This window comes from Rhyacophila brunnea, unplaced genomic scaffold (assembly GCF_057557595.1).
Source record: "Rhyacophila brunnea isolate RB1 unplaced genomic scaffold, BYU_Rbru_1.0 scaffold_13, whole genome shotgun sequence".
Taxonomy (NCBI): Eukaryota; Metazoa; Arthropoda; class Insecta; order Trichoptera; family Rhyacophilidae; genus Rhyacophila; species Rhyacophila brunnea.
Window position 1 is genome coordinate 11,314,862 of NW_028232785.1, and position 72,089 is coordinate 11,386,950.

Here is a 72,089-nt window from a genome sequence, read left to right on the forward strand (position 1 = left end):
AATGTGAGTAGTAATTTTTTTTTTTTTTAATATATTTGATGCACTAAGTACCTAGGTATCTATTCTAAATATGCCCTTATGGGCAGCACTTTATCTAGGGACGCCACTGCGCTCCGTTGCCGCACGCAACTGATATTTTGTAGGAATAATTTTTGTTTAGATAGCCTTACTTTGATATTAAATTTCATATTATTTTACATTGCGTAATTTATTAGAAATCGATGTTCCGTCAAATTGAGACCAAATTATTATACGATCATTATATAACAAAAACAATATTATTGATAATTTAAAAAACAACGCAAGCAAAACTATGTAATAAAATATACGGAAAAAAACGTTGAATAAAATTCTCCTAATTATTTGACCGTAACGGTAAATAATTTAGAGTCAAGGTGTTTTTGTTAATAAACAAAGTGAGGAAATGGCAGTCTCAATAGAATAGGTACCATGTTGCCTAACGACTACCTAATTAACCTAACAGGATGGTATACCTAGGTACCTACTTAATATTGGTTATATAAATTTAATAATAATTACCTTGACTAAACGTCATAACGACAAAAGTATTGTAATGATGAAATATTACTATTAACCAGTATGTAAACCGAACACGGAATCTCATAATAAGGGCCCCCCGAACAGTCAGGGCTAGGTCAAATTTACAATAGGACCTTAGACTATAGATACATCTAGACGCCACCCGTTGAATTGCTAAATGAAGCCGCGTGCCTTGCGTTTGGTTTGTGGGCGAGCGAACGCATTCGTCTACAAATCGTCGGTGTTTTGTAAAAAGGGCGAATTAACCAAATTGCTATTTTACAGGAGGAGGATTTTTAACTTTTGACGTTTATTTGTTTTTTACCTGTAGATGATTATAAATATCTAACAAGTTTATAATAAAGCTTAGAAAGAATACTGTCATTATAATAGGTATTATTATATAATATTTTAAAATGCCTAATATGTCACATTTGCTTTTTATTTCGTAATTTTAATTAATTTAATTTTAGTCGATTATCGTTTTTAAGTACTTTCCTGTGAAGATAAAAATTCGCCGTTTTTACACAACAAAGCTAGTGGGGTACATATTGTATTTTCATTAAAATCTCGATTTCGCCAAAATGGTTGATTCGCCCTTTTTACAAAACACCGACGAAATGTTCGAGACCATAGACCATTTCGCTAGTGCTCGCCCAAAGTGCTCGCACTAGACGCTCAGAATTAAAATATAATTTTCTATTTTTTTACGTTATATAGTATTTTTAAGCGGTCAAAATGCAACCATTAGATAAAGATATCCATAATTTAAGTTATTTTAAAGAAACACTAGGTCACTGATATTAAAATATATAATAATATACAAATAAATTATTACGAACATTTATCAACTCACCTATTAAACGTAATACCATCTTCTTGCTTATCAGTACGGCTACCACATTTTAAGACAACACACAAAACCGTCTTTTCTACGTAATTAATTAACTAAAAATATTTACCACTGACTTTATGTTTAACACAAAAAATAGCAATTTTAGCAACACGAGCTCGCAGCTTATCAACGCTATGTGAAGCGTTTCGCCCCGATTTTCCGGCGATACTTTTGGAAACTAGCTCACACATATGTAGACATTTTACCTTACTCTAGCGCGTGTCGCAGAGATTGTAAGGGTGCCGAATACTTTATCACTCGCACTCATGCATCGTTTTTGTTCAGGCCTTGAATAGGACCGAGGGAGCTAACCCCTGTCGACAACCCAAATGCACTGGCGTGCCACAAAACAGGTAATTCAAAGTACTGGACACTCGTGTCACTGAAATAAAACTAATAAATCTATTGTAAGACAATTTTTATTAGACTATAATAATAACACACATAAACACGATGGTTTTGCCTCCAAGCTCTGTCAGCTTGGCCTTATAGAATCTCCGACTTGCTTATGTGGCGAATTGCAGGATGCTGATCACATCCTCTGGGAGTGTCCCCATATGTCGGTTGAAAGGAAAGACCTTCTCAAGTCGGTCCGACCCTCAGTTGGACCGGTCGGCCATTGCGACTTGGTATCTACGAGGGAAAATTTCTCAGCTTTTAAAAAGTTTGCGGCATTATACGGCGAGCGAGAAGGTCTTTTCTCATCGAAAATTGACCGTAATACATTATAATGGAAGAAGGGATCACGCACACTCTAATGCATGCCAACCAAGGTCTTGGGAAGTTGCTCCTGGGACACTTTTGGCACAAATTTGAACAGCGCCTTTCTTTCGTTACGCCACTGTATCCGCCTGCATAACGGGTGTGGAGACGTGGCGGGTGGTGGAGGGAAAAGCAAGACTATAATAATACACGCTACATACAAATTATAATATTTAAACATTAGTGACTCCCTTGAAGTTCAGTTTTGCAACACATAAATAATATTTGGTTCATAGTTTGAAGTTTTTAATTTTATGCACATTTCCGAGTGAATTTCGATATGGGTTTATAATATATTTCATAATTGAGAATGTTTGCTCACAGTAGGTAGTAAAAATGCGACTTTTTTCATACAATGAAATCTGTCTGGGAGTTCATTCCACGCTTTGGTTATCATGTCCAGATAATTGTATTCGGTTTTTCATAATTTTTCATCTCGGGCAGTTTCGAAGTTTAATTTCAAAATTTTAGAATCGTTAAATTCGAATAACTCTAAATCAATAGATATACATACTCAATGTTCAAAAATTCAAAATATTCTTTATCAATTTTGTAACTGTCTTTAATGCAAAATATATTTAAACATGGGTTAGTGTTTTTATAAATCGTTAAATCTGTTTATGAAATTTTTCTGCAAAGTTAATATCCATTACGGTACAGTTTTTAAAGTATCGAAAATTTTGATAAATCGTCATTTTTGAGGCGTGCCACCAAGTAGCACGCGTGGCATACTAGGTTACCGGGAGCTGGCTTAGGGCATGGCCACATGGAACGCATCGGAGCCCACCTGTGGCCCAGCTCACGGTATCACTGGAGCTGTACTCGTGCGCGTTTGTCCATTCCGAGCCCTGTTGTAAGATTAAGATTATAGAAAAAAACTATTGAACCTTTTTTCGTATTTGATGGAATGAAAAATCTGGGTCTCAAGATGAGTGCAAGAGTTAAATTTATTAAAAAAAAAAAAGAAGTAATAAAGACTAAGCGAGTGAGCAAGGCCAAGAAATCTCGCCTTGATCGGGTTTATTGTCCCAATAAGCCACTCATTTTTCTAAATATAAATTGTACTTATAGTAATTATTTTTTTTCAGTGTCTTTAGTTAAAATGCTATAAATAACAAATAACCTTCAAATTCTGATAAACACTATTATCAATCATGACATTTTTAAAGATAAGATAAAGATAACAACATTACTTTCAATTAATAATAATAATATTCTATTGTAATGTTGTTCGTGTATAGCAGTGATCGTCAAACGGTTGCTTCTGAGCTACCGGTAGCTCGCGGTGGCATTTTCGGTAGCTCGTGTAGGATATTTTATCATATTTATAAATTTGCGGTTTAGTGACTTAAAAAAAGTTGAGCTGATTGGACAATTTTTTTCAGCGCCTTTTATTAATTTCGAATTATAGCGCTCAAAATGAAGGCATTGTTTTGCTCTACTGACTTAATTGTCAATCAACGTTTTCCACTATCATGGTGGTTAAAAGTAAATAATATAGAAACAGACTCACAGATGTACATCTTAATAATTGCATTCGGGTTAGAGTGACAAGATACTTACCGAGAATTGGAAAATTTGTGGAGGAAAGTGAATGCCATTCTTTTCACTAATTATTTTTACTTTTACTCACACTTATTTCGAGATATTTTTTAATTATTATTTTGTTTATACTTAAATAAATAATTAAAGTACCTACGCATTTTATGTTTTATTGGAAGTCTGATGTCCTAATTTATTTTAAGTAATATAATACTATTATGTATGGTACGATAAAGGACGATGATAAAAAAATATAATGAAGGAATATATTATTGTATAAGTAGCTCACTAGACAATTTCAATATCTGAAGTAGCTCACGTTATCCCTATTGAGTTTGGAGACCACTGGTGTACACTGTATAGCATTATGTTCAAGTATCACCGGCGCCTTACCACTGATAAAATTATTTTTCTCCAACGATATTATTTCGCAACGCCGCATCATTTTCTATTATTGACAAACGAAACTGGCAAAACTGGTTTGACAGTTGCGCTGCCCCAATCTACGGGCCGCGCCGCATCCGTGTCATATTTTACCCGTTAATTAATTGACAAATTAACATACCGCGGCGGACGATATTCGACGCGAAAATGTAAAGCGTCACTTTTAATTAGTTAATTAAACTCCGGTCGACAGCAAAAACGACTGCCAACGAGAGTGCGTTCCAAATTTAAAATTTTATTCAATTTTTTCCTTACATGCGGGTGACAGTTTAAACGACTATCGATTGTTTTTTTTTCGCTTTAAAAACGGTAATGTGTCTATTTTCGCCGTTTTAATGGCGATAATAATGTAAATATAACTCAATTGCGGGACGTTTCGTTTAAAAATGGACGCGTTAATGTTTAAATTATGCAAATTCCGTGCGATATACTTGCATACATACCGTTTCCGTGTAGTGTTATATATTATTATCATGTATTTGTTTTTGTGAAGATTTCTCAGTGATGCAGTCATATAAAAGCACATAAAAATAAGTGAAGGCGACGTCATGTGATGTCGTTTTATCGATCTAAACATTCTAAACACAATAATATAATATACGAATTGTGTCGTTATAATAATATGCATATTCTAAATACGGACATCGAATGTCAAATCTATAAAATGTCATCATCGGCGATTGATTGAGTCAATTAAAAACGTCATGTGTCATTTAAACTCGGCTCGATACGGGGGAAATCAATTAAACATAATTCACAGACGCCTTGTAAATGAAAAATTATCTGTGCCCGTCAATTTAATACACCTACTGTCTGAAGAAAATATTAAATACAAATTTGCCTGTGCAATTTTAAATGAAAACATGACTTGTTTATGTAATGATTCATTGGTTATACACAAATTATTTTCGTTTAGTGCATGAACAGTCTCTTTTAACGACATTTTATTTTCATTGTAAACTATTTATTCAATTGCTCTTTTCGTCTTCCTGGTATTCTTTAATTTTTTTGTGGCCTCTGCAATTCGATGTGGATTTTGGTCGCTTCATAAAGAAATATAATATAAATATAACAGACTTTTTTTTATCAGAAATGGATGTTGCCACTTACTCAACTTATTAGGTCAAGGCTCTGGATCCAAACAACATATTATTGTGAATTTGCCAATCATGGGATTCGAAACTGAGTCCCACGATATGTTACACTCGATTCTTTAAAATATATGTTATTATTAATGGCTTTATAGCCCGGTGTGCCACCTTGAAAATTGCTCTACACCATCTCCTCCGTGGTTACATGTGTAAATTGTACGTAAAATATTTCACTGTGACACAGTTTGCCGTGAGCTTTCTTATCGGAAAGAGATGAGCGTATACTATACATTCACCAATTTTATTAGATTCAATATGAACATTAATTTAATTTTCATAGCTGATTTTGGCAAAATTTATGAATTCAATAATGAAAACCTAACCTAACCTAACAAATAATCCAGTATATCGGTTATTTTCAAAATTTGTTTGCTGCTGGCGGCTTCCTGTAAAGTGTAAACCGACAAGAACCGTATTTTATTTAGATATGAATTTTATGTCAGTAAGTACTATACGACCCAAAGAGGTTGGACGGTCTTTAATAATATACAGCCATATATTTCCAAAACAACATTTCACGGTGAAATGCATATGTATAAGTTTCCAGACACGCTCCCCTGTTGTGGAATATCAGTTGGAATCTATAGTCTGTAGGTCCTTTTCTACTGTGTTCAGTCACCGGAATTATGGTCTCTCAGGTTGTTATCGTCCCTTGTGACTCTTTGATGTTGACGTTAAGCATTTCGATGCTGATGTATCGTTCATTATTACTATGTATCCCATTGTTTGTCCCAAAATATTCATTGGCACGCTTTTTTTGACTGCAAACATACAAATTCTTCTCGACTGCAACATAACTGCCATAAATCAAACCAGCAGTGTTGCAAATCACTTCCGCAATCCGCATCAAGCTGATTTACTTGCGTTGCACCAACGCTGTGTGAGGCAGTACATTAAATTACATGTGTTTTGTGAATGCCAACATGATCTGGTTTATAATTTATACAATCAAACGTGTGTCAAAATTTGTTACCGAGTTTATGTCCTGCATTTTTGCTGTGCGTCACGGCATGATCTGAAGTGACACATGTAGACTGGCTAGTGACAGGGATACTTGGAGGCGTCGTCCGGTGTCCGTATGCTCCAACTGAGGGACGGACATGTTAAAGAAGAAGAAATGTTACTGATGAATTTGGGACTTGAGTTTCAATAATAAGGTCTATTTTTGAATTGAATCAGAAAAGAAAATATTAGTACTTGTGTATCACAAGGTTGTAATGTCATCTAGGTGTCCCTGGTACTCTTAATCCTTTCCATGCGGACGGTACACCAGTCGTACACTAATTAATTTGCCATTCGATATAATTAGCATGTTATTTAAATGCAGTAATTAAATAGTAATTAAATGCTCCGTGTCCAACGAGTTAAAGTGGACGAGAGGGGGCCGTGTGCTTTCTTTTTTCTTCCATAAAAATTGCATTGTGCTTCGCGTCGCTCAGAGATAAAGATGCATCGATCGGGCAGCGTTATTTCTGCACTTTCTAACAAATAACAAAATTTCACTACATTTTTAACCTTTTCTATGCCTCGCGATATTACAACGGCAGTATCTGACGGGCCGTAGATTTGTAAAGACACATGTTGAAGGTAAAGCGAATCTCTTACTACAATCGCTGTAATATAATTATAATTTGTGTCTGCATTTCATAATTATTAATTAATTATTAGATGTCACTGTGTTTATTTTTTTAGGTTGTGTAAATCAATCGAAAGTCGCTAGTAATTTGAGTTTCAAGTCGGGCGAGATAACTCGCGAAATTTGTATTTGCGGCTTGTCGATCACGGCCTCATAGAGTGAGATAATTCGCTGAAGGCATAGAACTGATTGAAACTACTAAAATTATTTTGTACTTAGGTGGCAACCTGATGTCTTCCTTTGTTCGTAAGTAGTAGGTAGTTAAATATTATGATAACAATGCTTGGTAGGTATAAAAACAGATGATTCTCAATTTTTTTTTATTTTGTTTGTCATGTCGAGTGAAAAAACATTTGAAGATTCGATAAAAATAAGCAGATGTTCGAAAAAATGTTTCTACTATTTATGAAGGTTGCAGGATGTTTTGTGCCTTTACAAAAAATGGAAATAAATAGTGGGTAATACGACTATGCATTCAGAAATAATTATTGTCGATACATGGAATTCCTTAAACTCTATCATGCAAATTATTTAGTAGTATGTATCTCTGTGAAGGCGGCGATGTTTTTGAAACCGTGGATTCATTTGTTTATCTAGGGTCACAAATACAAAGACAAGCAATGAAATAAATCACCGGATCACCCTCGCTAACAGGTGCTATTTTGGTCTGCAAAGGCTTCTGAAGAACGGAGCACTCTGAAGGTAAACCAAAACAACCTTATATAAAAATCTTCTGCGCCCAGTATTAATGATGGATGGATCCGAATGCTGGGCATAGGATGAGAGAAATACGGAGGATATCTTTTTTTTTGTGATTTTACCGAGGCTTTGACTGCGACTCGCTGTCATATCGCCTCTTCTCTTTTACAAAGGGAACTGCCGATCAGGTCCTCACTCCTATTTTGTTAAAGAACTTTACAATTTCGCCAAGCTCTTCCGTCTTATCCGCCGCCAGAGCACTTTTCAATTCGTTGACATTCTCATAGATATCCGCAATTCGCACCTGTACTCTGTGATGTTCATATTTAGGGCATTGTCTATATTTTATGTACAATGTCCTCTAAAACATCACATTCATCGCAGAGCTGTGAATTGCTTCTTCCCATGAGGACATCAGTATTAGCTTAAGCTTTCCTCTTCAAAGTAGACTACAAACCAGGGCACCAACCGTGGTGATGGTAGAATAGACTTACCTACTCCATTTCCTCTTTTCTAATGATGCCCTATGGTGAAAATCTATCCACATACTTTGGCACATTTTCTTTATAGCCTCATTCCAGTCCAGGCTTAGAGGATATATTTGAGACGAGAGTTTTCAGAAGAATCTTTGTGGCCGTTAAAGTAAGTGCTATTTGGAGATCAAGGTATACTGAGGAGCTGTACACATTTTACGGGGGCGAACAGATCACGTGGCATACGAAAATGCATCACATGTATCATAGAATGCCAGAGGATATATCAGCAAGGTGGGGTATGTATGCAACCCCTGAGGGCAAGAGACGACCAGGACAACCAAAATTGAGATGGCTGGATTGCGCCACGGGAGATTTAAGAATGCTCAGTCAAAGTAACTGGAGAGTGTCAGCGCTGGATCGTTCAGGATGGAGGATGTTTTTGAAGTAGGCCAAGACCCGCCAACGGTCGTAGTGCCATAAATGATAATGATCATCTCTGTATAGAAATATACCTGTTAATAGCCATTGGCTGTGTAGATTCGACATAAATCGTGCACACTAAACATTGTCAGACATAATTATTTGTTTTCATTGAACTATTTCTGCGGACGGTGCTAGTTAGTTTCTAAAATTCAATTAGATCCTACGTAAACCACGCCATAGTAGATAATAGTCAAAAATATTCATCCATCTATAAAATATCTCCAATTATGCCATTAAATCACATGATTTTAGATATTTTATAGATAATAGATAAGTAATGTAAGGCGTAATCAATTTGAACAAATTATCAGAGTTTTTCCATTTATTGGTCTTTCGCATAGCAACACCAAAACGCAACGCAAGTTTTGTTATTAATAAACCATTTCTTTTATTCAACGAATAATTCACAAGATTTGAGAATGAAACATTCTATATATTGAACATACATAATTTGAAAACATTAAGGGGGGACATGCTCGTCGAAGGTCAAAATTGAGTTTTTATTGTATTTTCAAACCATGATCCTGGACACTCCTTAAACGTTGTAGATAATCTATTTATATAATTTTGACGCCTTATTATCCTTTATAGTTATTTTAAACATTTGATGACTGCATAAAGTATTTTTGTTACATAAAATAGTATTCTTTTAAACCTCTCGCTCTAATGTTTTAGAATATAGTCATATTTCGGTACATAACTGTGCAGTGGTGTTAAGATTTTTTACATTTATTAATTTTTAAACGCATTTATAAAACCATTAGCATAATTTATTACGAGATAATTTTTGTAAAATATTCACGATAAAAAATTATATTGATAATCTCTGTGATCCCAAATTTGACAAGAATTAGGCATTTTATTATTCAAAAAATCGGCAAGATTAACACATTTCAAGATGATTCTAAAGATATTTATTATAAGCTATGTCTTTGACCATTCAAGTGTGATAAACATCTTATGAATAATGATTGCTTTATAATAATTATTGACCTAAGAATAAGGTAGTGTTTTTTTGAAATACGCCATTTCTTTTGTCATTCCCCAGTGGTTAAGCTACAACATACGGCCGTAGCCATAAATTGACAAACTATAATTGAAGTAGGGAGTAAAATGATATTGACGCGCGTGTTTGAACATGTACCGTTTAAAAAAAAATAAAAAAAAATTCGGTTAGGTACATGTTCAAACACGCGCGTTAACATAATTTTACTCCCTACTTTAATTATAGTTTGTCATTTTATGGCTACGGCCGTATGTTGTAGCTTAACCACTAGGGAATGACAAAAGAAATGGCGTATTTCAAAAAAACACTACCTTATTTTTAGGTCAATAATTATTATAAAGCAATCATTATTCATAAGATTTTTATCACACTTGAATGGTCAAAGACATAGCTTATAATAAGTATCTTTAGAATCATCTTCAAATGTGTTAATCTTGCCGATTTTTTGAATAATAAAATGCCTAATTCTTGACAAATTTGGGATCACAGAGATTATCAAAATAATTTTTTATCGTGAATATTTTACAAAAATTATCTCGTAATAAATTATACTAATGGTTTTATAAATGCGTTTAAAAATTAATAAATGTAAAAAATCTTAACACCACTGCACAGTTCTGTACCGAAATATGACTATATTCTAAAACATTAGAGCGAGAGGTTTAAAAGAATACTATTTTATGTAACAAAAATACTTCATGCAGTCATCAAATGTGTAAAATAACTATAAAGGATAATAAGGCTTCAAAATTATATAAATAGATTATCTACAACGTTTAAGGAGTGTCCAGGATCATGGTTTGAAAATACAATAAAAACTCAATTTTGACCTTCGACGAGCATGTCCCCCCTTAATTATTGATATCTAACGTGATTTAATATACAAACACTGATAGTCAACATTATTAACGCAACTTGATATGCATTTCGTGTAAGAACTACTAGTCAAAATCATCGTAAAGGATGCCCGTAGCTTGATTGGAAAGACACACTGACGTGAATCCATCGGTTACAGGTTCATGTCCCGTCAAGTGTCTTATTTTTTTCTAGTGGGTATATGCATGAGATCTTTTAAAATTATGTATGTTTGCGAACAGTGAACCGTGTGAACGCATGAGCCAATACAAATATTTAAGATTCTAATTGATTTGAGTATTGTACCATTTAAGTCTTTTTTTGCAAGCTGGGTTTCGCCTTCTTCAGGCACTATGTACACTCACCGATGGCAAATATACACTGACAATGAATACAGTTAATTCTTGTTTATATAGCAATTTAATACAGTAAAATCATCTAAAAACCTTATTACCTATGTAAAGGTTCAGGTATAATGGAATAGTATAAAACTCAAATCAATTAGAATTTAAATCCAAATTCCATCAACGATCGACAGTATTCATTTTCTAAATATTTAGTAACACTCAATTAGACATGGCACCAGTCTTTGGAAATAAAAACTAGAATTGAGATCGCAAGGAGTGCCTTTCTCAAAATGAGACATCCGCTTAGCAATCAAGACCGTAGCGCTCGTCCAGCGTAGGCGGGTTCGGCGGAGTGTTGAGGGGCGCGCGCTACTCCGTATAACCTTGTGTGAAAATGTTTGTAGACAATGTCTTTTTTTGGTTATACGTTTAAACGGTTACACATTTGAGTTGCGCGAGTCGCTCAACGCTCCGCCGAACGCCCCTACGCTGGACGGGGCCTTAACCTAGGTATGAGACTGCATATGGTTCGTTGTTAGGTTCTTTCAATTTTTTTTTATGTAGTATGGAGGTATGGACGCTAAACCTATAGACATCACGGAGAGTTGTGGCTTTCGAGGTGTGGATGTCGATACCGGGTGATAAATGTTGAAGATCTCAATCGAATGATAAAGGACCGAGAAGTTCTGCGTAGTGTCAAGACCAGAAAACTATTCGGCATTTCTCAACTTATCATCGATAATCATCAACATTTTGACGCCGCATTGTGGCTTAAGAACCTCCGTGATCGGTATGAATGCAGTTTCACCAAACTATTCCGGGTAGCAAATGATAAGGCGAAGATCGCCTCAATGGCACAATAAGATTTCGCTATATATAGGATGCACCCAATAATCACGTTGTATCCATTTACGTATGTGTAACACTAGGATGCTCAGGGCAGCAGACTCAGTGACGTCCATTTTATACTAACCAAGAAATCTGTCATAGTCTAAAGACTCCATTAGATGCGTTAAGTGCTATAAACTATTGAGCTTAAGCGTCGGCCCATAGAGTCATGCGTCCCAGGTTCGAATCCTGGGTTTGGCAAGTACACATATTGTTTTTCAATTTGTGCATGAGTCAGAGTATGGACCTAATAGGTTGAGCAAGTGGCTGACATCCATTTCTCGTAAAAACAAAATATTTTAATACAAACCTACACCCTGTGGAGGCCCATATGATCTTATTAGGATCGGACATGGTCGGAAAAAAAAACGGTTTTGTCTCAATTTTTTTTACAACAAAGACATGTTCAACTAAAGAATGTCTCGACTCGAAAATGAAGAGTTTGTAGTATTTTTGAGCGCTAAAGCTTGATGTTTGTTGTCATTATCCGCGAGTAGCACAGTGTCGTCGGCATAACGAAGATTATATTTATCCTTCTACCATCAATCTTTACACCTCTGGATGTCGTCTCTTAGTAAAGATTTAAAAGTAGAATGCGTCCCTGTTATAAGTGTCCCACTTTGACCTTAGCCGCCTGATCCGGTACAAATTATCCATTTGTCTTTTCCGCCCAATCAAATTCTTGTTAATATAGTGTAAATAGCAGTGGTGACGATTCCATACTAGGCGATTATTTGAAGCCTACCTTCTTAAGGGGGGACATGCTCGTCGAATGTCAAAATTGAGTTTTTATTGTATTTTCAAACCATGATCCTGGACACTCCTTAAACGTTGTAGATAATCTGTTTATATAATATTAAAGCAATATTATCCTTTATAGTTATTTTAAACATTTGATGACTGCATAAAGTATTTTTGTTACATAAAATAGTATTCTTTTAAACCTCTCGCTTTAATGTTTTAGAATATAGTCATATTTCGGTACATAACTGTGCAGTGGTGTTAAGATTTTTTACATTTATTAATTTTTAAAAGCATTTATAAAACCATTAGTATAATTTATTACGAGATAATTTTTGTAAAATATTCACGATAAAAAATTATATTGATAATCTCTGTGATCCCAAATTTGACATGAATTAGGCATTTTATTATTCAAAAAATCGGCAAGATTAACACATTTGAAGATAATTCTAAAGATATTTATTATAAGCTATGTTTTTTACCATTCAAGTGTGATAAACATCTTATGAATAATGATTGCTTTATAATAATTATTGACCTAAGAATAAGGTAGTGTTTTTTTGAAATACGCCATTTCTTTTGTCATTCCCCAGTGGTTAAGCTACAACATACGGCCGTAGCCATAAATTGACAAACTATAATTGAAGTAGGAAGTAAAATGATATTGACGCGCGTGTTTGAACATGTACCGTTTAAAAAAAAATTCGGTTAGGTACATATTCAAACACGCGCGTTAACATAATTTTACTTCTTACTTTAATTATAGTTTGTCAATTTATGGCTACGGCCGTATGTTGTAGCTTAACCACTGGGGAATGCCAAAAGAAATGGCGTATTTCAAAAAAACACTACCTTATTCTTAGGTCAATAATTATTATAAAACAATCATTATTCGTAAGATGTTTATCACAATTGAATGGTCAAAGACATAGCTTATAATAAATATCTTTAGAATTATCTTCAAATGTGTTAATCTTGCCGATTTTTTGAATAATAAAATGCCTAATTCTTGTCAAATTTGGGATCACAGAGATTATCAATATAATTTTTTATCGTGAATATTTTACAAAAATTATCTCGTAATAAATTATACTAATGGTTTTATAAATGCGTTTAAAAATTAATAAATGTAAAAAATCTTAACACCACTGCACAGTTATGTACCGAAATATGACTATATTCTGAAACATTAGAGCGAGAGGTTTAAAAGAATACTATTTTATGTAATAAAAATACTTTATGCAGTCATCAAATGTTTAAAATAACTATAAAGGATAATAAGGCTTCAAAATTATATAAATAGATTATCTATAACGTTTAAGGAGTGTCCAGGATCATGGTTTGAAAATACAATAAAAACTCAATTTCGACCTACGACGAGCACGTGGGCCGTTAAGAAAAATATTTTTTAATTACATATTGACTTATTTATATAATCACTTGATTATATATTCTATAAAATAATTTATTTTGCCAACGAGAGGTGTAGGAATGTATTACACAGATAATTACAAAACAATCTGCAAAGGTTTTAAAAAAAAATACCACAGCGCCATCTGTCTTGACGTAATAAAGATCGGATTATGTTTCATATAATTCTCAATTTTTTTCATATGGACTTTACGTCACGTAGCCCCGCCCAGTCTATGGAATTGTATGAGCTAAGGTAAGCTCCGATCGCAGAGCCTAAAACTAAATAATTATTAATTAGATAATTTAAAAAAATAATTTCTATGGTGTTTAATCGAATATTAATAAATATAGACTGTTTTTAAAAATAAAAAGAACTTTTATCTAATGATTTTTGATGTGTATAAATGTTTTGAAAAAATACATATTTAATTTAAACTGATCGCTTAATTTTTATGTCGTCAGTGAGTTTTTGAAGTTTCATTAAATTAGTATGTCGTTGTCATTAGTAGTATCTTCTTATTTCTCGTAAGTATACCTGACAAGTGTCTTCTTTTTATCAGATTTCCACAGCCTACCTCTTTCCAAAAGTCACCCTTCGCCACTGGTAAATAGAAGCCGGATAATTGTATGTATAAAAACCCACATGTACAATTTATTGTATACTTCTATATCACTAAATATGCCCCACTAAGCTAACCCGTTTTTATAACTCGAAATAGATAAGACATAAATATGTTGGCACTGTTATGTTTTTTCCATGATATACTTTGATAAAAAATAAGCAGTAATTGTATTATCTCTTATCGCCTTAACGGTGGTCGTGTCTCACCTATCAATTGTATTTTATTATACTTTATGTAACATACCTTGGCACATTATTACGTTTCCGTTTGCAATTTTGCTTAATGACTGCGCTATCGTACGGCCTTTTGTGAAACCGCAGCCGAATCTGTTGTTAAAGAAAATGGCATTCGGAAGTTGAGGAATGAGTTGTACACACCTTTTATGGGTGCGTAAAGACATAGATTGTCAGAGCCGTAGCATGTTCGAACCATCTCACTTTCGGCCGATCAGGTCTTCTCTTACCTTCAGAGAATGCGTGTATAGCCCGCTTTGCTGGTATCTCTTCCAGCATTTTATGCATTCAGCCGATCCAGCGCAGTCTTCATATGCTGCGTGATCTTTGATAGCATGATTATCTCATATCCGTGATGTCGGTTAGTAATTAAAGTAATACCTACTTTGATTTAAAATACAAAAGCCGATCGCTAATACTAGCTCAATTTGGAAAGCGCTTCAGTGAGTATTAAGAGCCATTAGTTAAAATTTGTCGCAATTAAGTATGGCGCCTTTAGCATAGTAGTCTATGTGCATGGCCGCGAAACCCGAGAGATGCAGGTTCGATTCCTGCGGGGTGTTATAGTTTCTCAGAAGTGTTTTCAAAATTATGTATGTTAGAAAACTAGATATATAGGGGTGAGAGAAAACGACACAATATTGTTGATACAAGTCAATGAAAGCAATCGTAACAATAATTTCGGCCCCAAGTCCTATCGAAGATTTTACCTTTATCTCATCCTGTTTACTGAGTGTCCTGCATTCTGATCCGCACGCCAAGTATCTGTTTCTTTGAGAGGGTCCCGTTCTCTAGAAGCCTATGGAGACCACAATGACACTTGTTGATCGGCAATTTATTTTGTCGCTACCATTATTTGTATACGTGACGACAGTGGCGAAGGGTGGAGGTAGGCTGTTAAGATCCGACATAAATAGTCCACATTAAACTTTGTCAGTTAAACTTATTTGTTTTCATTGAACTACGACTACAATGTGTGTTTGTTAGTTTATAAAATTCAATTATACCTTGCCTAATCCAAGCCATAGTAGACAATAGTCAAAAAAATCTATATAATATCTAAAATTATGCCATTAAACCATACATAATTTTAGATATTTTATAGATGGAAGAATATTTTTTATCGATTACGGTTTGGCGAAGGGAGGGCTTAATGAATTTAAAAAAACTAACGGACACATCTGTAATAAATATGTATTCTTAATTCAATGAATAAAAATAAGTATGACTAAAAAAGTGTGTAATATTTTTGTCAGATCGCCCGTAGCATACCTACTGTTTGGTTTGTAGGCAGGGTTTGATTGAATTTTAAAAACTGACCAACGCCGTCTGCAAATTGTATTCTTAGTTCAATGAAAACAAGTAAGTGAGACTGACAAAGTTTGGTGTGCACTATGGCCGCGTGGCTTAAGGGCCGGTCTATAGTGTCGAGGGTCCCAGGTTCGAATCCTGGGTCTGGCAAGTACACAAATTGTTTTTCAATTTGTGTATGAGTCAGAGTATGGACTTGATAGGTTGAGCAAGTGGCTGACATCCATTTGTCGTAAAAACAAAATTTGTTAATACAAACCTCCACTCTGTGGAGGCCCATATGATCCTATTAGGATCGGACATGGTCAAAAAAAAAAATTTAGGTTGAATCCTAACAATAGACCTGAGATAAACAAATGACAATATAATTTTGAAAACATCACCGCCAATGATAAGGTTGCTATTATCATACTTAATAACCGCCAATGATAAGGTTGCTATTATTATACTTAATATGCCGATGAAATGTGGAGAACTGGCATGTATTTTTTTTTGTTTTCGTTTATTCAGAGACGTTTGAGGCGGGGCTGACTTGACAGAAATTTAACTTCCTGTATATTTATTAAGTTTAATAATGAAAAGATTTTTTTTCAATGTGACAACCGGATATGGTTTTCAAAATTGTCAATTTAACGAGTACCTACACTATCAAAAAAATAGTGATTTAGTGATATTATATAAATTATTCAACGATTGCATTTAAACTAGCTAAACTATTCCAAATTGTCTCGCAAACTAATAATTTTATCAATTATATACTTTTGAGCATATTGGGGATTCCCCTGGTTTAAATGTGATTATTTACTCGCGATAATGATGTGATTTGAACTGGAAAATATAACAAAAAGAGTCATAGAGAACGTTTCACCACTTTAGAATGACTTTATCATCATTATCGTCAGATGAGTGGCATTTCAGGGTGGGTTCGGCTGCCTCTGGTCTACCTACCTACGCAGATCATTGGTATGGGGTTGCTCCATTTCAAAAAACTATCTGCATTAATTTATTATTGATTTTCTTAGGCGGCATTGGAGGGGCGGTTAACAAAATCTAGAAGGTGGCACTGACACATTTGCCCTCACCAAGGCTTCGTATCACTTCAACTGTCGACACCTGATCTGCGTCTATAACTACGGGTGCTCACCTACGAGTCATATCCACGAGTGGTTATCGAATACGCGTGGCCTAACGGTCATAATTATTAGGAGCATTAGTCTTCGTTTGTGTCGTCCACGCTATCTTGTCTTTTAGACATGTCACATCATAATATTAAAGCAAACGTTGGATGCGTTGATGCGTTGGAAACGTCAGATGGTTGCGCCAGTTTGTGAGTTCCACTGATAGCCCTTGCATAATGTAGAATGCCGAAAGGAGAGAGGCCAATCCGTTGATCAACTTCATCATCGAGAGAGCTCGCTATTCAAACGGGATTGGCCGGAGTAACATTCAACTCGATGTGTAGTGTCTGGGACTACACATCTGATGCTGCTGCTGCTTTACGGTAGCGATTCATGGCACCTTACGGAGGCTCAGAACAACCGTTTACTGACCTTTGAAAACAGATGTTTAAGATGGATACCGGATGACTTTAAGAGTAACGAGGACGAACCGAGCAACCTCTCATAACGCTGAAAGTGAAGAGACGATGTCGGACCTGGGTTGGCCAGAAGAGAACCTCAACCTGGATTGCTTGATCTTCAAGCCGACTGAATTCCGGTGTCCTTGAAGGTCTCAAAACTATGTATACCTGGCTAGCGGCAGGCATTCTTTAGGCGCGTGTGGTGTCACCAGCTAAGGGCATGGCCGAAGAATAAGAATATTATTTGTGTACTTTGTACTGCCACTTATATTAGGTCATAAGACAAAACTACTATCAATGTCTATCTGACGTATTAATTTGTTTTTTGTTTTATAGAGATATAGCTTCAGTGATCGGCATCTTCACTAGTAAGAGTCGTGTCACAAGAGACACCGGTGTCTCTAGCCACTGCAAATACACATAAATGAATGGGCGCGTTCAGACAGAGCCACTAGCGTGAAACAGCTTTTAGGCACAATATATTATGAAGAGGCTAATATTATGATATAATTTTTTATTTTATTTTTAAAATACCATCAGGGCCTCGCTTATCCGACGTCAACCTTAATCCGGCTCTGTTTATGACATGTCAGTCATTTGCCGTGTTGACACAATTGGTATCTAGTATATACCTAATATTTTTTGATAACAGAATTCAGTTCCAATTTTATGTTACAATGAGTGGGTGAGTTAGCTACCGATGTATATTGCATCGTTCAAAGTGAATTAAAGACTTATTAGGTACATACATATATTAATTTATATTTTTATGATAATTCATTCTGGTCGTATTACTCTTTAAAAAGTGTGATGGTGACGAGCGGTGGAGGTAGGTTGTTACGATCTGATATAAATGGTGCATATTAAACTTTGTCAGTTATACGTATTTGTTTTCATTGAACTAATAGTACAAATTGCAGACGGTGTTGGTTAGTTATTAAAATTCAATCAAGCCACGCCTAAACCAAACCAAAATAGTTCAGGTATGATTCGGGCGATTCGACAAAAATAGTGCAAACTTTTTCGGTAATACTTATTTGTTTTCGTTGAATTAAGAATAGGTACATATTCTTCTTCTTCTTTTGCCATATCCGCCCCTTAACTGGAGCATATGGACACCACGCGGCGCCTCCAAGAATCCCTGTCGCTCGCCAGTCTTCTTGCTTCGTTCCAGGTCAAACCAGCATCCCGTAGCTCTGCCGTATACACTCTGTAGATTGTATTTAGCGGCCTTCCAGGACGCCGGAATCCGGTCGGCTTGAAGAACAGGCAAGCCAGGTTGAAGTTCTCTTCTGGCATCCGCAGCACGTGGCCGAGCCAGGTCCAACGTCGCCTCTTCACTTTCAGCGTGATGAGAGGCTGCTTGGTGCGTTCTCTTATCTCCTCGTTGCTCCTAAAGTCATACCACCGCACACCCAGTATTCGTCGCAAACATCTGTTTTCGAAGCTCAGTATACGGTTGCTCTGAGCCTTCGTAAGGTGCCATGATTCGCTACCGTAAAGCAGCACCGTCAGAATGCAAGCGTCGAATAGGCGGCATTTGGTTTTGACCGAGTACAATCGTGAGTCCCAGACATTCCGCATCGAGTTGAATGTTGCTCCAGCCATTCCCATTCGGATAGCGAGCTCCTTCTGCAAAATGCCATCTCCCGTGATGTGTACCCCCAGGTACTTGAAGCTGTCGACGCTCTCGATTTTTTGTCCGTCGCTAATCAGAGGGAAATCTGGATCAGGACAGGTGCTATTACACAAGACATTGGTTTTCTTCGCGTTGATTTTCAAACCAACGCGAGAGGAGTTGTTATGCAACCTGTCGATTGTCTCTTGAATGCCCTCGATTGAGTTGTCGAATAGGACAGCGCATCGGCGTATTCTAGGTCGCATAGCTTCACCGTGGGGGTAACAGGTATGCCTCGGTCGGGTGGTATTGACTTCCGTAGTATGAAGTCAAAGAGAATGATGAAGAGAAACGGTGCAAGGACACAACCCTGTCTGACTCCAGTCGTGACCCCGAACCATTCCGTGACAGTGTCTCCAATTCTGACACAGCATTCGCTATTCTCGTGCAGGCTTTTGATTATGGCAATGATCTTGGGAGGGATCCCGTATGCTCCCAGTATCGTCCAGAGGGAGGGGCGGTGCGGACTGTCGAAAGCCTTCTCATAATCCACAAAGCAGCAGGCCATCGGACTGTTCAGCTCATGGCTCTGCTGGAGAAGACATCGAAGGTTGTGGATTTGGTCTGCACACACTCGACCAGGTAGAAACCCGGCTTGGTTTTTCCTGAGGACGTGCATTATTGGGTCCCTTATTCTCATCAAGAGGATGTTTGCCAAAATCTTTCCCGGAACACTGAGTAGCGTAATGCCTCAGTAATTGTCGCAGCTTAGAGGGTCACCTTTTTTGTGAAGTGTGATGATTTCACCGTTCACCCAGTCCCTTGGACAGCGCTCTTCTTCCCACATCTTTGTCATCAAATGAAACATAGGGTGCAGGATTGCGTTCAGGCTGTACTTGAGGAATTCAGGATGAATCCCGTCTCCCCCCGGTGCCTTTCCGTTCTTGAGCCTTTTCACAGCCGATTTTATCTCGGTGTGCGTGGGCGGGCAATCGGAAATGTCGGTTGCTCGGGGAATGTCCAAAAGTAAAGCTTCCGCAGATATGTCAAAGGGATCCAAAGGGGGTGGGCGGTTCAGCACTCCGCAGAAATGATTCTTCCAAATCTTCTTGACACATTCTGCGTCAGACTCTATTGCTCCACTGGGACCACGAAAGGCTCCGGGAGTCGGTGGTCGCCTGCCGCAGACTTCACGGGTGATTCGGAAGAGTTTCCTGGTGTCATTTCTGCTTGCTGCCTCCTCTGCCGCTTCAATTTGCCGGTTCATAAAATTGCGCTTGTCCAACCGCACGGATCGTTTGACTACCCTGTCTTGGGTTTGTTAGTCAGTCCGGCGGTCCTCGGTTCGGTTGGGGTCTGTCTCCTCGTCTCTCAGGGCTTTCAGCCTGGCTCGTTTTCCAATTTCAGCCCACGTTTCGTCAGACATCCACTTTGGCTGCTCACTCCTTCTGGTACCAAGGACGGTACGGGCGGACGACACAATCGCACTCTTTATGAGGCTCCAGTCCGCCTCAATGAGGTCGGATTCAGATGTGTGCCGCTCGTAGATACGATCTACACTATCTCGTACAGCAGTTTCGAAGTCGATCCGAATTCTGCGGTGTCGGAGCTTCTCAATGTCAATTTGTTCACGCTTTGGAGGCCTCGCCTGGCGACTGAGTTTTACTCGGATGTTTCCAATGAGTAACTCATGATCGCTATGGATATCGGCGCCTCTGTAAGTACGCACGTCGAGAAGTTCCTTTCGGTGCTTCAAGCTGTACAAGAAGTGGTCAATCTGCGTCCTAGTGCGTCCATCAGGAGACGTCCACGTATATTTGTGAATATCTTTGTGGGGAAAAACAGTGCCTCCGATGGCGAGCTCGTTCAGAGTGGCAAACTCTACGAGCCTCTCACCATTATCGTTGGGGTCACCGAGGCCGTGTCGTCCCATCACCGTAGGGCCAAGCACCGGGTCTGCTCCTACTCTCGCATTATAATCCCCCATTACAATCACGCGGTCTCTTCGGGGGACGGCGGAGACTGCCGCGTGGAGAGAATCGTAGAAGGCATCCTTTATCTGCACGTCGGCATTCTCAGTGGGGGCGTAGCACTGAAAGACGGTCAAGGAGCTATCTGGCGTCTTGAAGGAAGCACGTATTAGTCTCTCCGAGATTGGTTCCCATTTCACGAGGCAACAGGCCGCTCTCTTTGACATCAATACTGCCACTCCCTGGCGATGATATTGCTCCTGACCTGAGTAGACAATAGAGTAACCCTCAATCAACTTTCTCCCGGCTCCTTTCCAGCGCACTTCGCTCAACCCTAGGATGTCCACACCGTAGGTGTGCATGATGCGTGTGGCGTGCAGGTCCTTTCCGGGGGTACGCAGGATGCGAACATTATATGTCCCAATGCGCATACTCGAGTTGTTAGAGAGGATTACTCTACCTGTTTCATTGTCCATTTCCATGCAAGGTCGTCGTTTTACAGAGCCGGTTGTCGTCCGAGGCTGCTGTGTAGGTGTTGTTTTAATCTGTTTCGTTTAAGGAGGCAAGGTGATTAGCCCAGCGCTCCCGAGGCCTGAGCCACGAGGGCCCTGAGGGTCGGCTCGACCGGGTTTTTCTGTCGGGGATTTCCTTCCCTTAGCCAGAAGGCCAGTTTTATGGCGCCGGTCACTCGCCCTTCGCCCCCTGCTGTTAGCTACAGCTTACGCTGCATTGCCCGGAGGTCGCCGCGGGGAGGCCAGCAGATGGGACTTGCTGGCAGTTTGGCATTTCCCAACTTTTGCTATGAACACATCTACTGGCGTCAATGTGTCCACTTGGGGCCGACCAGCCGTTGACACCAACCACACCACGTTGGTACATATTACTGATACCAAATCAAACCACAATAGATAAGAAATAGTTTTCTATCTATAAATTATCTAAAATTATTTACTTAATGGCATATTTTTAGATATTATATAGATAAACAAATATTTCTTGACTATTATTTACTATGGCTCGGATTAGGCCGGGTTTGATTGAATTTTAAAAACTAACAAACACCATCTCCACATTGTAGTCTTAGTTCGATGAAAACTTCGACTTACCTAGACTGACCAAGTATTATTTATGGTGGATCTTAACAGCCTACCTCCACACTTTGCCACCGGTATGCAATTATTTTTTTATTAATTGTTTTATTATATACTTACTGAACATACATGAAAAAAGTGTTATATTCTTGTTAAGGTGAATGCTTGGCCTACTAGGGGCATTTATAGTCCACACAACCTAGCTAGTCGCTTGAACATGAATATCACTGTCGCTTTCCCTCCACGGATAATATAACATTTTATGGACAAAAAAAATATGTTCCAAGTACATTATTTAAAAGCATCTATAATATTTTATTATTTATAGATGCTCTCATCGTGAACCAGAAATAGAACATTCGTTTCGCATAGTGACATGTTATAAAAATTTTACTATAGCGGCTGAATACACAGTGTGCAATTTTATATAAGTGCATACTTAATTTGGAACATTTCAGAAATATACGTATTAGAAAAATATTTTTGTAAGTGTTTGAACCGGGTCCAATGTTAGTTACTATTTCACTCTCAGTGTGATGAAAGTCTGCAAGGTTTACTCTATCGTCTCATCGTTGCGTCTCCGTTGCTCCGGTCTCTTTGCAAATTGCCATGTCCCGTGATGTGCACTTTTAGGTATTTAAACCTGTTGACGCTAGATTTTACGAGGTAGGCTGTGGAGATCTGACAAAAATATTGTACACCTTGTCGGTTATACTTAATTGTTTTCATTGAATTAAGAGTACAAATTGTGGATGGTCTTAGTTTTTTAAATTCGTGTAAGTACTCTAAACCATGCCAAATCATAATAGATAAAAAATATTCTTTTATCTATAAAATATTAGATAATATGGGTCTGGGACGATTTGGCACCGGACAACTGGACGCCACGGAATTCGAAAATAAATAGACGTTAGGTACTTACAGGTACTTTAAAAAAAAATATTCAATATTATTATTTATACTTCTATGATTATATTATGATTTAATAGTTGGTAAGAATGTAAATATGCAGACGTCAACAATGATTTAATCGTGCTTATGTTTAAGTTCCAAAGAAAAAAGAGTTTTTTATTTAATATAAAGCCTTAGGCATGGTAATGGTATTCCGCGATAAAGAATACATTATGTTAAGAGTAAAATGAATTCAAACTATTAAGTAGTAGATAGAAATTGATTAAAATACCTCGTCTACACGTGTCTACGACAGTGCGGCGTCCAATTGTCCGGAGGCCAGTCGTCCCATTCCCGATAATATAGAGTATTATCTATTACGGCTTGGATTAGAAAGTGTATAATTGAATTTGAAAAACTAACAAACACTAAGTATCTACACATTGCAGTCTTAGTTTAATGAAAACAAATACGTATGACTGAAAAAGTTTAGTGTGCGCTATTTATGCCGGATCTTAACAGCCTACCTCCACCCTTTCCTACTGGTGAGTAGGTATATAGAATTGACTCTTCTGAAAAATCCAAATTATTCTTAAAATTAGATTATAACACTCTTCTGGATAAATGGTTCATCCTGAGTCATTTTTTGAATATTTATTATCTATTATGGCTTGGATTAGAAAGGATATAATTGAATTTAAAAAATTAACAAACACCATCTACACATTGCAGTCTTAGTTCAATGAAAACAAATACGTTTTACGGACATAGTTTAGTGTGCACTATTTATGTCGGATCTTAACAGCCTACGTTCACCCTTCCCTACCGATAAGTATATAAAAATGACTGTTCCAATCAATCGAAAATTTCGTTAAAATTAGGTTATTATAAAATACATATCTCGAGTCTCTGGATGGATGACTGCTTCGTCCTGAGTTCTATCCAATGAAGCATTTGGCACCGACATCATACTATTTCGAAGTCATAATTACCATTGCTTCTATGCCCTCAGGGTCCATGATAATATTGTGAACACTAATGTTTGTACAAGCATCATTATTGAAAAATGGTTAATAGATTTTTAACGATTAGTCAAATTCTATGAGTCTCAGATCTATCGTGATAATAAATTATATTATGGGGCATCGGAGAACGTCTTCTGAGTCAGATAGTGTTATTTTCAACCAAATATTTCTCATTTCATGAACTGATAACACTGTATGCGGTTGATTATGCGTGTTGATATCAACTCGTCTGGTGTGTTTTCATGTATTCAAATACCTACTGTTGATAAACACAAACGGAAGTGTAATATATTATTTGTCCGTTATGCATTCGTCGCCCGTTTCCAAAATTCACCACCTCCATTTTGTTTTGTTTTGAGATATTCACAAAAAAACGTGTACGGAACATCTACATAGAAAAGTAACCATTGTTTTCATGGGTCTTTTCTTTGCAGAGTTTTTTCAATCAAATACTTGAAAGTTTTACGGAACACGATATACTTTTCCGTATTGGGCAAAAGTTTCAAAATACTCACTCTGTAACAATGGAAACGATGATATTTGTAAATTGCCACCAGACAGACAAGATGCATTTTCAAATTGGATGGTATTTTTCAACCGTTATTTTCCGATCGTGTCCATTCCTAAAAAGTTCTTATGGGCCTCCACAGAGTTTGTATTAACGGATTTTGTTTTTACGAGAAATGGATGTCGTCCACTTGCTCAACCTATCAAGTCCATACTCTGACTCATACACAAATTGAAAAACAATATGTGTACCCGCCAGACCAAAGATTCGAACCTGGGACCAACGACGTTATAGGCCGACGCTAAGCCGCGCACACATCGGGGGGGTATAATACCGTTATACTGACTGCAAAAGTTTAGTTTTGGAAATGTTTATAGAACATGTGTGTGCCACTTTGAATAAGGAATAAAATTGCATATCGTCGATGAAACTAGAAAATTGTGTTACTTCAAAAACGCTACTTTACAGGAGAGACAAAAAATATTATGGTTATGGAGTTAAAACATCCAATGTTACATTTTTTTTGGAATTACATCATTTGCAAGACGGGAAGATATTAACAACGGCCACTAGATGGCATTCAAAGTCGATTTTCGATTAAAATGGAGTTACATATTTTTCTAGTTTCAACGATGATATTTAGTTCATTTTTGGTCAAAACCTGACAAGATGATTTTTAGAAATGGGCGACTCATATAATATGTTATTATATATACATCGTCCATCAGCAGTATATATTCAATGTGGGTCTTGGCCGTCTCCGAGAAACATTTCCACTCTTCTCTGTCTGCCGCAACTACCTCCACGGCAGTACGTATTGTCGTGTTCATAACAATAAAATGCAAATGTACACAAATGTATTATCGTGCATGTTGCAAGACAGCATGTATGAATGAAAAAAGTTTAGCGGTTTCTCAATTTTCATGTGACAGTTGCAACTCGCTTGACGTATGAACGACAGTGGCGAATCTGCCGGAAAAAATACAAACTACACCGCACAGAGCATTTTGACAACCTTCACAAACTGTCAAATAACACTATACGGTGACAGCAACGCGTCTAACTTAAGCTTGAAGAATGTGATCAGTAATTTTGCGTGTTAACAGTTATTATCGCGACAGTTCAATTTACACACTTTTGGTGGCAGTAAATCCATGCACGTGTACAGGCGCTATGATCCTGGTATAAAACGAAGCTTGGTCCGTTTAGGTGAAATAATTATTTTGACCGTAATAATGCATCAGATAACATACTGTGGCGAAGGGTGGAAGTAGGCTGTTAAGATCTGACATAAATAGTACTTTGTCAGTCAAACATATTTGTTTTTATTGAACTAAGATTACAATGTGTAGATGGTGTTTGTTAGTTTTTAAAATTAAATCAAACCCTGCCTAATCTGAGCTATAGTAGATAATAGTCGAGAAATATTCGTTTTTGTATATAATATCTAAAATTATGCCATTAAACCGTAAAAATAATTTTAGATATTTTATAGATAGAAGATTATTTTTTATCGATTATACTTTGGTATAGGCAGGGCTTAATGAATTTAAAAAAATTAACCAACACCATCTGTAATATTATTATGTATTTTCAATTCAAGGAAAACTGATAAGAATGACTGAAAAAGTGTGCACTATTATTATCAGATCGGCCATAACATGCCTACAATCTATTATGGTGTTTGTTTAGGCAGGGTGTAATTGAATTTTTAACCAACACCGTCTGCAAATTGTATTCTTAGTTTAATGAAAACAAATAAGTATGACTGACAATGTTTAGTGTGCATTATTTATGTCGAAACTTAACAGCCTACCTCCACCCCTCACCACTGCTTGCTGATGTATTATTATATTTGTAATTTATGTGTATCATTTGAAGGTTGAATTTTAAACCGTTTCGGCGATGTTAAACTAAGTAAAAAACTAACTGATAAGAAATATAAGTAAATAATTGATAAAAATAATAATATTATGAGAAAAGTTTGAGAATGATTCGGGTGCGCGATAAGATGCCGTCGATTGAAGCAAGTTTTAGAATGATTTCGTCGTAGGAGTATTAAATATAATGAGTGCGAAGGGGAAGGGTACGGGAAAGGGCGCGGGGGCCAAGTGACGGGATGCCGAGGGTGCGCTGTTCTGCTGTGCTCCGGCTGGCCGCTTCCGTGGTGCTGGTCTGCGTCGTGTGGCTGGAGATCTCCCTCACCAACCAGGGGAGGTCCATGTCCGAAGGTGAGACTCTCCGGTTTCAATTATAATTTTCAAAAACACATTTGCATCGTATTCTTAAGGCCATGCATTAGTTGAGGCACGGTCTAAAAAGATCGTTGCTAGGCGATGTGCGGATTGCGGGTCGCGGGTGAAAATCACGCCTGTCAAACGAAATATTATTTCTCATATAAATCCAACATACGTCCATTTTATGTTCTGTTTATTATTCTATTAGTATCAATAATAATATATTCATTGACATGTTTGCTTTTTAAAGTAAATGGGTAAAGTTTTTAGTCATCTTTACACGATTTTAGAATTAATTGGCTCATCGCCATCACGCAGCAAAGTGACGTGCGTCCGACTCCACGTTCTCTCAATGAATGCGAAGCAAGTACAAATTTTCGTCGCGCGTACAGTTGAACATTATTTGGCGTTTCACTGATGCGTCACCTTAACTAAAATCACGATAATGTTGTCGCCGGTTACATGTAAATTGTAAATTGTACGTAAAACATTTCACATTGTAAAGCATGTGGCCGACGGGTCTCGGTTTGTGCATCACTGCTTTAAACTCCTTACCATTGCGCGCGCGGTAGGCTCTGCATAGTAGGACAATGAGTGCCCAAAAGAAGACCGATGGGAAATTTAGTATTTCTTTGTGATGGTAAAAAACATAACATGTTGTTGTTTAATTTGTTACGCTTCAGTGTCTCGGCCGAATGTAATACACGGCATGTTCAAGTTGAAGAATGACAACGGGAGGGTGTAGTAGATCACTGTCACTTTGATATTGGACAGTAGATTATAACCTTGTTGAAGTTGGACATGCCTGTTGTAGACAATAGTTTCAGCTGGATTACCTTGTTTGAAGATGATAAAACCTAGAAATTTAAAGTTTACATCCTATGAGCGTCGTCATAATTGTGTGGCTGTCGATGGTTCCGTGAGAACCAAGCAGTGCCAGCAGAATCCACGAAATACGAATCGCTTTCAGATTAATGTTATTCATTTAATTATTGTTTAGTACATGCAATTTCTTTGTATACATTTTTGAATTACTACTCGGTAAGCACTTTGTTTACCTCGGCGATATTTATTAATGTTATTATATTAAAAATGTATTTTCTCACCAAATGCCTGAGACACTGAGTGTAAGCATTTTCCACGATGACTGGTTCAATAAAAGGCTATCGCGATGGAACAAATCGCTCACTCGTAATATTCACTTTGTAAATTCTCACTCCTCATTGTATCCTATGATAACGATAACTGTACCTGACAATCTACAAATAAACACGCAATCTACATCATTCTCAGACTACAGTTCTTCACTCCTCTATTGCTCATCCGCTTTCACACACATCCAAAGTGGTGACCTCAATCACATATGACCAAAATTGTATTGAATGGAAGAACGGTATTCAGAGGTAAATAATCAATCATATCTGTATTGCGTTTTCAGAAGATGGCCTCAGTAACGACACGTCGGCGGCCGTGCTGGCCATGGTTCCGCCAGTCTTTCACAAGTTTCTCACTGCCAAGCCGAAGAATTCCACCGCACCGGGTAAGATTACACCCTTAAATGAGTAACATGATTCGTTCTGTTTGATTTGTTCATTCGAATTACGGAGTAAAAGATTCCTGGGCCCTTAGCCCTATATCAAGGCACCGATAATGTAATTTATCCTCCCATCTACTGGTCTACGATTGTGTCTGTCTGACTTTCTTCTGTCTTCAGAATGAAATACGCATTGGAAATATTCACTAGATGAACGCATCGCAGTGCATGCATTATAGTCTGCCTCATATCGGTTTCAAAATGGCCGTTTTTCATGATGAAATTGCTAACGGATGTAGATTTGCGTTTGTAAAACATAACAATCGAATTCTTTTTCCAGGTCAGAATTCGACGTCGACGAGTTCCGACGTGTCTGCGTCCACTACGATGAATGTGACGGACATTGTGCGGAATATCAGACGCTACAATGTCGTGCAGACGGTGCTGAATGAAGAAATCTTCGGACCTTTGCAGAATAACTCGGTGATCATTGTGGTGCAGGTCTGTCACACTTAATATTAATTACCCTTTTTTAGGACCTGTTGCATAGAATATTGATATTATCTAAAATGAAATAATCAAGAAAGCCATGCATAGATTGTAAACGGAATGACAGATAGAGAGACATTGACTACATAACTTGGCAACACCGCTTCCCTCGGTGAGAAATTAAGTTAATTAATATGAATATTGCACGATACGAATGTTATGTTTGGTTCATTTAGAACATGTTAGATTGCTCTAACATCTGTGAAGTAACTTTTGGAGACTTTGTCAGATGTCTCTGTTACGCTGCGTCTGGATTGGTGGCCGGTCAACTACACCCCTGTGTCACAATTTTTCATGTACACTTTTATCTCACTATATGGCCACTCTTTATAATATGGATTCTCAATATAATGGGTTTTTTAAATTATGTTGCGATATTGAATATTGTTCGATAAATAAAATTTAATATACATAATTTGAAAACATCTCATGCATATACCAACTAGACCTGTTATAAAGACTAAAATCACAATATACAATATACAAAAATCAATAGCCAATATTGTAACGCAATTTGATAAGCATTTCATATAAGAAATACTAGTTAAAATTGTTGTAATTAAGTAGGATGCCCGTAGCTTAATTGGAAAAGCACACTGACGCGTATCTAGCGGATACAGTGTTCAAGATTGGGTGTCATATTTTTTTCTAAAATGGATTTTTTTTAGTGGGTATATGTAGGGATTGCAATACCGAATGAAAGTGTCAATACCGGTTTTTCGGTATTTCTTATTGAATACCGGTATTTCTTAAAAATTAAAAAAATGGAAGTAGGTGCTTATCAATAAATATAGCTATTAAATTTTTTTTATAGCAGAAACCTTTTAAAAGACGTTTAAAAATATGTATTGATCATAATAATTGTGGAACTAGTGATTTTTTATAAATAATTTGAATATATTGAAAATTTTAACCAAAGTCCCCAAAAGTTCATCTAGTGCAAATAAGTCCCGGCTGCAGGAAAAGCTTCTTAAATACAACGCTTGTACAGTCATCAATAATTATAGAATAATTGAACATTTTTGTCACGGATATTTTCTATTTCGAAATAATATTATGATAATTCATCGCGACAATTACTTATACAAATATATATAAATATATTTGATGAAATTTGTCTTATTATTTTTTCACCTCTGTTGGATTCACTCAATATATTTGCATTTTAGCAGCACATAACTTATAATTCATTTTCCAAAACTTAAACAAATGTGCTTTCTTAATACCGAAAATTCCGGTATTTTGGATTTGAAATACCGGTATTGCAATCCCTAGGTATATGCATGAGATGTTTTCAAATTATGTACGTTCAATATATCGAATTTTACATTCTCAAATCTTGTGTTTTATTCCTTGAATAAAAAATATAGGTTATTAATGCACATTTAAAAAATCTAAGATTAATTTCGCATGTAATTTTATTTTCTTGTCTATCATTTTTATCTTTTCTTTCTATGTCTTTGTACGAATAGTGGACGGCTGTAAACTGACAATGGATTTGTCACACACCGTCTGCTTGCCCTAGTGTACAAAATTCTTCTGAAACCTCTCGATTATGAGGATGAAAGGGTTGCAGATACGTGAGAGCGGCAGACGAATAGCATGCTTATCGTCTCTGTCCAGAAGCTATTCCAGCCCGGCCTACCGAGGGCGGGTGAATGGCAATTTAGTGAATTGAAAATTTACCGATTGCATTGAATTTCAGGTGCACACGCGGATAACGTACCTGCGTCACCTGATAGTGTCTCTAGCGCAGGCCCGGGACATCCAGAACGTCCTTCTGGTCTTCTCGCACGACTACTATGATGAGGACGTCAACGAACTGGTGCAGAGCATCGACTTCTGCAAGGTACGGTAAAGATTAGTATTTGAAGGCGTATAAAATACAGTCACGAGAACTTAATTCGAATGACCATTTGGTGCATCGAAATTTTGCTGATTAAGTTTTAGAGAGACTTGAAACACAGACCTATTATTTCATGAAAAAATTATCTTTAGCCATGAAGCTCTTTTTTGGTTTAATGGCTTCGTAAATAAGCACAATTGTCGCGTTTGGAGTAATGAAAACCCACATCCTATTCTAGAAACACTTTTACATCCACAAATTTTTAAGTTTGGTGTGGTTTACAGACTGGAGGTGTAATGGGCCATATGTTTTTGAAAACGAAAATGGCAATGCAGTTACTGTCAACATGATTACTGATTTTGATCTGGACAATAATATGTGGTTCCAACAAGATGGTGCAACATGCCATACAGCTCGTGACACAATCAACTTATTGAGATTTAAATTAAAAATATATTATCTCTTATTTGATAACCCTATGAGATACCCGGGGTTCCAGCGGCTAGCTCAGGTGTCCATCGAACCCCGGATTCACAAAAAAAGAAGTTCAAACGGTTGGAGTGTAAATAAAACACAGTCCTTCGTGCTCGTAACGTGATATTGTTTATATTTTACATTTTCTTAATTTTTAGTTTTACAAATTATATTTGGGATTTTTACAGTTGTAGTCGTCAGGTCCGTACCTATCGGAAAGGGGACGCTTACTAACATCCTTTTTTCTTTTTTTTTAAATTCCTCGTACTGACGCCATCCAGCAAAAAAAGGACTCTCGTGATTGGCCAAATTTTATCGCGTGATCTTTGATTCGGCGAATCACGAGCCTGACCCTGGCGCCGGCGCGCGAGGATTTCACGCACAATGCGCGGCAAAATTTATTATATTTAAATCCTTATATTTAGTCTTAAAATTATCTCTTTCATCCATCATCATTTTTACTTTTTAAATTAAAAAGAAATACTTACGTGGTTGAGCAAGGAATCAGATTAGATGTTTTATGAAGCCGTTTCTAGAGGTCAGGGTTACGTTTCGACTTAAGCTACTAAATGATTATTTTACACCGGGAGAAGCCCGCCTGTAACAGGGGTGTATCAATCGCCCCATCTGGATTAAAGTCGAAAGGTACGCCCTGATCTCATCGGCCACCCATCCAATTCCTTGTTCATCCGTTAAGTACATGGCATGATAAACAGTTTATAAAAGAATTCAACTACAATCTAACTATTCTAACATAAAACTCTATACTTTAGCTCTATTTTTATTATTTTCTATATTTATTATGGATTATTATTTTCAGCTCAAAGCAATGCTTTCGCGATACTTTTGAATAGGTCAGAGTTTGATTTAATTTCAGTGTAGTACATTTATTTTGTGTTACTTTGTTTTAATTAGGTTTTCTTGTTATTTTATTCGTTTTTATTAGTCAGCGGAGGGGTCGCGAAGCTGCAGTCTTTGACTCTCGCGCTTTCCAATCTTTCTTTTGTATTCCTAGGGGCTATATTCGTAGACGTTTGGCCCTCGTTCGGAATTATTATTTCGTGTTACGTTTTTCTTCTTCTGGTGCAATAGGAGCGTACCTCGTTTGGCGTCGTCTGCCTTTGCAACCAGGGCGTGGTAGTGGCGTTACTATTGAGCCAGGCTCGTTCCGAGCAGCGGATATCTTTCTGTGGAAAGTTTTCCACTGATCTGCTGGTCTCTGGAGTATCACCTCATAGATGGACAGGTACTGTGTCTCCATCTGTTCCTATTACTGCGGGCAAGGCATCGTATAGCGGTACAACGGCCAGGCTCGTTGACGGCGGCACGGCTTTCCCACAGGTAATAGGATGGATGTTTACAATAAGTATCCTTTTCCCTTTCTTTTTTTTTTTTATAGATGGTTACACTTCGGAAGTACCTCTTGTTGTTTCACGATATCTTTCAGGCGTCACGTCCCTAGTCTCTCCATGAACCTGCGCGAGAAAGGAGAGTGCGCACTCTCCACACCATCAAGCTTTGGTATCATGAATTTTCGGCTACGCTGCCTTTGGATGCGCTTACTTCGAGAGGTGGCTCCCTTTGTGCTTCCAAATTGTCTTCATCTGTATTTATTCTTTCTCTTTCTTTAGTAATTTATTCGTTCATTAGACTTCCTGTACTTTAAATTTATTCGAGTTTACTTTATTAATTGCTCCTACCCCATACATTAAATAGCTACTAATTTTATATAAAATCTTCCCATTGTACTTATGGTACTTACTATCACATTTAATATTTTACCCTAATACCCATAATTATTTTGCAACATTGTATTGACTGTATAAATCACATTGATATTAAAAATTGAAATATTCCACCCTCTCATTATATTTATTTCTGAATCAGTACACTTAAAACTGTGTAGTTAACTTTATTTTTAGTGAAACCCATTTTATTTTAAAAAAAATTGTTGTTTCGTTTTACGCGCCCGACATCCTATTCCAAAGGCGCGCCGCGCCGATTTACGGTGCCTCTCACGTTTTATTATTATTATTTTTTTTTTTATTATTGAAACCCGTTGAGAAATTTACGGCTTATTGACTCATTTTTTTTTTTTTTTTTTATCACAAGCATACAATCTCTACTTTCATCCTTTTATACCTAATTTTAACTTATTATTAAAATTTAACATAACAACTAACACTTTGTCGAGTGACGCCTTATTATTCCCGTTCCGTTTTCGCTGTGTTAAATTTACGATTGGTAATTTGTAAAGAAATAATAGGGACGGTAGTGTACTATTTTCCTCGTTTCTCTTTGGATTCAAATTATTAACACGGCGTAACTTTGAAACAGGTTTCGCGCTACTGTAGAATATCGTCTTTTTGTCAAATTGTTTGCGATTTTCAATGTTAATGTTTTCGAATTCATTCATATTTACTTTATTTGAACGGAAAGAATTGGCGTCACTTTGCGGAGCGTTATTTTTAAAACTAGAATGTACATTTTTTCTTACTAACGAACTTAAGATTATAGGGCTCAGAAAGTGGGTCCTTAATTAACTTTTTATCCGTAATTAGAAGAATTTCCGGATATTTACGATTATTATCTTCACTTTTAACTACACTGTTTACACTGAAACTTCCAACAGCAACTCGGCGTTCACCCTTGACTATAGGGTTGGCGACTGGTCCTGCTTCATCTCCTCGTGGTCGAGCCTGCGCCCGTACAGCTTCTTCGATTCATCTCAGCTTGCGCGCCTTCTCAGCCCTCTTGTGAGGCTCCCTAGCCTCGCGTTTCCTTTTTCTCTCCTCACCGAACATCCCGTGGTCGACTAGGGTACACATGTTAGTGATACCCTAGGAAAATCGGCATTTTGCTCGCCGTTTTTCGTCGTGAGTGGGCCGTGGCCTCTACGAGCCCTCCTCGCTGGATACCGTCGATGATGTGTCTGGTCTCCATAGGTGGGATTTGTGCAGCCATTCGTCGTACTGGAGACGCGCTGGTGCTACGGTCTCCAGCACGACGCTAGGCGCGGTCAGCTCCGTATGTGGACTGTCTTCGAACACCAGAGGGCCCTCCCGGTTTGATGTTGGAGACAGCACTTCTTCTTCGATAAGGGTTACGTCGGACTCCGCTTCTTAGTTAACCATTTCTTGGTTGTTCCGGCTCCTGGATCGTAAACTTTTATTTAGCGTTCGCGGGCGTAAATTTTATTTCGCGGGTTCGGAAGAATCCATGCGATTCTTCGAGCTTCACGTTGCCAAGGGCGCCATTGAGATACCCGGGGTTCCCAGCGGCTAGCTCAGGTGTCCATCGAACCCCGGATTCACAAAAAAAGAAGTTCAAACGGTTGGAGTGTAAATAAAACACAGTCCTTCGTGCTCGTAACGTGATATTGTTTATATTTTACATTTTCTTAATTTTTAGTTTTACAAATTATATTTGGGATTTTTACAGTTGTAGTCGTCAGGTCCGTACCTATCGGAAAGGGGACGCTTACTAACATCCTTTTTTCTTTTTTTTTAAATTCCTCGTACTGACGCCATCCAGCAAAAAAAGGACTCTCGTGATTGGCCAAATTTTATCGCGTGATCTTTGATTCGGCGAATCACGAGCCTGACCCTGGCGCCGGCGCGCGAGGATTTCACGCACAATGCGCGGCAAAATTTATTATATTTAAATCCTTATATTTAGTCTTAAAATTATCTCTTTCATCCATCATCATTTTTACTTTTTAAATTAAAAAGAAATACTTACGTGGTTGAGCAAGGAATCAGATTAGATGTTTTATGAAGCCGTTTCTAGAGGTCAGGGTTACGTTTCGACTTAAGCTACTAAATGATTATTTTACACCGGGAGAAGCCCGCCTGTAACAGGGGTGTATCACCTATATAATCATTTTCTGATAATTATAATCATAATCTATTTAGTGTAGATTTGTACTATATACCTACATACCTAGTAATAATTTGTGACAATCCTATCCTATGATACAACAAATACTAATTAGTGAGTTGATTATAATTTATTTTTAATGTAATTAAAAAAACAATGAATTTTCACAAAATCTCTTCAGCGTGACGGGTACTGCTACATTTTTTTATGTCAGTGAAAAGGTTAACAAACTCATCACGACTGCGAGACATCGAATTTGTTGATGTGATTTTATTGGCTTTCACGATTCAAGTGTAGCTTAGTGACGCTACCACGTATAATAGAATCCATACATTTTACAGCGTGCGAGTCATCTTTCAAGCTAGTACAGTAGGATGAATGATCATCGCGCGACTGTGGAGGCCTGTCAGTGTCAGATCACGAGAGACCAAAAATTACACTTAATAGCGGTTATCATAATGAAATATCCTTCAAACAATTGGAACACTATGCATTCGTATATTACTAACTGATGATGAATGTATCCAATATTTCCGCCAATAAAAATTGCTACTTAGTTGTCAGATGTACAATGACGTTTATCCGTTTTGACGGGAGGTCGCGTCGCATCACTGTCGGGGCTGTTTTCGCGGTAGAGACTCGCAACATAGCTGGCAATTATGATTTATCGCAATGTTGATGTTGAGTCGAATTTCAGTGTGCATTGGACCTAAACGCCAGTCAGTCAAATAGAAGAATTGTCACATTACTTGTCGATGATTAAGAAAACGTAGCCGTAACCTAAATCTGATGATTCAAAATAATGGTTTGGTTTGCAGGGTTTTATTGAATTTGAAAAACTAACCAGCACCATCTGCAATTTGTATTATGTTCAATGAAAACAATTAAGTATGACTGATAAAGTTTAGTCTTCAATATTTATGTCGGATCTCCACAGCCTAACTCCACCCATCGCAGCTCTCAGATATTGCCAATATAATTTACTCCAGCAGATCTGTTCCAAGAAGGAAGTTGCGGAAAAGGTTTTCTTGAATGTCTTTGGATGAAACGGTTTTATGTTCATGTCAAGGCATCTACGTCGTACACGAATATGCGAATATGTAATGGATGACCAGACGGTTTTAAATAATTCATGATTGTAATTTTCAGGTGATGCAGATATTTTATCCGCACTCCATGCAGACTCATCCGAACCAGTTTCCTGGGGAAGACCCCAACGACTGCCCGCGGGATGTCAAAAAAGAAGAGTAAGTCAATATACGGTATGGCGTTTGGCCACCGTCTCAGATATCACACTTGCGTGTACTAATAACACAACACAGTAGTAAAATCTAGTCACATTTTAATTTTAGGTGTTACCTCTGTATCACCTCTATTTAGATTACAAGGATGATTGCAATGTTGAGGGAATTCCGCAAGAAAGACATTTATAGCTTAACTGATAAAGCGCTCATGATAATAAAATTGGACTGACTGTCTGTCCGTTTCTGTTTGTTACGTTATAATTGAAAAACTACTGGACCGATATTGACGAAACTTGCACAGCTTTTGGACCACATGGTTGGTACTGGTTCAGTTAAGTTTATTTTAATTTAATTTCATCGACATACATATATAAAACTTTTCGAAAATAACGCACTATGTAAAGTGGATTGGCGATGTGTGGTGCGAGTTAAGAGGAAACATTCAATTGTTATCGAATAACACACTTGCAATAATTCATGAGTCTGTAAAGTGATCAGATAGCGGCGGTGGATTGGCTAACAACTATTCCTCGTAAAAAACAGTGTTACTAATAATCTGTACTTCGCGGAGGCCTAGGCTTAGGGGTGTACATAATAATTTACTTTTATATTTTTCAGAGCAATCAGAAGAAAGTGCATAAACGCGCTTCACCCGGACCTCTACGGCCATTACCGGGAGGCCAAGTTCACGCAGACCAAACACCACTGGTGGTGGAAGTCGAATCGGGTCTTCGACGGGCTCCAAGTCACCAAGGATCATAACGGTAAACCTTCTTCTTATGTAATAGACGTGGTTGTTGACCTGCTCGATTTGAGTGCAATAATTGATGAGGATCATCGCTCTTGTTTCAGCATATAAGTTTATCATTAGTTTTGTCTTTCAGACATTTACTTTGCGGCTTTCATTTCCAAGCTTCTGCATCCTGTTCTGAAGGTCTTCTGGGTCATTCGCAAAGAAAACAGTGTCGTCTGAAAAACGCAATTGACTGAGGTATTCGCCGTAAATAGGAAATCCTTCGTTCTCCCAGTCGAGTTCTAGATCTTCCGGAGTAGCGGTGAATAATTTGGGTTGCTAACAGGAAACTTACCTAATATTCACGTAAACATATCCATCTTTCGAAAGCATCAATCCAAGAGAAGTGTATCAAGATAACCCACCGGATAAAAATATTTCACAAATTCTTTCTGTAAAGTGCTACGTATTTTTTATGGTTTTATTTATTATTCTTTCTTCATTGGTATACTGTACAACCGATTTCATTTTCCAGGTCTGGTGCTTTTCCTGGAAGAAGATCACTACGTGGCCGAGGACTTCCTCCACGTGCTCCACCTGATGGAGGAGTCGGTGGAGAGGCACTGCCCCGACTGCAACGTCCTCTGCCTCGGCACCTATCTCAAGACTTACAACTACTATGCGACCGGAGACAAGGTATGCCATCTCTCGATTTAAACACGACGCAATCAACAATTAAACAAAATAACAATCATTCTCGTTTCAGAGATTAACAGATCTATTCCAACGTAATCCTTAATTTTGAAAACATGCTACAATTATGTCAAAAAATAGTATTAAAATGGCTATAATTAATACTCAAAAAAGAATATTCTGCTAGGTGACAAATTTAATGTCACATCGGTCTAATGAACGTTTTACGTTCTAAGGCATTGAATCGACGCTTGAAACGCATCTTGTGCAAAACACTAATAAGACCAGTTGTCATCAGCGCGAGGAGTGGAGGTAGGGTCTTAAGATTCGACATAAATAGTGCACACTAAACTTTGTCAGTCATACGCATTTGTTTTCACTGAGCTAAGAATATAATTTGTAGATGGTGCTGATTAGTTTTTAAAATTTAATTAAACCCTGCCTAAATCAAACCATAGTAAACCATTTCTTTTATTCAATGAATAATTCACAAGATTTAAGAATGTAACATTCCATATATTGAACATACATAACTTGAAAGCACCTCAGATATATACCCACTAGAGAAAAAAAATATGGAATGCTACATTCTCAAGATCTTGTGATTAATCGTTGAATAAAAGAAATGGTTTATTAAAAATTGTTAGCAAGTTCAAGTATACGGTTAAGGTAATTAATATTCCTTGATTTAATACACAAAAACCGATAGTCAATAATAGCGCAATTTGATAAGCATTTCATGTATGACTTACTAGTTTAAATTGTCATAATTAGATAGGAGGCTCGTAGCATAATTGGTTAATCTACGGGTTGGCGCCCGTTGAGCATCGTATTTTTTTTCAAAAATGACTTTTTCTTGTGGGTATATATTATACCTGAGGTGTTTTCAAGTTACGTATGTTCAAACTATGGTAGTTTAGGTATGCTATGGGCGATCTCACAAAAATATTTTCATAATATTTGTTTTCGTTGAATTAAGAATACATAATATTACAGATGTTGTCGATTAGTTTTTAAAATTCATTATACCCTGCATATACCAACCAAACCATAATCGATAATATGAGGCGTCTAATTACAAAAAGCGACAAGTCCACAATTCAATATTTTCGGGAAACAACGTTTTTATGTTTCAAGCTTCAATTATTTGTTTTAATGTGAGGTTATTTTTCCGTTGTACTCTATGTCGAAATTAGAACCAAATGGCAATTTGTTTCAGCCGATCAACTCTTAAATGTAATAAATATAGGCAAAATAAAATTGGACGTAGCGCTATTTGTATCTCACTTTTTGAGTGTCTTCACTTTGCACTGTCATGAGTTTACCAGATGCTACAGCATGGGAGACGCCCTTTTCAATATTGAACATTCCCTTATTGGTTGAATTAAACACGCGCGAAATCAACCAAGTTTTAAATATTATGAAACACGGACTTGGCGCTTTTTGTAATAAATCGAGACTTATAATATTTTTTTTCGTAGGGTTATGTCGCGTTTTGGAATTTATAGATCAATACATATTGTGTAAAATTATACAAAGAATACGTGCGTATTTTTTTCTCGATTTTGACCAAATTTGGACTTAACGCTTTTTGGAATTAGACGCCTAATTCCACAAAAATAACAAAAAAATGTTATGGTGTTACATGGTTGGAATAGATCTGTAGGCGTTCGTAACATGTATGTTGATTTTATTTATAACAATTTAATCGTGGTGTCCATTAACAGTGCTCCGGTGTCCGATTTTAGTAATTGGATTTCAATATTTAATATGCAATTGTAAATAATTCTATATGACAATTTTCAACATTATGTAAATGAGGTCTCATTATTGATAATCATTTATGTTTATTGATGCTTGAATGAGGACACATCAGTCAAAAACATTCAAATTAAATACGTTATTATAAAAGTAATAACAGAATTTTTTACACCGTGTCCACGGGGATAAAATTCAATGTTTTTAATATGAAGCAGTTATATATTTGACAATCCCGTTTCACTCATAATTGGATATGTGGAAGTGGTGAAGGGTGGAGTTAGGCTGTGGATATTCAACATAAACAGTCCACACTAAACTTTGTCAGTCATACGTATTTGTTTCCATTGAACTAAGAATACAAATTGCAGATGGTGCTGGTTTGTTTTTAAAATTCAATGAAATCTGGCCTAACCAAACCATAGTAGATAAAAAATATTCTTCCGTCAGTATTCTTAATGGCATAATTTTAGATATTTTATAGATAAAAGAATATTTTTACAACGTTTTTATTAGCTCGTATTCTTGTTTGTCCGATGGTTGTTTGTCCAGTACAAATCTTGCAATCGATTTTCAACTAACTTCCCGACTAGCTAGACATTTGAAACTTTTAGAATATATCAGAACACGATGCCAATGCATTCTTTTAATACTTTTAGCCATATTTAAGCAGAATTGAATTCATTTTCAGATAATTCTGGGTGGTCCTAGCAAGTAAATTATTAATATATACGTGCGTTACTGGAAGTCAAAATGACATTTCAGTATTCTATATTTGTTTGTTTGTTTGTTTTTTATTTACTTCATATCAAGTACAAGTTTGAGCATATTGAGCATAATAATTCAACAGAAAATTTAAAAACATTGTATATAAAAAGTTCTTTTTATCTTGTAATTATTTATGTATTATGGTTTGGTTTAGGCAGGGGTAACATGAATTAAAAAAAAATAACAAACACCATCTGCAATTTATGTACTTAATTCAATGAAAACAATTAAGTATGACTGGCAAAGTGTGCCTTATGTATTTTTTTCAGTTCTCCAAAGCCTACCTCCATTATTATGGTTTGGCTTTTAGGCAGGGATCAATGGAATTTTATAAACTAATCAATATCATCTGCAATTTGTATTCTTAGTTCAATGAAAACAAATATGTATGACTGATAAAATTTAATATGCAGTTTTTTTGTCACCCAAGTCTACCTCCACCCTTCGCCACTGGTATGCGTTGGTGTGAAAACTGCTCGTAACTATTTTTTTTAATTATACGTCACTTGTACTCGTTTAATCCTCAGCATCTCAGTGATCGTAGATCAAGCGAAGTATCTAAAAGAAAATAAGTGTTGAACATTTAAGATATTGAACAAAACCTTCTATGCAGAAAACGGAACTTTTGTAATATTCGAAAGAGACTCTGATAATACGGTTACTATGGCATTGTGCCAACCAGTCCGGAGAGTCTTTGATGTGAAGCTTAATGTTGGATGGCTTGGCCCAGGATGCAAGAGCGATTTGAATCGTGGATTGGTGGAAAATTGTGGAGGATAGAGCAGACTGGGGAAGACGATTCGACGAGACCACGGTCCGCCCCGTGTTGTTGCGCCACAAGTGATGGTTATTGAAAATCTGTGTAATCGAAACGATTCGATAATTGCCCGGTAGATGGTACTGTCAATTTTTCACATAAAACATATTTTTAATTCCGAATGTAACTTCATACTTAAATTGAACTGTTATCGCGGTGATTTAAAATATACATGCTGTGGAACCTCGATTCTTCCTGCTTGTCCTGTTGCATTTTAGTGCATTTAATTCACCGTTTACGTTTTTATTTCCTGCAATTTGCGTTTGAAATATTCAAAATTCAATTAAAATCCAATTTAGTTAAACACATTCAATTCGATGCATGGCAATTATTGAAATGAATTCCAGACGCACGTGTGCGTTTCTATTTAAAGACATATCTCCAGTGCCTAAGTTCAAGTTATACAACGCGATCCAATGATTGTTTTGTTATCGAAAAACTGAAAGAATATGTCGACATAACATGTTCCTAACCAATTTGTATGATTTTATAATTAAAAATAAATTATTAGTCATCGCCACTGGTTTTTCGTCATTTTTTTTTTTAAATATCTCGCTTGGTCTATAGATGTGTGCATTATTTTTTGGATTTATTGTTTTGTTTATATGAGTCGTGTGGATTTATTTTGGTTTGCTTTGCGAGTTTTTTTTGGTTGCTTTGTTGAGCCGTTGGAGGATTTGTGCGATCTGGCGGCGCACGAGGGGTGGTGCCGTCAAATTTAAGTACCTCTGCTTTAAGGTTCGGCGTCTCGGCGCGGTAATGGTTCAGCGTAGCTTTGCATCGGGGAGAGCTTATTCCTCGTCAGAAACTAATGTCTAACTAAAGTAAAATTTCTAATACTTTACCTGTGCAGCTTGTTGGCTTACAAGACAGTGACATTTTAATAAGCTTGTCGAAAGTGTTACCATTTGTTATATTAATGTACGATATTTCCAAAACTTCAGATCTTTCGATACTTGCTTAATTTTTTACTTGGTAATAATGCTTTAACAATCTTTTAATTCATTACTTTGGTATATAAACGATACCCAATTAACCATTGTCGATTTGCCATTGGTGAGTGTGCATATTGTACTTGCCAAAAGGCGGAACCTGGAAAATGACCCAAATAGAAAAGTACAAAACTCAAATCAATTAGAATATAGTTATATGTTTCTTTGAGAGCGTTCTGAATCAAACGTCATAGCGCTGGTTGTATACATTTTATTTTACAAAATACTTCTCTACCCCTAGCCACAACACTGAGTCACTGTTAATGAAATTTCTCCTCACCTTCATGCTACGTCATTTTCCCATCTCGTTCCAGAATCTCTGTCTTCGGGTCATTTATGAAAAATGTCGTACACCACCATGTGACGTGGCTAAAATGTTACATTTTCATTCAGCCAACGTCAGTTGTGAACGCTCTAATGACGAGAGCTAGTCTGAACATTCTTCTTGAAATCTCTGAAGTCAGAGTGTTCTTCATGAAAGCATCTTTTTCGTAACTCGAATAACCTAATCAATCAGCACGAGATGTAAAATGTAATTGACGCAAAGACCTAAGTCCATATTTCCCTTAACTATTACAGAAAGCCTTTGACTTACTGTTTTAAGTCAGTCCTATATCAGTAACGCATGTCTAATGCAGCGTGTCTATCATTTGAAGACTATTTCTCACTCCTTTGTAAAATTAAAACGTTATTATGCATGTTGGCCATTATTGTGCCGTGCGTTTTACAGATTTGTTGATAATGATAGCACCGACTTCAGGTTAAAGCGACAATCATACAGCATTGCTGACTAATTTTCTCCGTTGTGCTGATTGACGTTTCTGTGTGTTTGTCAGAGCGTTAAGTAACACATTATGTTTTGCAAATGTCAACTAAATTACACGGATGGATGTGGTCAGGTTGAGTTTGTACGCGCAAGCCTGCTTACTATAATAATATTATAAAATATATAGTTGCCTAATTTATAATAAGTATATACATATGTATTTATTTATTTCTCATCTCTTGTAATATACTATTTCTGATTTCATTTTATGTAACACTTTAATTTTTATATTTCATTTATTGTAACACAAAATTATTACATTTCATTTTATTGTAACACGAATTTTAAATGACAATAATATTATGTAAACATACTACATACTGTAATATTATTGGGTACTACATTATAACACACGCTCTGGTTGTCTATGTCACGTGTTCCGTCTCTGTTCTGTGTGTTTCTCTGTCCGCCTGGCGCTTCTCCGCCCCTCTCGCGATCCGCCGTCTTCGCCACCTTCATCACGCCACAGAAGGGTCAAAAGACGGGCAGGACGCGCGGCGTGTCATACTCTCAAACCTGGGGGTACCACCTGCTACCGCACCTCTACGGATACTACCAAAAGGTACAGACGGTAGCCACTTTGGAGCTTGTCGAGCGCAGTTTTAAGATTGCGGATGAACGCGGGCCGAACGTTTGAAATTTGCTACGCCGGTTAATGTCGAAGGTTTATTTAGATGAACAATCAACGTTCGGCTCGCGTCTATTTGCGGTAGATATTGTGGGATTATTGTAAATGTGTTTTGTTTTGTTTGGTGATGTTTTTGTTTGGTTTCTGTTGTCGTCGTCTGTTTTAAATTAACAACATCATTTCATCGAGTAAAATTGTTTAACAATTCACCTAATTCTAAAATTTTAAACAACTCACTGACGGCCTTTTCTATTTCCGACCATGTCCGATCCTAATAAGATCATGTGGGCCTCCACTGAGTGGAGGTTTGTATTAACAGATTTAGTTTTTACGAGAAATGGATGTCAGCCACTTGCTCAATCTATCAGGTCCATACACTGACTCATACACTTATTGAAAAACAATGTGTACTTGCCAGACCCCGGATTCGAACCTGGGACCCACGACGCTATAGGCCGACACTTAGCCGTGTTACCATGGTTGCTATTTAGCAGTTTTTAATCGGGGGCGCCTAGAACAATAGAGTTCAGTGCAGAGCGGGCATTTTTATCTGAAAAAATATAGTACTCCCATAAAATCGACACAACTTCTTAACCTTCCCTTTACGATGCTAATAAATTCTGTCCATTCCTGTGATGTCACCTTGGGTTACCATACGAGAACGACAATATTACAGTAAGTGTAAGGGAAATGCCTATTTTTGCAACACAGATACATACGTCTAATAATTTCATCTATTTGTTTTATCTATGAGATTATCAAATTTAATTATAATCATATGATTATTTCTATAAATTCTCACAGCTCACAAAAATGTCAGTCATAATACTTGATCGCACCGTTTACTTCCATATTTCTTTCTCATAATTAAGTAGGTGTGGCTCTCTTTGTCGCATATAATCGCAATATATTTCTTTTGTTCGTAATGGAATGCGACTCTCTGTTTGCAATGTACATTTATGATTTACGACAGGTAAATGATAATGCTATCGATTTTGATAATAATAACATCTTAACTAGAAATAATATCGATAATTTTAGGAATAGTCAAAATATGAACATGACGAAGTGCATATTAACTGAAATATTTGCAGTTTAGTAGACTTGGTAACTTAAGGTGACATTACAGTGACGGGACTGTTAACCGATATATATTTTCAAGAGAATCAACACTGACATTTATTCTCTTAAAAGGTAACAAAAATTACCGGATTTCTTAATAATTATACTATTATATTTCTAAACTAAATAATATGAATGCGAATATATGCGTAATATTATCGTTAGCGATTTAGCAAATGGGCTCTGTGAATTATTGTGTTAAAAAAATAATTCTATGTTAAATAGTAAACATGCAAAGTCCTACACTTTTAGATCCACTGGATGTTTGAACTCTGAACCTGCGGCGCGTGTGACAGCTATATCGAGGAAATCATTATATAAAAATAAAACTCGAGATTCAATTAACACAATATTTATTGTTTATTATTATCAGTACCTATGTATATTCTTTATCGTAATTTATTATTATAAATATAATATATGTGTATGAATCATACAATATTCTATTATAGGTAAACAATTCATATTTATACAATACTGAATATATTTTTAAGATTTTGGAATGCAAGATTATTAATTATTACAGAAAATACATCTCGAAAACCACTCGGTCCAACTTTTTTTTATCCGGTTCTATGCTTTCAGCGAGTTATCTCACTCTATGAGGCCGTGATCGACAGGCCGCACATACAAATTTCACGAGTTATCTCATCTGACTTTAAACTCAAATTACTAGCAACTGTCGATTGATTTGCATAATCTAAAAAATTAAACACACAGTGACATCTATTTGAATAAGTATGAAATACTTAAGCAAGCCCCAAAATTATCGGTATTACAGCGATTGTAGTAAGAGCTTCGCTCTACATTCAACGTGTGTCGTTAAAAATCTGTCATATACTGCCACAGTAATATCGTGAGGCATAGAAAAAGTTAAATCACTGTGGTTTGGTATTATGCTCCGATGTGCACATCCGTATTTTTATCTGTCTTGTTTCTACCTATATGCCTGGTCGCACGTTGAAAATCGTCTCGACTGCGATAATGGTCCTTATTCAAAACCGGACGCAATGTTGCAGCTATCTTCCATGCTGGGGCTAGCCGAAAAGAATGAATACGCAGCTTCCAATACGCCGATGTGACATTTTGCTATTATACCAGCGCCCCATGAAATTACGTTACGTGTGTTTTGTGAATGACAACAAAATCACATCGACAAATTCGACAGTTGCAGTCGATATGAGTTTCCATGTGCGACCGGGCTAATGTGGTTACAAAAGTCAATATATATATGATTGCATTGTTATACTGACGTAAAGCAATAATATTTAGATGAACAATCCCCAAAAAACCCAAATAAAAGTGCATCATACGTACAGCATATAACAATAAGATTGATTTATAGCAAGCTTCATACTTGTGCTTTGAGATTTAATTGCCATGGCGGCACCAAAATCAAAACACCTGGCATTAGTGTTGCAAGTGTTTTTTTATTTAATGGATTATCGCAGCCGACCAATACAAAGATAAATACAGTTTGGTGTATCACAAGGTTACCGTCTGTCCCCATATTCATTTAATTGTCTTGCATATTATACACAGCAGTCGTGCCGATTGCAAGAGCAATGTGCACATATAATACGTCACTTGAATAAACAGGTGGAAGTTTGCCCATGGCAATCGAGCCGCCACAACATGGGGATGGCGATACGCAGGTCGACGTGGCGCCTTCTGGCGTCGTGCGCCGCCGCCTTCTGCCACTACGACGACTACAACTGGGACTGGTCGCTGCAGAGAGTGGCGCAGGAGTGCCTGGCGCCCCGCCACGGCGTCAGACTGAGAGCACTCGTGTCCCGGGGGCCCAGGGTATTCCACATAGGAGAATGGTGAGATTTATTCCTATATATAATCAAATATTAGCATATACAGACAACATTGACGTAGGCCTAAACGAGGAAGAAGTATTTGTGGACATTGAGGGAAAATGAGAAAACCGAATAATATAATATCGTCACTGTTCTGGCAGAAGACACTAATTCGAAAAAATTACATATTGTGTTAGTTATACCAAAATGTTCTTTATTTCAAACTTTACCGTCTGGAAACCTTCTTAATAAATAAACAGTCTTTATTTTAAAGTCATCCTTTTAACGATTATTTAATAAACTCACATGATAGACCATTTCAAACATTTTAACAACTTCAAAGTCAAATTACTCAAAACTAGTATTCTCCAGTTAGTGTGTTCTGCCAGAACAGAGACGATATGATAGTATCCAGAAGGCCGGACAGACCTTGTGATTCTCTCAGGACGCACAACACCGAAATTAAGAGAAGAGTTGTGCTAGGTAACAATAATGATCTGTTGGGTCTAATGAAGGTGTTATGTTATAAGGCATTGAACCGACACTTCAAACGCACCTTGTACAAAACACTAATAAGACCAGTTGTCATCTATGTATCGGAAACCTGGTACATGACCAAAAACATGTCGGGTTCATTTGAACAGAGCGTGCTGTACAGTATATATGGTCACATCAATGACACAGCCGGGGTGGAGATACAATAACGAGCTTTGTACAAGAGTCCGCACATTGTACAGACATTAAATTGGGGCGTCTTAGATAGCTGGGCTGTGTACACAGTATGAACAAGTCACGCATGATAAAAAAACTCACATTCGAGTACAGGCTGGAGGGATAGTGTCGGGATGAATTTAAAGATACACATAGGATTGTAGTATCAGGACGAAGAACAATTTTCAATCTTTGGTAAATTAATGATAACTGCAAAATTGGTAATTTTAATATTAGTATGAAGTTTTGTGGTAAAGTGTAATGACTTCACCTGTTTACTCAGTCACTCGGACAGTGGCCTTTTTCTTACAGTTTTATCATCAAATGAAACATCGGGCGCAGGCTGTTCACAACGTGTACCGTCTCCCCCGGTTCCTTTTGATTACTCAATAAAAATTTCCAATGACATTATCTTCAAATATCTGTAAAGAATTAGGGCAGGCATTCCCAACAGTGTGCTTGCGGGTGCAGCTGCGCTTTCAAGCTCTTTTACCTGCACGTCCACGGACTCATTTGTGCATTATTTTCAACAATGAGCATAGAAAATTGAAATACATATCGCTACTAATTGATGCGAATCTAAATGACTGTTTAGATACCATGTCCGATCCTAATAAGATCATATGATCTTATCCATATTATAGGCCTTCCACAGAGTGAAGGTTTGTATTAACAGATTTTTGTTTTTTATGAGATATGGATGTTAGCCACTTGCTCAACGTATTAGGTCCATACTCTGACTTCGAACACAAATTGAAAAACAATATGTGTTTTTGCCAGACCCAGGATTCGAACCTGGGACCCACGACGTTATAGACCAACGCTTAAGCCGCGCGACCATCGTGGGCGGTTTAAGAATGGAAATACCCATATACATTCATTCCTAACCACTCGAAATTTATTGATTGAAGAAATATACCAAAAATATCCTACAAATTAAAATATCTTTCTGTTTTCTTAAATTTGCCAGCGGTGTGCATCACAAGAAGGCGAACTGCGACAGCAACGCGGTGATTAGCAAGGTGCAGAAGGTGGTGAGGGGCGCCAAGCAGTTTCTCTTCCCCGCCGGCCTCACACTGCAGGTGGCCGCGGCCCCCAAGAAGCCCAAACTCAGGAAGGGCAACGGCGGCTGGGGGGATACCAGGTGATGACCGTCGCGCATTCTCTGCATTTTTACATTACATTTATATCACCGGCTCCACAGTGCTTGGGTTGTGTTAACAGATTTTTATTTTTACGAGAAATTGATGCTAGGCATGCTCTTAACACATTTTGCGCGGGCCTCAGTACAAAGGCACAGGTACACGCAGCGGGCGAAAACCAGCGGAAATTGAAATAAAATCGAATTTTACAAAAATCGCTCTATCTTTCAAACTATCAGTTATTTTTTAATGAAATATGGAATTCACACTCACCATATATTGCTCCTCAGTGCTGTGTTTCTTTTTAGAACAAATTGTTTAAAATAACATAAGTACATGGTGCTAATCACATATTTACAGGAAGGTTTCGTAAAAAATATTCCATTCACTATAAATAAATTCCCGCACAAAAATTATTATTCTAATATTTGGATAAAGTATGATATTTATGAAAACACTCACCCCTGTGTAGGGGGACGACACAAAATGTACACATATAACTAGTCAAACTTTTCTTTTTGTGCAGTCTGTCTTTGTGGGTATTTTTTTTTACCATCTGTAACAATTTTTATCATTCGATGCTTCTTCATATCGAGTGATAACCTACCAGGGTGATCACTTTTACCCACTCTTCTTGGTAATCGTGATGTAGATGGCCCCGCTTCTTCCAAAATTGCGTCGGTTTCAACGATATGGTCGGCTATCCAAAATTTGCTTATACTACGCAAAAACTGTTTGTAAGTTAGCCTTTTGGTCGGATTTAATACTTTATAAACTTTAAAAGAATTAAAAAAAGCACAATTTAACAAATACATGACAACTCTCTTTGTCCATTTTTTTGTTCTTCGTATGGTCGAGTAGTAAGAGAGATACTGATCCGCACGGTCAACCCCTTTCATATATTTATTATATTCTATAACACATAGCGGTTTCCAAATGTGTAGTCTCGTATTCCAATCGATGTTGTGACTCTCTAAAATGGTAGATGGATGTATTGTTGAAATCATTTGAACATCTCTCTTTGATTTCCAGAGTTGTAACAATATATCCTTTCGCCGACGGAACATACTCTGTCCTGCACTAAGATTGACGTGTTTAAAACATTCTGGGAAGCCTCGGTTTATTCGCATTGTTCCACACGTCCTAATTTTATTTTCTAAAAGTGCTTCACTGGTTTTTACACTATTATAATAATTATCCATATAGACATGATGCCACAAATTTAAATACGGACCAAGAAGCAATTGGATGGTGTCTAATAGTGGTCTTCCTTGCCCACTGTAAATGATCAGATTACAGATGTATCCCGTAGTGGCTTCACTGACCATGCGCACCAGGATACCGTATTTTATTATCTTAGATGCATTATAGACCTTAAATACAAGTCTTCCCCGCCATGGTATAATACCTTCATCTAAAGAAAGTTCCCTTTGAGGCTTATAAACCGAAGAAAACCTCAGTATTAGGTATGTCATAATTGGCCTAATCTTTTCGAGGCGATCGCTGGAATCCGTAATGATATCGTTATTTGAAAAGTGCCACGATTGCCAAATTTGTCTAAAACGATCACGACTCATTGTTTTAGAATATATTGGTGTTTCTATACTCGGATCAGTAGACCAATAATCATCTCTTGTGTCTTTTCGAACTTGTCCCATAAGCAAAATTAGTCCGAGGAATTTTTTCATCTCACCAAGATTTACAGGCTTCCATTTGATAGATTTCTTCATTTTCTTGATTCGGGATTCATTTTGTGTGCGGTATCGATTGCTTTCTTCTACCATCATGCTAAGTAAATCATCTCCAATAAGTAAACTAACTATATCCATCACATTTTCAGAATTGTTTGGTGCTACGCAAACACCAACGTTACCTAAAGATGGTTCAATATGCGGTGGGTTGTCTATTTCAGACCATTCCATGACTTCCTCTTCCTCCACTTCACTGTCTTCAGAATCACTGATTTGTAACGGTATCACTGGTACCCTTCTCGTGCGAGGGAACTCTTCACTATCGCTGTCGCTATCACTGTCGCTGCCTAATTCTGGAAAATCTTCACCAGAATAGGCAGACAAATTATCGGCAAATATTTCGTCATCGCTTTCATAATTGTCTGAAGCCATTTTTTAAAGATTAAATAAAATATCGATTACTTAAATATATTTCACTTGTAAAAACACACCCGTTCTATAGCGCCGTATTTCAAGACTGAAAATTCAATACTGATATTCAATATAGATCGTAGTAGATTACAGACATCTAAATAACATTGGTTTCCACTCATGTTATAATTTATTGCTCCGCTCGCATACCAGCGTTATCGCACCGCACAATATCACTTACAACAAGTGCGAAGAATGCATTCCATCGATCACAAATTGTCGTCTTTTCACTCGCTCGCAAAGGCTAATATATAGTGTGAAAAGGAGGCATAGTATTTATCACACATCATAAAAATATAATTATAATCGCATTCACAGTACAGCGGACAAACCATGTTTAAAGAATACATCGATATTTCACAAAATGTTGTCTTCCTGCTCACCCATCAAAAAATAAACAAGTGTAAAAAGAAGACGCATATAGTTTTAGCATTCTTATCGTCTACAGAAATATAGTTCGCTGATTTATTGACTCTAAACAAATTTCCTTATTACGCACAAGCTCTCATATGGGCTGCGCAAGAGTGTGTGTGTAAGTAAATGAATCGACGGTAAATTTTTTTTTTTTGTAAATGTGAGTGTAGTTTGAAACATTTTCAAGCCGTTGACATAAAATATTCGTATGGAATAATCGGGTAGAAATACCTTTCCCGCACTTCAAGTGGAGCCGGCGTAAAAGGTATTTCTACCCGTCCCGCCGTCGAACACCGGTACGGCGCGCGGGTAGAAATACCCTTCCCGCTCAAAATGTGTTAAGAATGGCCTCGGTAACTGTTTTGTTTACTGTAGCGACCCCTGAGAAAATACCTTTTGACCCTGTAAGGGGTTGCGCCCCATGGCTTGGGGACCTGCATAGTAATGCAATAGTAATACATTGTATTAAAACGGCGTTGATGGTTCTATCAATCTGAAATTTCATAATATATAAAACCTAATCTAACCTAATTGTGAATGTAATATCTAACGTAACTTAATTTAACATTGTAAAATGAAAACGTACATTCGACAGAATATTGCTTTTATTTATGTTATAGCTAAAGATGTGCGGACTCTATTGAAGGTAATATTTTAATTTTAATTTTCAGAGACCACGAGTTGTGTTTGAACATAACACGAGAGGCGCAAACGTCAAGAGAGAGAAGATTACAGTACCTCCTAGAGAACAGTATTTACTAGATAGACATTTTATATTACATAATATAACGACGACGTAATGTTAACGCGAAGAAATTGTAATAGTAAAACTGGCGTGTCATATTATTGTCACACGACGATTGTTCTATCGATGGTTAACTGCTTATTTACACGTCTTAGTATACCTCGTTATTGCAAACGCCCGTAATTCGAAATTTGTCATAATTCGAATTTTCAATCACACCAAAATTATTTGAATAGTTAATTTTGCCGATAGGTTTATATGTCAAACAAAAGTCTGACGAGTCCGGCCATTGTCGCGTTGAATCTTCAATTTCAAATTATGAATTATCAGTAAATTACAAATTACGATTGTTGTTTTGTTTTTAATTTTTAATTTTTGGATTATGGACATTGTATTTTAAATATTGTACTACGTTTTGAGGTGTGCTGTATGTCTGCCTTGTTACGAATTAATTTTACAATAATTATTGGATCGCGTTGTGTATTTATAGACCAAAATAGATATAATTAATATTAAAGATTTGCCATTTCAATCACTGCAATAGGTGTTAATTGAAAACTGTCAAAGTAAAAAAGTAACGCAGTCCAATTCTGAATTAATTCAATAATTCGTAACGTGGTAGTGTTATAGTATTGTATTTTTTAATGACGCTAGTGAAAAAAGTAAAATTATGAATTATGTAAGAATATACTATATTGTTGTAAATAAAATTGTAATAATGCATAGGCAGTGACGTTTGTGTGTGTATATTTGGACGCGCGTACGATGTGTTTGTTAAAGTTATCGCTTTTGCGCGTAATATTAATCAGGTTGTAATTTTATTTTTATTTCTTTTACAATTGACTTTTTGACGTACCAACTGAGGTGATGCAAAATTGAATTTTGCGCGGTCAACAGCGAACCATAGACAATTATCGGAAGTGAAAAATCAAAGAGAATAATTGCTCATTAGCTTATACTTAAACAAATAAAAAAAATGTGAACGTATGGATGAATCGGGTCGCTTTATGCATTTGGAAATAATTGAAATTTTAAAACTAACTGATACCATTTGCAATTTGTATTATTAGTTCAATAAAAATAAATAAGAACATCTGACAATGTTTGGTGTGCACCTAAGGCGAACAGTGGAGGTAGGCTGTTAAGATCTGACATTAATAGTGCACACTAAAGTTTGTCAGTCAAACGTATATGTTTTCATTAAATTGATTAGTGTAATATGTTAGTTTTTAAAATTCAATTAAACCTTGCCTAATCCAAGCTACAGTAGATAATATCTAGAAATCTAAAATATCTAAAATTATGCCATTATGCCATTAAACAATACACAATTTTAGATATTTTATAGATAGACAAATATTTTTTGACTATTATCTATTTTGACTTGGTTTACGCAAAACTAACCAGCACCATCTGCAATTTATATTTTTAGTTCAATGAAAACAAATAAATACGTAAGACTGACAGAGTTTAGTGTGTCTATTTATGTCGGTTCTTAACAGCCTACCTCTACCCTTCGCCACTGGTGTCTAGTATGTCTCATGTAAACGGTTCCCATTGAACTGCGAGGCTCAGTTACCCTATTGTAGCAACAAGGTGAATATAATATTATGAACACAATTTTTAAAAAATTAAATTCAGTTTGTCTTGCAAATACAAATGCATAACGCACTCGAACCGTGTAATATAATATTTATATTTATATTATTATTGTAAATGGCCAACTATAGTTAAAAAAAAAATGTAATTTTAAGTGTTTTTTTTATATACTTTATTTTTTAATAATTTTCAAGTATTTTTTTTTGTGTATTTTTACGAAAGTTGTAAATATTGAGTATTATTTTTTTAATTCGTTTTTTTTAATGTATTTATTATTTTTGATCATTTTGTTATTTATATTAAATAGGGCGTGCCTTTAAAGTACGATTCACAACGCCGTTCTGACGAAAGGAGGAAAAGAAATGTGTATCTATGGTAAATTAAAAAAAAATGCAGTACCTAACCTAACCTCAATTTAATCAAGATATTGGATATCAATTGTAAATATCTTTTTTGTATTATATTTTAAATCATCGAAAGCATTGGTACCTACGTAAATAAATATGTATAGTAATATACTGCATCTATTTAAAGTCATTCTGATTTTGTTAATTGACGGGGAACCTTGTCACATTGGAAGGCTGTCATTAAGTTATCTGTAGCCCGATAAGACGGCTTCAGATACCCTGGAAAATATGTAATATGCATCAGTTTTGTAAAAAAAAAAACAACGATCGAATGACCCGACTATTGGATGATAGACACCTGGGCGCTGCACAGATTATGAAATGTGAAATTGAACAAAGCTTTAAAAGTCAACCAAACGATACATAAGATTGCGCATTATACTGTCCTACAAGAAGAACTAGGCGATAACCGGAAGTCGCTGTAATCGAAGTGCGATTAACTAAATAGGAGGGGCTTGTTAGTTTATAGTTTTAACACGTAGACAAGATCTTGTTCGGCAATAGTGTTGAAGGTTTTTGTCATGCGCTGTTTCTAACGATTAGTGCGCAATCTCGATACGGTTCGAACACTGTCGACAACAACCGTAAACCTGTCTTTATTGTAGTTAGATTCATTATATTATGGGGTTGCTGCCAAAAGTTGGTAAGTTGATAATTTATTTATTTGGAGTGAAGCTCTTCTATGCCTGACAATATTGCTATGACAGTATCTGACAGGCCGCAGATTTTTAACGACACATGTTGAATGTAGAACGTAGCTCTTACTAAAATCGCTGTAATATTGATAATTTATGGCTTAGTATTTCATAATTATTCAAACAGATGTCACTGTGTGTTTAATTTTTTAGATTGTTGCAAATCAATCGACAGTGGCTAGTAATTTGAGTTTAAAGTCGGACGAGATAACTCACGAAATTTATACGTGCGGCCTTTCGATCACGGCCTCATAGAGTGAGAAAACTCGCTGAAGGCATAGAACCGGTTAACAATGGATTATGTGTCTATATATAAACGTGTATGCTAGGTCATCCGATATATAGAACATGCACATAAAGCACAAAGAATTATGCATTATGACTGATATTAGAGGGCATGTCAAACTTCAAATAATTGTATAACATGATTTTGAGACTTACCAACTTTTGGCATTGACCCCACTTGCTTGTCTACTTCTCCGTTAAAATTGTAACGTATATGTACTCTTTTCACGCATTTCATTCATCTTTGCGGCGCCAGTCAATGGCGCTGAATCATCTATTTTATTAATTTGAAAAATGCAAAATTTTGATGGATTCATTGGACTGGCCTGTGAGACACAGGTTCCTCATGCCCAGGTTATAATAATATGAGTGAAATCCAAGATGGTCGCCGTTTGACAGCTTAAAATTGTGAATCGGCCGAAACTCGCCAAAGACAATATAAACTGACAAATGAAGAGAGTTTAACTGGCTAACTTAATTCAAACGAAACAGAGAATCATCTTATCGATCGAAAAAACCATCCATCAATTTGACTAGATCTGCAACAGCGTACTGGTGACTATTATAAATAAATACGGCCATCTTGAATTTCAATATATAATATTTTTTAGATATGCCCTTGTATACCCCGATAGAGTTAGCTTAACATACAGTTATTCAAATGCCATAGTAAAAAAGTTCACATTGTATTTTTTGAGTAGGTACTTTTTAATTTAAGACAATATCGAAACACGCACACGTAGAGAATGAGTTGATATCTTTATTTAAGAATATATATTATGTACACTGGCAACACTGGGGTATGCATTTTACATTGGGTTTGTTCCTTCAGGAAATCGGAAAATATTTCGCACACTCAGCTTGGCGCCCAACGTGGGGCTCTTTCAAAATTGCAAACTAATTAACCTATAAAAAAATAAAGATTGTATATTAAAAAATGGTTTTGGGTGAGAAAGAAGGTCACTTCTCACATCATGGTGGTAAAAAAATCAGAAAACTGACAAATATAAAAGTAATTTTTAAATGAATCTAATTTAGATGGGGGATAAAATAAAGGCGATGTCACTGGGAAGGGGCATTAAAAATGCAGAAATCGTTCTTTGACGTCATTTACCGAAGACCTTTAGCTACTTTTGATTGTGTCAATATTCTGAGTCTTCGGAAAACGGTATAAGTCGTTTGGTCAACGGGAACAGAATCCAATTAAATATATTTTTGCCAAATAGCGTCGATACTGGCCGGAACAAACCCATTGTATTGTTACTTATCGCCATGCCATTTTGTGAAATCGTATCGTTATAACCGTTGATCTAATAGTGATTATTATACATAGATCAAACGTCGTTTATTACTCGAAATTTAAAAAAAAAATGTTTACGTCTGTCATGTGATCGTTTAATTGAAATAATTCTCTGTTCTTGTTTAGTTCACGCCATTAATAAAAAGCACGGTTTTGAGCTAAACTGGTGGTTGGACTGTATTTAAAGATGCGTCCCCGATGCTCAGGAAATGGAAGGGGCATGTGGCAAACGGCGCAGACTTCATACGTATCTCAGGAATAGGCCTTGCTATTTCTTCATAGTGGCCGACGCGCACAGTGCTGTATGCTGCGTGAAAATGTGATTTTAAATTCCTTATTTGGTTGTGACGAAACGTATTTATCTCTGTCTAATAGATCAACGGACTTAACGATCGTAAAAATAACAGTTACCGTATAATGTGACCATAGAAAGAGTATTATATTATATATTTTTTATTAATAATTGAATTATTTAGTTAAATTTTTAATGTTGTTTTAATGAATTATTATCACTTGTCTGCCATATTTTGTAATATTTTTTTATATTTGTTTATGTAATTTTTTAATTAATTATTTTTTTTATTGATATTATTTTACTGACAACAATTGAGCTTAAAAAGGTTACATGTAAATTGTACGTAAAACATTTCACCGTGGCACAGTTCACCGTGAGCTTTCTATGTAAAAGAGATGACCCTATACTATACGGTCTCCAATTTTATTAGATTCAATGTAAACATTGGCAAAATTCAAGAATGAAAACCTAACCTAACCTAACCTAACCTGGCAAATAACCCAGTAAGATATCGGCTATTTTCAAAATTTGTTTGCTGCTAGCTTCCTGTAAAGTGTAAACCTACAAGAATCGTGTTTTATTAAGACATGAATTTTATGTCAGTACTATACGAACCCAAAGAGGTAGGACGGTCTTTAATATACAGCCATATATTTCTGATACAACATTTCACGGTGAAGTGTGATACGGCGAACTGCATACGTACAGATTTCCGGACACGGCTTAGAAAACAGCATCGCTACAAGCAGGTATCGCATAGTGTAAATAATTTTGAGGTGAGACCTTTTTCCACGGTGGCGTATGATAGCATTTGTTACGAAAATCTATTTATTATGCATCTGTATATCAGGTGATATTCATAAAATCGATTACCGGACGAGTTCTTCTTTCTCCGTACATGTTTGATGCGTGATCGCAGCATATGGACACACATCATGTGTGGAGAACTAGAAAGTTCTAAGTGTTCATTTTTCTAGAAATAAAAGTAACAATGAGGCTGTTTAAAATACAACTTCACTGTGAGGTTTGTTTTGTCGAAAATAAACAGAACCTTGTAGTATTAGACTCGCGACATCGCTTGCCAGTTTTGGACTTCTAAGATCTTTAAATCCAATTTCACACTATTCCTTCTTCGTCTTCGATTTCCCAAATGTAAGATTCTTTGTCATGTGTGACTTATCCATTCCGTGTGCATGACCCGGCCATATAAAGTTGCCCAATTTGATGGACTGTGCGATGTGCGGGCTATTCTATATCCGACACATACGTAACGATTGATTTTATTAGTGTTATATTATACAAGATGCATTTTAAATGTCAGTTCAATGCCTTGGAACGTAGCCCCTTATTAGACCGAAGCGACATTTGTTGCCCAGCACAAGTTTTCTCTAGACTACTCTCACTGTTAACCGATTTACCGCGGAGCATTTAATTACTTTTTAATTACCACATTTAAATAACACAACAGCTGTGGCGTTCGCGCTGTAAGGATTAATGGACGTTCCCAGATATTCCCAAGTAATACGGAAAAAATAGCAAGCCACATTGAGACTGTTGATACATCTGTAATACAGATCCAACATTACTTTTTCATCTTAAATGTTATGAGAGTAGGGTTCTCTTAATTTTTGTCTAAGTCATCCACTTTAAAGTACCGAGTATCAGTCAAGTGTTTGGTTAAAAATCTCATATTACAGTTGCTTTAAGCCTTCGTAATGTGCCAAGACTGTACAGGAAAGCAGTTCAGAATGCGAGCGTTGAGATAATGATGAAGGCATTTGGGGCCAGACATTCTGCATTGTATTGAATGGTGCTATTTGTTCGGGAAATATTTAATTAAGTGAAAATGTTGATTTTGGATTGAAGTCTTAGAAAGCTAATGGCCGTTACGTCAGGCGAATTATCTCAGTATCTTGAAAACACTCATTCTATAAATGCTTGATGCAGCATAATTCTGTGGTGTTTGAGTGAAGCTATACAATTTCTGTTACACTTATAGACCCCAGAGTAAATTTGACACCACAATTTTGGAATACAAACAATTCGTATGTAAAATATTTTTGCATTTATCAATTGGAATAATTTATGAATAATAGCAACGCTCACTATGGTTTTTGGTAAAATTCGAAGCAGCCAATCGGTAGTAGAGTCTCCGTCACGTAACCTTGCCATTTTGAATAGATTTTTTTGAATGAAAACGTCAATAAACCAATCGAGTGCTTGAATTTACTAATACAATTATACGGCGTACGTGTGTAAACCAATCGAGTGCCCGGCTTTTACTAATACATTTATATGGTTGCAATGGTGTACAAGGCACCCCGTCCGCAGTCACTGTACTAATGTATCCGGCGAGAACGCTTGAATGTTGTTTATTTTTTAAAAGTACTCTCTGGCGAAGATAAAATTTTCAATTTTAGGGCCACTGCGCATGGTGACGACTATCTACAGATGTTGAGATGCACAGTGATTCCCACTGACTGGCCGTTTGTGGCCTATTGTGTCGCGTCGCTACGTTCAGCCATTGCCATGGGCGGTGACTCTTGTTCGGAACAATTAGGTATCCAGAATTTGTCCTGAGCCAAAGCTGGACTGACGAGTCAAAGTTGTCTGAATTTATTTCTGTTTTTTTTATTTGATATATTATGATTATAAGCTATATCCATTGTAACAGTACACAATACGTACATATTATTGTTTCATACAGATTTGTATGTTGGAATGTATCATGTAAAATAATCCAACAGTTTTGATGTACAATGAAAAGGATTTTTGAATATCCGGATTTCTTTTTGATCATCAGTCAATAATTCGTCCGGATAATCGAGGTTCTTCCGTATTGACTTGTTTCTTTTAACATTCAATGGGGGACTGCGATGATTGGTTAGCGCAGCCATGTGCTAGTGATTAAAGAGTCTTTGTTAGGATCTCGTACGCTGGGCGAAATTCAAGTGGTGATTCTTCAACTGATTTAGTACAGAAAACTCCTCGTAAAGAAGTCTGCCTCCCGCATAGCGTGGTTATGATTAATTGTGTTACTGTCAATTCTTGGCAGAGAGACATAACCTATATAAATTTTAATAAACCGGTTCAAAATGTCCATTTAAATTGACGATATCGGCCCTGATTATTATTAAAATTGTGTACTGGATGAAGGTCTTCCTCAGGTCCGTCCACTCTTTTCGCTCCTCAGCTCTTCATTGCCACGTATTTGGAACACCTCAGTAATGTACCTATTAGATTTATTTTATACCAAACCCCTTTCAATTTACCTGTTAAGCTATCGATGCAATCACTAATCAAAACTAAATGAAACTGACTTTAAAATTCCATTCAATTGGTGACAATATTTTTTACTTATCTTGACTACGAGATTTAGAGTCAATTATTTTTTATTCAGTGAATAATACACTGTATTTATTAAGAATGTAGCATACCTTATTGAGCATAATTATAATAATATATACTTTGGAGCAGCTCAGAAACATAATAAATACATTTAAAAAAAGTGTATTGTGCCGAATCTTTCATTCCTTCATTGATTTTATTTATTAACATGAGCGAACATTAAAAATTATAAGTTCAAGACATTCACAATTTTGTCCAATACATGCGTTTCTGAGGTGTTTCCGAATTTTGTACGTTCAATACATTCTTAAATCTCACGAATTATTCGTTGAATAAAAAAAAATATTTATACAATGACATCCATCTAAACTCGGCTCACGCAAGTGGAATATATCAATCCGGGCGGAGTATCAGCTGTCTCGATGCATTTGTAGTTTTATCAATGAATGTTTTAGTTCTTGATGTTAATATTTGAAACTGTTGGATTATTATAGCCGTAAGATTATCATTATATTGTATTATGGAAAGAGGTGACATTTTAGGTCGATTTCTAGTCAACATAAAAAAAATGTTAATTTTCACTGCATATATAAATGATTATATTATATATATATATGAAATATTATTATGTATAAACGGCGAACATTAAAAACGATATAAAAAAAATTAACTTTTGATTTTATTTAATTTTCATGTAAAACCTTTCACATTTTGGTATACATAGAAAATTTGTCCGTTACTTATGTCTGTTCATAGTGCTCCGTCTTCACTTCGACTAGAGCAGTGACGATGCATCGTTTGAAAGGTAAGGAATATGCATACACGCTAAATCAATGAAAATTTTGGTCATGTCAAAATCACTTACAATGATTATCATTTAAAACTTCATTTATAATAATTTTGAGCAAATTAGAGTATTAGATTGATTTGGAAAAATTCAGTGTAAATTCAAAGTCAAGAGGTTTTTTTTCTTGTCCAAGCAATTTTTGAAAAAATTGGAACCTCAGTAGCAGCATTCTATTTCGGCTCTATAAAAAAAACAATATATAGTACCTACATACCTATGTCTTACACCAGTAATTCCCAACTTTTTTTGTTTGGCGGAAACTTTGTGACATTTTCTATAAATTGGAGGAACCCTTATTTGGCTGACAACAGTGGCGAAGGGTGGTGGTAGGCTGTTCAGATCTGCCATAAATAGTGCATGGTAAACTTTGTCAGTCATATGTATTTGTTTTCATTGAAAGAAGACTACAATTATTTACAGATGGCGTTAGTTAGTTTTTAAAATACAATGGAACCCTGCCTAATCCAAGCCATAATAGATAATAGTCAAAAAATATTCGTATATCTATAAAATATTTAAAATTATGCCATTAAACAATACATTTTTGGATATTTTATAGATAGAAGAATAATTTTTATCGATTATGGTTTGGTTAGGAAGGTTTTAAGGGGGTACATGCTCGTCGAAGGTCAAAATTGAGTTTTTATTGTATTTTCAAACCATGATTCTGGAAACTCCTTAAACGTTGTAGATAATCTATTTATATAATTTTGAAGCCTTATTATCCTTTATATTTATTTTAAACATTTGATGACTGCATAAAGTATTTTTGTTACATAAAATAGTATTCTTTTAAACCTCTCGCTCTAATGTTTTAGAATATAGTCATATTTCGGTACATATCTGTACAGCGGTGTTAAGATTTTTTACATTTATTAATTTTTAAACGCATTTATGAAACCATTAGTATAATTTATTACGAGATAATTTTTGTAAAATATTCACGATAAAAAATTATATTGATAATCTCTGTGATCCCAAATTTGACAAGAATTAGGCATTTTATTATTCAAAAAATCGGCAAGATTAACACATTTGAAGATAATTTTAAAGATATTTATTATAAGCTATGTCTTTGATCATTCAAGTGTGATAAACATCTTATGAATAATGATTGCTTTATAATAATTATTGACCTAAGAATAAGGTAGTGTTTTTTTGAAATACGCCATTTCTTTTGTCATTCCCCAGTGGTGAAGCTACAACATACGGCCGTAGCCATAAATTGACAAACTATAATTAAAGTAAAGAGTAAAATTATGTTAACGCGCGTGTTTGAACATGTACCTAACTGATTTTTTTTAAATTTTTTTTTAAACGGTACATGTTCAAACACGCGCGTCAATATTATTTTACTCCCTACTTCAATTATAGTTTGTCAATTTATGGCTACGGCCGTATGTTGTAGCTTAACCACTGGGGAATGACAAAAGAAATGGCGTATTTCAAAAAAACACTACCTTATTATTAGGTCAATAATTATTATAAAGCAATCATTATTCATAAGATGTTTATCACACTTGAATGGTCAAAGACATAGCTTATAATAAATATCTTTAAAATTATCTTCAAATGTGTTAATCTTGCCGATTTTTTGAATAATAAAATGCCTAATTCTTGTCAAATTTGGGATCACAGAGATTATCAATATAATTTTTTATCGTGAATATTTTACAAAAATTATCTCGTAATAAATTATACTCATGGTTTTATAAATGCGTTTAAAAATTAATAAATGTAAAAAAATTTAACACCGCTGCACAGTTATGTACCGAAATATGACTATATTCTAAAACATTAGAGCGAGAGGTTTAAAAGAATACTATTTTATGTAACAAAAATACTTTATGCAGTCATCAAATGTTCAAAATAACTATAAAGGATAATAAGGCTTCAAAATTATATAAATAGATTATCTACAACGTTTAAGGAGTGTCCAGAGTCATGGTTTGAAAATACAATAAAAACTCAATTTTGACCTTCGACGAGCATGTCCCCCCTTAATGAATTTTAAAAAACAAACCATCTGTAATATGTATTCTTAATTCAACGAAAATGGATAAGCATAGTGTGCACTATTTTTGTCGGATCGCCCATAGCATACCTAAACTATTATAATTTGGTTTAGGCAGGGCTTAATTATATTTTAAAAACTAACCAACACTATCTGCAATTTGTAGTCTTAGAGGTCATCCATAGACTGAAACCATATGCGGTTTAGAACCGTATGCTATACTAAACTTATGATTTCTGTTCATGAAAATATATTTTTATTAAGTTTGCAAGTGTAAGTGTCTGGTATAATCGGATACGATCAGATGCTTCTAATATACTTTTATAAATATATTCCCATGAACAGAAATCATACATTTAGTATGGCACACGGTTCTAAACCATATACGGTTTCAGTCTATGGATGGCCTCTTAGTTTAATGAAAATTAATACATTTATGTATGACTGACAGAGTTTAGTGTACACTTTTTATGACAGAATTTAACAGCCTACCTGCTATGACACTTACCTATTCTATTGAGACTTTGAAGGAATGCTTTTCGCTGTTTCTGTATACAACTGTGATGAATCAGTTATATATCGGAGATTTTAAACGCTTTAATAAGAATATGGGTAATATTAAATTTGTACGTCCAAACGTCAGTAGAGAATGTACGTATGTATGTGCTTCATTATATAATATTTCATCATACAATGTGTTTTTCGGACATATCCTGCTGCCCAGGTGTTGCACATTCCCATTAAATTCACTTCGACCAGAGCAGTGACGATGCATTGTTTGAAAGGTAAGGAATTTGCATACATGCTAAATCCCCGAATCATCGAAATTTCTTGAAAACCGCACAAAATTGTGGTCTTGACAAAATGACTAAAACAGGGATTCTCAATATTTTTGAGCAAAGTTAGAGTAGGAGATTTTAGTTTTAAAAATTGTCAGTCCAAACCTAATTTCTAGCCAGTTCTAAGCCTTCTACGAGGCCGTGATTGATAGGGCGCACATACAAATTTCGCGAGTTATCTCGTTCGACTTTAAACTCAAATTATTAGCCACTGTCAATTGATTTGCATAATCTAAAAAAGAAGACACAGTGACATCTGTTTGAATAATTATGAAATACTTAAGCAAGCCCCAAAATTATCGGTATTACAGCAATTGTAGTAAGAGCTTCGCTCTACATTCAACGTGTGTCGTTAAAAATCTACGGCTTGTCAAACACCGCCATAGTAATATTGTTAGGCATAGAAAAGGCTAAAGGTTGTTTTAAGTTTTTTTTCCTGTTCCGAAACAATCTGAAGATAATTCTAATTTACTTAAGTACCTTTTGTATTCCGGTGGTTTTTAATACGTATTTTAAGTGTTTTATTTAGACAATCTGAATTTGATATCAATACCACACGGTCATATATCTCCGATACAACATCTCACGGTGAAGTGTGATAGGCAGAGGTAGGCAGGCCGTGCGTTGCTTAGGGGCGACAAACGAAAGAACGAATACGATCATTACAACTGTTGAAAACAGCGGCCGTTGTCCATGAAGCGGAGATGGGGTTGTCTCATTGGATAGTGCCGGCATCTTAGTTTTAAAAAAATCATAAGGGGGCCTCCAGACTAGTCAGCGTTTCAAACTTCCTGTACCTAAAACCACCGCTGTCTCGAGGGTAGATTTCATAGAGATTCTCTGATCCACAGTAGATGATATGACGTATGCTCCTAACAATTATTTTGCATACAATTTGAGACTAAAAATGAAAGGGGACGGAATTTTAAGTCTGAATAAGGACGGCACTTTCCTGGGGACGTCACTGCAGCCCACTGCAATTATAATGAACATATTTCCGGATACGTTTTCCGGAAAGCGGAAGAGACGCGTACATAGAAAAATGGTTGGGGGGGATTGCATTTTAAAATAAATTATCCATAATATTTTAATTGTTTTTAAGGCTGGGTTAACATAATTTAGCAGGTGCCACCGACTTCCACATTTACCCCGCCTACTACTTATAGATTCTCATAGCGCGGAATACTGCACTTTTCCGGGTACATTCATCATAGCCAGACACTCCACGCGTTAAGTCTAGCGATAAACACCTGACCTTTAGGCAGGCGAACAAAGGGTGTTCACCTCCGTGTTATTGCGAGCCGTCGCGTCCAAAAACACGCTAAACATTCATAATTATTAGAATCGTTAGTGTCCATTTGGGTCATCCGCGCTGTCTAGTCTTTTATTTTAGACTTTGTTTACGCATAGTTAAATTTAATTTTAAAAACTAACAAACACCATCTGCAATTTTTAGTTTGAAAACAAATAAGTTTGTCTGACAAAGTTTAGTGTGCACTATTTTATGTTGGATCTTAACAGCCTACCTTCACTCTTTGCCACTGGTAGGGAGGTAGTACCCACGTATTATAATTTCGTGAACAAAATATAGCAACACTGTCGAGTATAATGGCTCTTTGAGACTTTTGATAATAATAGTAGTCATAATTATTAGGATCGTTAGTGTCCATTTGTGTCATCTGCACTTTTTTGTCTTTTATTTTATACTTGGTTTACGCAGGGTTTAATCGAATTTTAAAAACTAGCAAACACTATCTGAAATATGTAGTTTTCTTCTTCTTATTGTGCCATCCCCTAGCGGAGGTCGGCCACCATCAAGGCGATCTTATCTTTGTCGTCTGCTACCCGGAGTAGTTCGGTGGAGCTGCACTCGTACCAATCACGGAGGTTCTTAAGCCACGAAATGCGGCGCCGTCCTCTGCTACGCTTCCCATTGATCTTTCCTTGAGTGGCAAGTTGGGGAATGCTGTATTTTTGTCCTCTCATAATGTGGCCGAGGTATTGTAGTTTCCTGGTTTTGATACTACGTAGAACTTTTCGGTCCTTCCCCATTCGATTGAGAACTTCAACATTTGTCACCCGGTCAGTCCAAGGAATTTTGAGGATGCGTCTATACAGCCACATCTCGAAAGCTTCAAGTCTCCGTGACATCTCTTGGTTTAGCGTCCATACTTCCATACCATAGAAAAGAATTGAGAGCACATAACAACGTACCATATGCAGTCTCAGACCTAGGTTAAGATCTCGATTGCTAAGGAGGCGTCTCATTTTGAGAAAGGCGCTCCTTGCGATCTCAATTCTAGTTTTTATTTCCTGAGACTGGTCCCATTTCTCTTTGACCCATGTACCTAAATATTTATAATGGGTCACACGTTCGATTGGTTCGCTGTTGATGACAAAATTTGTGTTGTTGGTGTCTGGTAATAGTTTTGTTTTCTTGAGGTTCATTTTTAAACCATAAGAATTACTGACCTCATTAACCTTTTCTACCAGTTGATGTAAACTCTTTAAACTATCAGCAATCAGCACAGTGTCATCGGCATATCGTATATTGTTAATATGTTTTCCATTAACCATAATACCCACCGATTCACCTTGTACCTAAGGCTTCCTTGAAAATAACTTCCGAGTACATGTTAAATAGCAAAGGTCACAATATACACCCCTGTCTTACACCGCGACGAATTTTTACCTCTCCACTGATTTCGTTTTCAATCTTAATATTCGCTGTTTGATTCCAATATAAGTTAGCTATCAGTTGAATGTCTCTTGCATCGATGCCTTTCTTCTGTACCTAAGAGTTCGAGAAGTTTAGGATGCCTAACAGTATCGAATGCTTTCTCGTAATCGATGAAACACATATAAACATCAACATTAACATCTAGGCATCTTTGCACTAGAACATTCAAGCTGAAAAGTGCTTCGCGAGTGCTCAAACCACTTCTGAAGCCAAATTGTGTGTCATCCATGTCTTCTTCGCATTTTCGAAAAATCCTATTATGGATGATTTTTAATAAAACTTTTAACATGTGGCTCATCAAACTTATTGTTCTAAACTCGCTGCACTCCTTTGCATTCGCCTTTTTTGGTAGAGTGATGAATGTCGATTTCAACCAATCATCGGGAATTATGCCCGTTTCGTAAATTTTATTAAACAAATCAACGAGAATTTCTAATTGATCTTCTTCTAATAATTTTATCATTTCGTTGTAAATATTATCAGGGCCGACAGCTTTACCATTTTTAGAATTTCGTATTGCGTTTATTTTTTCTGCCCTATTTATGCATGGGGCCTGTTCACATTCGTTAAAAGTATAGCCAATAGGTCCCCATATCATCATCAAACAGATTTTCAATATAAATGTCCTCCAACGAGTCAGCTTCTTTTCTATATCTAATATAATACGCCCATCTTCGTCTTTCAAGATAGTTGATGAGGTTCCTTTATCTTCTTGTGCATATTAAAGGAATCGTATTTTCGTTGGAGATTTTCAATTTCTTTGCATTGGTCGGAAATCCATTCTTCTTTAGCTGTACGAATTTTACTTTTTATGGTATTATGAATTCTCCTATATTGAGTTTCATTTTTATTTTTCCATTTTCTTATTTCGTCCATTAAAGACAGAATCTCATCTGTCATCCATTTTTGCTTCTTACCTGTTCTTTTATATTCTAATTGATTATTAGATATAGAGGAGAACACATCTTTTATCCTGTCCCACTTGTCTGTTATGTCAGAGGATGTTTTGTCTGAAGTTTTTATTTGTTCTATTTCTGTGTTCAGTGCACTTTTTACTTGTTGTTTGACTTCGGGATCCTTCAGTTGATTAATGTCAACACGTTGGGTTGCACGTGGTTCCCTCAGTAATCTTTTTAATCTAATGTTTACTGTAGCTACAACAGGATTGTGGTCAGATGAGATGTCAGTACCTGGATAAGTTTTAGCAGATGTTACGCTATTTCTGTAACGATTGCGAATTAATATAATATAGTCTATTTGATTTCTTACAATGGTATTGCCATCATCTTGTGGGGATTTCCATGTATACAATCGCCTTGCTGGAAGTTTGAATAATGTGTTACAAATAACCATACTCTGTTCCTGGCAAAATTGTAGTAATCTTTCTCCTCGATCATTTCTTTGTCCTAGACCAAATTCTTCTACTAACTCTCCACTTTTACCTTTACCAATCTTTGCGTTGAAATCTCATATAATCAAGGTAACTTCATAATCTTTCGTCGATTTTAGAATTTCATTTATCTATTGATAGAATTCTTCTATAACATCGTCATCTTTGTCGGCAGTTGGAGCGTACACCTGTATTATATTAATATTACCCATCCATGATTTGAGTTGTAATAGCATAGAGTAGGGAACAAAACTATTGACCGATCTGTTAATTTTATCGGTCACTATGATACCCACTCCATTTCGATGGTGGTTATCATCATTTCCCGAGTAAAACAAGGTGCCGTTGTCAGTTTTAAACCTGCCGTTTCCCTTCCACTTCACTTCGCTGATACCAAGGATGTAGTTTTAGTTCAATGAAAACAAATAAGTATGACTGATACAGTTTAGTGTGCACTATTTATCTTGGATCTTAAAAGCCTATCTCCATCCTTCGCCAATGGTAGGTAGGTATGTAGTACCCTCGTATTATAATTTCGTGAACAAAATATAGCAACACTGTCTAGTATAACGGCTCTTTGAGACTTTTGGTATTAATATACCGACTTTACTTGTGACAATAATTTTTTTTTACATCAGATCGGTGTCCATTTAGAAGTGTCTCAGAGACTTTGGTTGTTCAATTATTATAAGTCCTAAGTGACCCGTTTGATTAGTTCATTTTACTCATTAATCATTATAGTTTCAATGTTATGCAACAGTCGATAAATCAATCGGAAAAAACTTTCCATAGAGATGGAACCTTATATTATAGGATGTATGAAATTTAAACGAATGAAATGTCTCTGATCCATTGATTAAATTATCTACCAGTGGCGAAGGGCGGGGGTAGGCTGTTAAGATCCGCAATAAATAGTATACACTAAACTTTGTCAGTCATACGTATCTGTTTTAATTGAAATAAGATAACAATAATTATTTACAGATGGTTTTGATTAGTTTTCATAATTCAATTAAACGCTACGAAAACCAAGCCATACTAGAATAGATAATAGTCAAAAATACTCGTCTATCTATAAAATATCTAAAATTATGCAATTAAATCATACGTAACTCAGGTAACGTAAAAAATTTATAGATATAATAATATTTTTTATATATTATAGTTTGGTTTAGGCAGGGATAAATGAATTATAAAAAAAATATGTGTAATAATTATGTATTCTTAATCCTATGAAAACGAATATGACTGACAAAGTTTAGTATGCACTATTTATGGCGAATATTAACAGCCTACCTCCACCCTTCACTACTGCCATATCGTCATCGTGGTTAAAGTGTTTTGAGACAAAAAAACCAAACCAAAACCTAATACAACCTACTTGTGTTTGAATTACAGTAGGTTGTGGTAGGTTTTTGTCTGGTTTTTAGGGGGGGTTTGTTTCTTGGTCTCCACCTCAAAAGGGATATTTTCAGTTGAAAATGTTCTTCTGAGGCGGACGAAATCGGTCCAGATTTATTAAATAATAAAAGTGGAATAAGTACTAAAAAAAATTGCTAATTTTTTAATTTTAATTTTTAATTAATTGTTTTATTAAATTAATCAATAATGAGTTACAATTGACAATCGGATTTTTTATTTTAAATCAAAGTAAGTATTTAAAAATTATTAGCAAGTTCAACTTACACCAAAAAAATCTTGCAGTGTATTTTAAATGAAATAAAGGTAGGTATTACAAAATTAAAAATGCTGGCATTTTGTATTGGTTTGGGTAATAGTCAGTGATGTCCCGTGGGGGAAGGCAGATTGAGCATCGCTTGGGGGCGGGAGTTACGCGAAGGGCGGAAAATTGACGAAAATCATTTGGAATATATAGTAATAGCTAGGTACCTAAACTTAGTTATAACGAAAATATCTTTCCATTAAAAAAATTAGCTCACTGGCTTTGTCGGGTTTGCGATATCTAGTTTACTTCCGTTGCCCTTCGACGTCCTTGGTGCACACAAACGACACGTACAGATTTGCGAATAATTAGTCTGATATTTTGTTAGTAATGTATCGTTAGTCCTTAAAACACATTTATTAGATATTGGACTCATGAAAGAATGATAACAAATGAGGCGGCATTTTATCTAGGGACGTCGCTGGTAATAGTTTACACTTAATTTTGTTGATCCACAAAAATCGACAGGTGAAGCAGTAGATACCTATCTGTTACCTACGCCGAATATAATTCGCAAAATAAATTGTGAAAATTTATTGTTTGATAATTAAATATAAATCATAATTGAACGTAGTTATGCAGAATGTAGCCAGTCCACAATAATGTCGAGCTGAGATAATGGCACTTTAGTGACACCATGATTATTAAAAATGTACGTAAAAATGTCAAATTGTAAATAGTATTTTATTTCAAGAATAATTTTTGCGGCTTGGCTATTTTCAGCAGAATGTAGAGAAAACCTTCTCGCTTCTGATCTATATCAAATTTCATTTTTTTATTTTTTGTGGACTGGCTACTTTCTGCATAACTATGTCCAATTAACTCACCAATAATATAGTTTTTCTTGAAAAAAAAAATGATTTAGGATAGATTTGGCTAAATGTCAATGCGTCCTATTTTGAAGTTCCTTTTCGGAATAATTAGGTACTAATGAAATATACGAGATATGTCATCTGGTGTCACGCCCATGGATTATTAAATTAGATATCTTGTCTCTGGCAGTGATCTTGAAATAAAGCAAATATTCAAGTTCTTTTTCCAAAAAGTAATCTCAACAAAATCAAGTTCGAATGAACGTAATGACGAAATAGTGAGTGATTACTGATTAGTATCGACGTGGATAGTGGAACATTGCGTTTGGGTCGTTCGCGAAGGACGAATGCCAAGACGTAAACGAAAAATTTTATTGTTGGTTTATTCGAGTTGCTTACAGGAAGAAAATGAGTTCCTTGAGGACTTGGGTGTGTGTTATCTTGTTGGCTTTAGCCATTGATGGTGCCATATGGTATTATTACACAGTGATAGAGGAGACTAAACCTGAAAATGGTGCCGGCGATCTGCTGCATAAAGAATCTTGCGAGATACGAAATTTTGAAGAAGCGCATCTTATCAAAACCGAAGACTCCAAAGGAATCGAAGAACTTACAGACGAAATTGCAAAGCCTCCCAAATGTGAATCAAAAGAAGAATTATTCGGAGTACAAAAAAATGACGATATTACTTATGGAAACGAAGAAGAGGAAGAAATCAATGGCTTTGCAAATGGTGCCCTTGGTAGATTTTTCTCATATACCATAGGTACGTGATGTATTTTATTTATATTCTAATATACATTTTTGGTAATTTTATAGAACTTATTCCATATCGCAGTAGCGAAGGGTGGAGGTAGGCTGTTAAGATACGGCATAAATAGTGCACATCATGCCCCCCACACAGTGACGTCCCTAGGCAAAATGCCGCCCCATTTTTTTATACAGTATTTTCTATCATCCTTTCATGACTCCAATATCTAAGAAATGTGTTATATGGATACATTACTAACAAAATATATGAATGCGTCCTCTGCAACTTTAGTTTTGACGGCCAACACGTCTGGTTAACCCATTCCAGACAGAATTAATTTTTCAGGATCACTTAAAAAGGCACACTAATTACTAAAATTGATATAACTCATGTATTATTCATTCAATTCAAATAAATCTTTTAAATATTTATAGGTTTTGAATTTTTCTATTAAGTATTCACATTTTAAGTAAACTTTGTGTATAAGTGGAATGAAAAAAAAACATGTCAAATATAGTTTTTTGGGTTTTTTAGCCTTTTTTTATACAAAATGACATAGATAAAAAGTCCATGATAGAAGTAAATATTAAAAGGAAGTTATACTAAAACTGGAGCTAAATATAATACTCTTCAAGATATTTAGAAGATGGAGGGCCATTTTATGTTTTTTACTGTCTCAAACACCTCATACCTAGCGAACTGATCATTATTTTGACAAATTTAAATAAAAATAGATTTTATAAATCAAATATTTCTAAAAAAATATATTGGACTGTATATAACTAACATCATAAAATGATAGCTACATATATTAATATGTAAAGATTAAAGCCTATGAACCTAATTATGCAATTAATATTACAATGCGATCTGTCATTTATTATTATTATCAGGTTTTTTCTCTTCAAACACGTGGTGGCACGCGTGCCATAGATTCGCCACTACTATCTTATACCATTATAATATTAATTGGTTCGGTATGAAGAAATTTTCCTTGTCATATATTTTCAAGATTCTGCAATATAACACGAAATAATGTTCTTACAAAACAGGCCGCGCAGGACAATTACGAAAAAACACATGTTATTTAAGTGAATGGAATAATACTTGTTCTTCTTCGTCAGGACTTCATGACTGAAGATCGTGACCCAGATGATTTGGCTATAAAACAGCGTTGCCAAAGGGTTCGCCCTACTCCTCCTGGCAGTAGACGTCACGCAAGGCGCGTATCAGTG

The 72,089-nt window shown here is 36.1% G+C and overlaps 2 protein-coding genes across 12 annotated transcripts in view; both read left to right on the forward strand.

The window, feature by feature from the left end:
- Positions 1-4,217: 4,217 nt before the first annotated feature.
- Mgat2 (alpha-1,6-mannosyl-glycoprotein 2-beta-N-acetylglucosaminyltransferase) lies at positions 4,218-53,806 on the forward strand. 11 transcript variants are annotated; one of them, XM_085941135.1, is made up of 14 exons: positions 4,218-4,332; positions 6,882-6,921; positions 7,190-7,216; positions 26,612-26,961; positions 28,406-28,507; positions 28,842-29,002; positions 30,756-30,899; positions 36,399-36,496; positions 37,112-37,257; positions 37,762-37,922; positions 43,550-43,642; positions 46,430-46,656; positions 48,317-48,490; positions 51,736-53,806. In XM_085941135.1, the coding sequence occupies exons 4-14, from the start codon at positions 26,850-26,852 to the stop codon at positions 51,824-51,826; spliced, it is 1,509 nt and encodes a 502-aa protein (XP_085797261.1). In that variant the 5' UTR covers positions 4,218-4,332; positions 6,882-6,921; positions 7,190-7,216; positions 26,612-26,849; the 3' UTR covers positions 51,827-53,806. The 11 variants fall into 11 exon arrangements, with proteins under 11 accessions (XP_085797261.1, XP_085797257.1, XP_085797259.1 ...); XM_085941131.1 differs by lacking the exons at positions 6,882-6,921; positions 7,190-7,216 and adding an exon at positions 18,168-18,368 and having other exon boundaries at positions 4,218-4,397; XM_085941133.1 differs by lacking the exons at positions 6,882-6,921; positions 7,190-7,216 and having other exon boundaries at positions 4,218-5,059.
- Positions 53,807-70,427: 16,621 nt separating this feature from the next.
- The window catches only part of LOC147076471 (uncharacterized), an 8,994-nt gene continuing 7,332 nt past the window's right edge, over positions 70,428-72,089 (forward strand). The window contains exon 1 of the mRNA XM_085941341.1: positions 70,428-70,869. Coding sequence (XP_085797467.1) covers positions 70,512-70,869 — 358 coding nt within the window. The 5' untranslated portion in view covers positions 70,428-70,511. The remainder of the gene's footprint in view (positions 70,870-72,089) is intronic.

Coding starts and splice junctions, on each gene's coding strand:
- Mgat2 (XM_085941133.1), top strand. CDS start 26,850: ATGCCGAGGGTGCGCTGTTCTGCTGTGCTCCGGCTGGCCGCTTCCGTG. Junction 30,900..36,398: donor AGAGCATCGACTTCTGCAAG/GTACGGTAAAGA, acceptor TGTAATTTTCAG/GTGATGCAGATATTTTATCC. Junction 37,258..37,761: donor AGTCACCAAGGATCATAACG/GTAAACCTTCTT, acceptor TTCATTTTCCAG/GTCTGGTGCTTTTCCTGGAA.